Source organism: Nicotiana tabacum, chromosome 13 (assembly GCF_000715075.1).
Source record: "Nicotiana tabacum cultivar K326 chromosome 13, ASM71507v2, whole genome shotgun sequence".
Classification (NCBI taxonomy): domain Eukaryota; kingdom Viridiplantae; phylum Streptophyta; class Magnoliopsida; order Solanales; family Solanaceae; genus Nicotiana; species Nicotiana tabacum.
The window spans coordinates 49,626,747-49,698,835 of NC_134092.1; the positions used below are offsets into that span (position 1 = coordinate 49,626,747).

The 72,089-nt window shown below is 38.5% G+C and overlaps 2 protein-coding genes across 3 annotated transcripts; both read left to right on the forward strand.

Annotated features, from left to right (window-relative positions):
• The first annotated feature begins 13,650 nt into the window (after positions 1-13,650).
• LOC107781441 (derlin-1) lies at positions 13,651-28,186 on the forward strand. Of its 2 annotated transcripts, XM_075227973.1 has the most exons (8): positions 13,653-13,827; positions 16,519-16,596; positions 18,259-18,394; positions 26,183-26,256; positions 26,539-26,632; positions 26,841-26,969; positions 27,080-27,240; positions 27,537-28,186. In XM_075227973.1, the coding sequence occupies exons 2-8, from the start codon at positions 16,586-16,588 to the stop codon at positions 27,760-27,762; spliced, it is 831 nt and encodes a 276-aa protein (XP_075084074.1). In that variant the 5' UTR covers positions 13,653-13,827; positions 16,519-16,585; the 3' UTR covers positions 27,763-28,186. The 2 variants fall into 2 exon arrangements, with proteins under 2 accessions (XP_075084073.1, XP_075084074.1); XM_075227972.1 differs by lacking the exon at positions 16,519-16,596 and having other exon boundaries at positions 13,651-13,827.
• Positions 28,187-41,051: 12,865 nt separating this feature from the next.
• LOC142168117 (uncharacterized) lies at positions 41,052-42,038 on the forward strand. The gene has a single exon (XM_075228778.1). It carries the CDS (start codon positions 41,052-41,054, stop codon positions 42,036-42,038), a length of 987 nt encoding a protein of 328 aa, XP_075084879.1.
• Positions 42,039-72,089: the final 30,051 nt, after the last annotated feature.

Genomic DNA, 72,089 nt, shown 5'->3' on the forward strand with positions numbered 1-72,089 from the left:
TAAATACTAAAAGCGGTTAAATATTTAACTAAAAGCGGTTAAAAGTAAAAAATGCACAATATGTTTTAAATATGTATTAAATCAGATAATTAAGCCAATTATTAATAGTTGAGCGACAGTGCTAAAATCACGAAACTCGGGAGTGCCTCGCATCTTCTCCCGAGTTAACAAAATTCCTTACCTAATCTTTGTGTTCGTGGACCAAAAATAGAGCCAATTTTCTCGATTTGGGATTTTAAAATAAACCGGTGACTTGGGACATCATAAATATTCCAAGTTGCGACTTTGAATTAAATAAATAATCTCATTTCGAAAAATGTCAGTTTAATTGAAAAAACTCCCCCATCCCCCGGGGAAAAGGAGGTGTGACAGCTCCGGCGACTCTGCTGGGGAACGAACCTAGAATCTTTGGTTCAGGGTTCAGGGTTCAGAATTCGAGCTTAGAATAAACTGTGATACTTGGCTTCTATTTATTATCTGATTTTTACGTGCTTGAGCCTAATGTGGTAAATACCGCTTTTTACTGCTTTGATATTATATGAACTGTATATAAACTGTTACGGTAACCCTTCTTCTCTCTGAGTCTTCTAAATCTTCTGGGAAGCGTGCGCTTCTTTTCTGTTAGAGTCATACCCCAATTTTAGAACGAGGATCGGATAAGTTGCAAAGCTAGTGAAGCTTCTGTATTCTAGGTACGCTGTCCCCCCCCCCCCCCCCCCTCGGCTCGAGTTGTCCACTCGGGTAAGCCAGGTCTAGAACAATACACCCAGGATTTAAACTTAGAATGACATAACCTCATGCCGGATCCCTAGTAGGTACGCTTGTTTGCATCACGTGCATTTGACTTTGGGGACTCAACACAGGGGTTGGGTCCGTCTAGGACAGGTGTACCCAAATCAAAAGACCATCCTGATGCATTGTTACGTGTTACTTGTACATTTATTTGTTTCGGCTTGCATGTCGACCGACTTCTAGAATAGGGAAAGAAAATCAAGAAAAACCAAGAGTGAGGCAAGAGAGAGAAATTTACCCGATTTCTAAAAATCCAGGTATTTGAAAATCCCAAAACTCTGCCGACATTTTGAAGAAAAAAAATTCAAAATATGCCAAATATTTTCAAAAAACGGTCATGCTTTTCTGACCCAACTACGCGGGTCTGATTCTTACCGGATGTGAGATACGTAGGCAAACCTCATCGGTTCCGGCCCCAATTTTAAAAAATCCAAAAATATTTTCCTTTAATTCCTTCTTTAGAAGTCTTTCCTTAGAAAATCCCAAATAAATAAAATTTTAAAACCAAAAATATTTTTTTTCTTTTTAGAAGTCTTTCATTCGAAAAAGAAAATCAAATCAAAATCCAAAAATATTTTTTTTTATTTTTCTTTCCTTATTTAGAAGTCTTTCTCCGTAAAAATATATATCTAATTTCAAGAAAAAAAATCTTTCTTCTTTAGAAGTCTTTGTTTTCAAAAATTCTCACAAAAAAAAATCGAAATCCAAAAATATTTTCTTTCTTCTTTATAAGTCTTTCTTTCGGATTTTTTTTATAAAAAAAAAATTTAAAATCCAAAAAAAGGAGTAAATTTATTTCCTTTATTCCTGATCTTTCCCCGAACTACGCAAGATCTGATTCATGCGACGTCATAATACGTAGGCAATCCCCATCGGATTCGATCATAGCCATTAAATAAATCGAGTAAAAAAAAGAGAAGAAAGAAAAAGAAATAAAGGAGTGACAAAAATAACAAAGAAAAACAAAGAGCGAAAAAAAAAAGAAGCAAGAGTGAATGATCCAAAAAGAGAACTGTGTGTCCAATTTGAAAAAGAAAATTGCAGAAAGTTTCCGTGAGTATGCAATCATGTGGCGGGAGCAGGCCGCCAGGGTAAAGCCTCCAATGGATGAAGCGTAGATGGTTACGGTCTTTCTACAGGCTCAAGAGGCGGACTACTTCCAGAATATGATGTCTGTCATGGGAAAGTCATTCGCTGAGGCCATCAAAATTGGGAAGATGGTAGAAAATGGGTTAAAAACGGGCCGAATATTGAGTCAAGCTGCTTTTAAGGCCACATCACAGGCCGTTCAGAATGGTTCGGGGGGTTTGATAACGGAAACGGGAGAGAAGAAGGAGTCATGATGGCTTCGAGCTCGAGGAGGCTCGTAGGCCATTCAACCAATCATATGTGCCGCCAAGAACCCCCTAAGGTCCCACAACACTATTATCCCCATCAAGATGCTGCTTATGCCGTGGCACCGCCTCCCTATGCGGTGATGAACACACAACCTTACATGCGGCCACAATATTATACACAAAACCGAGCTCCACATCCTATAAATGCCCCGTCCCTACCAAGCTCCATATAATCCCCAACCAAATGTTCCCGGATACAATTCTCGCCCAAGAGAGCCCCTCAGAAGGAATCAGTTCACCCCTATTGGTGAATCGTATTCAAGTTTGTTTCAAAAGCTAATCAGGTTAGATCTGCTACAACCAGTGCCCCCGAACCGGCCGAACCCCGAGTCCCCCTCACACCGAGCTGATGATGGATGTGAATACCACTCAGGAGCAGTGGGGCATAACACTGAAGATTGTTGGACTCTTAAAAGAGTAGTGGAAGACCTCATCGAGGTCCAGGCAATAGTGCTTAGGGATGAAGAGCACACTAATAAGATGAATAATTCTCTACCTGCTCATACTGGGCCAGTAGTCGGATTGATTTGTGAAGATGAAGAATTTGATCCGGTACCGAAGGCCATTGCATCCATTGCCGAGACAGAAGAAAAGGCAAAAAACGGTCGCCAAGCCTGAAAGTTCCCCATCAGGCGGGAGTCTCGGTAGCCAGTCTTGCTATCCTTTCTGCGTCCGAATTATCTCAGGGTGTGATCCGGATGTTGTACTTTATTGTCTTACTTTCCAATGTAAACCCTTCTATCTTTAAAATTCAAACAAAAAAATCAAACAAAAAAAATAAAATCAAATGAAATTAATTTTTCATTGTCCATGAATGCCTCTTTCTTAATCTTGTCACATTTATTATTCTCTTTTCAGTTTTGTTAAATGCAGATTTCAATAACATGACATGCTCGCGAACTTCGTGCCCAGATCCTAAGACGCTGTCAGACTTCGAAATAATGAATCAAGAATTAGAATGCAATAAAAATAGGTTTATGGAAATAAAATAAAAAATCAGAACAACTAAAGGAAAATTGGCTCCAAATTAGAAAGATCCATATATGGTAATGAGAGTACTGCTGAAAGAGAGCATTGTACCTGGAAAACATCGAAGGAAATGTCCATGAAACAACCGCCAACGCAGGTGCAGTCAAAAGGTACTATGTTTGATCCTCCATAAAATATTAATGTTCTCCGGTTGGGATGACGAAGGCTTTCATTCTCGCTACCCAAACACCATTAACCCTTTTGTAAATCCTTTGAGCCAGTTATTCTTCTTTGATTACCCTCTTTGAAACCTGAAAGTATTATTGAAAAAAAAGAAAAAAAGAAATGAAAAATAAAATGAAAAAAGAAAAAAAAAGAGAATAGAAAAGAAAACAAAATAGAAGAAAAACAAAAGAAAATCAAAAACAAAGTTCCTTGAACTACGTTCGACTTGATTCTGAAAGGACACGTAGGTAGCCTATCTCCGGGGTTCAGTCACACCAAAACAAAAATCCAAATTCCCCCAAAAGTTGAAACTGGAGTAGAAGTTACAATGATTCGGCGATGGGTTCGCCTAAAAGGTTCCAACATTGTAATTCAATACAAATGCTTTTTACCCCAAAAACCATGTTCAAGTCCTTCTGATCAATCGGCAAAGAGGTTCGAAATGGGAGGATACAGTTACCTGAATCTGATACAACAAAATGAGAGAAATAAAATAAGAGAGTCTTATCAAAGAAAACCCTCACAGGCACCATAAGGCGATGGTAAGCAGAGAAATTGAAAATGAGAGAGTCTTATTAGTGAAAACTCGCAAGAGCACTATAAGGCGACGGTGAGAAGAGAAATGAGAGAGGTCAACTGGTGAAAACCCGCAAAAGGCGCCACTGATCGAAAAGAGGATCCTCACAACCATAGGCATCGATAGAGTCCAGGCAAGGTTTTTTGATTTTGAGGCATAAGTTGTGATGAATTTATGAGAGTTGGATGATTTACACAAATCATGCATCCAGTCTAAGAGGCATGTCATGTACATTGAAGTCCGCATGCACTCCAGATAAGTCCTTCTTTCTTTTTCCCAAAAGAGATACCTCTCGTCTAAATTCATTTGTCCATTCCATTGTTTGCTTTTCTTTGAATCCCTTTCGGTCTAACTCTGTTATAAAACTAAGACGAAGAAGGGATAGCAAGACTGATTTACAGGGTTCTCACTTGATACAAGCCAATATGCAAAGAAAAAGGCACCCAGCCTCGGTAGGGTCATCAAGTCGACTCTGACTGCCATGGTGGCCACTGCTTCAAAATCAAAAATTGTTGAAAGAGGAAATTCAAAGTCAAATGCTCACAAAGGCAAAATAAAGTTGAAAAGGTTAAGTCCCACGTGACTAATCGTCATGACAAAGTCTGGAAACGCCAAAAGTTCTCCGAGGTTAGAAATGCAATAGGTATTCAGGAAATAACCAGTTGCAGCTGAAAGGGCCGAGATCAAGTGACTGAAACATTCAAGGCCACAAAGCCAACCACCGTTTCAAACTGACAAATTGTTCTTTGTTTGAGAAACAGGAAACAGGTGTAATCCAAAGCAACCTTGCAAGAAGCAGGTGCAACCAAAAGAAAATCACACGGAGACTGAAATAGCTCTGCAGCAATAACCACTCAAAAAAAAAAATAGAAAGTCTTCTCCAAATTCTTTCCCGCATTTTACTCATTCTCTAAAATAAAAATAAAAAAAAGTTCCAAATCATGGTAGTTTAGGGTCTCCAATCCCTAGTTGCATTTTCCAACATAGGTTATCCACTCCCTAGTTGATGATTTTTAGACATAGGGTCTCCACTCCCTAGTCTGCTTTTCAAACATAGGGTCTCCACTCCCTAGTTGATGATTATTTTAGACATAGGGTCTCCACTCCCTAGTCTGCTTTTCCAACATAGGATCTCCACTCCCTAGTTAATGATTATTTTAGACATAGGGTCCCCACTCCCTAGTCTGCTTTTCCAACATAGGGTCTCCACTCCCTAGTTGATGATTATTTTAGATATAGGGTCTCCACTCCCTAGTCGCTTTTCCAACATAGGGTCTCCACTCCCTAGTTGATGTTTTAGACATAGGGTCTCCACTCCCTAGTGTACTTTTCCAACATAGGATCTCCACTCCCTAGTTGATGATTATTTTAGACATAGGGTCTCCACTCCCAAGTCTGTTTTTCCAACATAGGGTCTCCACTCCCTAGTTGATGATTATTTTAGACATAGGGTCTCCACTCCCTAGTCTGCTTTTCCAATATAGGGTCTCCACTCCCTAGTTGATGATTATTTTAGACATAGGGTCTCCACTCCCTAGTCTGCTTTTCCAACATAGGGTCTCCACTGCCTAGTCTGCTTTTCCAACATAGGGTCTCCACTCCCTAGTTGATGATTATTTTAGACATAGGGTCTCCACTCCCTAGTGTACTTTTCCAACATAGGGTCTCCACTCCCTAGTTGATGATTATTTTAGACATAGGGTCTCCACTCCCTAGTTTGCTTTTCCAACATAGGGTCTTCACTCCCTAGTTGATGATTATTTTAGACATGGGGTCTCCACTCCCTAGTCTGCTTTTCCAACATAAGGTCTCCACTCCCTAGTCATTTTTCCAACATAGGGTCTCCACTCCCTAGTTGATGATTATTTTAGACATAGGGTCTCCACACCCTAGTTGATATTTTTAGACATAGGGTCTCCACTCCCTAGTCTGCTTTTCCATCATAGGGTCTCCACTCCCTAGTTGATATTTTTAGACATAGGGTCTCCACTCCCTAGTCTGCTTTTCCAACATAGGGTCTCCACTCCCTAGTCTGTTTTTCTAACATAGGGTCTCCATTCCCTAGTCTGCTTTTCCAACATAGGGTCTCCACTCCCTAGTTGATGATTATTTTAGACATAGGGTCTCCACTCCCTAGTGTACTTTTCCAACATAGGGTCTCCACTCCCTAGTTGATGATTATTTTAGACATAGGGTCTCCACTCCCTAGTCTGTTTTTCCAACATAGGGTCTCCACTCCCTAGTTGATGATTATTTTAGACATGGGGTCTCTACTCCCTAGTCTGCTTTTCCAACATAGGGTCTCCACTCCCTAGTCTGCTTTTCCAACATAGGGTCTCCACTCCCTAGTCATTTTTCCAACATAGGGTCTCCACTCCCCAGTTGATGATTATTTTAGACATAGGGTCTCCACTCCCTAGTTGATATTTTTAAACATAGGGTCTCCACTCCCTAGTCTGCTTTTCCAACATAGGGTCTCCATTCCCTAGTTGATGTTTTTAGGCATAAGGTCTCCACTCCCTAGTCTGTTTTTCCAACATAGGGTCTCCACTCCCGAGTTGATGTTTTTAGATATAGGGTCTCCACTCCCTAGTCTGTTTTTCCAACATAGGGTCTCCACTCCCTAGTTGATCATTATTTTAGATAGAGGGTCTCCACTCCCTAGTCTGCTTTTCCAACATAGGGTCTCCACTCCCTAGTCTGCTTTTCCAACATAGGGTCTCCACTCCCTAGTTGATGTTTTTAGACATAGGGTCTCCACTCCCTAGTCTGCTTTTCCAACATAGGGTCTCCACTCCCTAGTTGATGTTTTTAGACATAGGGTCTCCACTCCCTAGTCTGCTTTTCCAACATAGGGTCTCCACTCCCTAGTTGATGTTTTTAGACATAGGGTCTCCACTCCCTAGTCTGCTTTTCCAACATAGGGTCTCCACTCCCTAGTTGATGTTTTTAGACATAGGGTCTCCATTCCCTAGTCCGCTTTTCCATCATAGGGTCTCTACTCCCTAGTTGATGATTATTTTAGACATAAGGTCTCCATTCCCTAGTCTCTTTTCCAACATAGGGTCTCCACTCCCTAATTAATTTTATTTAGACATAGGGTCTCCACTCCCTGTTGATTTTATTTTAGACATAGTGTCTCCACTCCCTAGTTGATTTTATTTTAGACATAGGGTCTCCACTCCCTAGTCTCTTTTCCAACATAGGGTATTCACTCCCTAGTTGATTTGATCTTAAATGTAGGGTACACCACTCCCTGATATTTTGCCAATATAGGGTACCCCATTCCTTGGCCACATTTTCCCAACATAAGGTACACCAATCCTTAGTTGAGACATCCTTTGACAATAAAGGAACACCATAAAAAAAAATAGCATGACGTTTTCGGGGTACATCACTCCCGACCTTTTATTGCTTTCAATAAAGAAGTAGTTTAGAATGTTATTACAATAACTCGCGAAATTTTCCTAGTGCAAACTGGGGCAGAAAAATTTCGTCCGTTTATTTGTTTTGGTGTCTGAGTAGGTTTTACCTCGAGGCACAGGGTTCGAGATGACCAAAAGAAGAAGTCTCAATTTAGAATAAAAGAAAAGAAAAAATAAGTGAATCCAATATGCAAAAGCAGTTGAAAAGATTTGAAATGCTCAAGACATGACTGAAGCCACGAGCATTGGAGTCTCATTTTGATTATAAGAAGTTATAGAACAATGAACTAGAACCTACATCTAGCGAGCATCAAGGTTTAGATCAGAGTCTGCATGAAGAACCAATCAAGACTCAAGATCAAGTTTAAGAAGACTCATAGATAGGAATCTTGTAACTCATAACTGATAGGCTTGTTTAGTTTCTTTTATATTTTGATATAATAGCAGGACATCGGACCGAAGCCTCGACGGAACCTCATCCGACTCATCAACTTATTATTCCACCATTCTCCTTGAACTACACGGGACCTGATTCCCCTATAACCCGGGATATGTAGGCTGTTCAAAATCAGGACTCGGTTGCACCCTATCTTTTATTTCTTTTCCTTTTGAATAATGATTTGGTCAAACATTAGTCACATGACTCACCTAGTCTTTGCCTGAAAACTTTTCATGTTTCCAAGCAAAGAGGGGCAGCTGTGAGCACCTAATGTTTTACTATATTTGAATTTTTATCACCTTCTACTATGTAAATATTTTCAGAAATTTAATATATATATTTTTAGCTTTATTAAATTTTTTTATATATAGGGTAAAAATTAATAATAATTTAAATGGTCAATTATTAGTATTAGTATTATTTTTATTTTTATTTTTATCTTTATTTTAAAATAAATTAATTAAAAAACCAAAAAAAAATTAAAAAAAACGTTTCAGATGGGAATAAAAAATAGGAAAAGTAAAAATATAGAATTAAAAAAAAAATAAAAGTAAAAGTAGGTGGAAATTATTTAATAAAAAAGTAAAAGAAAGTGGAAAATTTAACAAAATAAAAGTAAAAGAATATGAAAATTTAAAAAGTAAAAAGTAAAATAAATTTGAAATTAGAAAATAAAAGTAAAGGTAGCTGAAATTGTTTAAAAAAAAGTAAAAGTAAGCGGAAATTTAAAAAAAAGTAAAATAAGTGGGAAATAAAAAAAGAAAAGTAAAAAAATGGGAATTTAAATATAATAAAAGTAAAAAAAGGGAAATTAAAAAATAAAAGTAAAGGAAAGTGGGGAATTATTTTGTTTTAAAAAAGAAAAGAAAAATGGGAAGCGGGAATTCTTTTTAATTAAAAAATAATAAAATAATAAAATAAACAAAAATCTGAAAAATTTCGAACATTTTTCTATAAATAGAAGATAAATGTGAGGAGAAAAAAAGAGGGAGAAGGAGAAAAAAAAATGGGAGGAGGGAATTGCGAGAATTTTGTTTTCTTCTTCTAGGATAAGGGAATTTCTATTCGTGTCATTCTTTCTTCGTCTTTCTTTCGAAAAAAACAGTAGCTTCACCGCCCAAAAAAACCCTTAAACCTCCATAGAACAGCCCTTTTAATACCAGAAACTACCATCCAAACCCAATCGAAACAATGAGGTTTTTAGTTGAGGTCGCCGGCGAATTTCAATACTCCGTTTGAGGTCTTGCGTGCGGTCTGAATGTGTTTAAGATTCAAAATTGTAAAACCGTAAAGTTTCAGATTCAACTTTTGAGGTCTAATCCTTATCTTGTTTTGATTAATGATATGGGTTATTTCTTTTTTCTTTTGGTGTTCTTTGGTGTTCATTTATATCTTGAATGAATAAAATTATTGTTAAGCATGCTGCCAAATTTTGAGCTTCCTCTTTGTATATTTATCTTAGTTCATTAGCATGTTCTCTTAAAAAAAGGTTCATCCATGAATGATTTAACGAAATTTGCTAATTGATAAGTGATTTGTGATTGTTCATAAAAAAAAAATCTTATTTAAATGGAAGCTCAGGCAAGGTTATGTCTCTGTTTGGTTATTTAGTCCTTCATGTGTTAATAAATGTGCTTTAGTAGTTCCATCTTTGTTTTAAATTAAGCTATCAATTGTCTAAAGTATAGAGTTAAGTTGTAAACAAGTTTAACTAGAATTATGTCACGGGTGAAGATCCAATTTTTGGGCCTAGACACATGGGTTGCGAGGTTACTATAAGCTAATGAAGAAAGTTATTTTATCTTTGAGGCCAAAACTTGAAATCTGCTAGGCCCATTAATCTCATACAGTGGCCCCCTTTTGTAGTCCTTAAATAATTAATTTAATCTATTTCATACTTTTCTACAATGACATACTCTTATGGCTTTACAAATCTCAAATTAGTTTAAGACAAATAATTCACAAACATCGTAGCTTGCTTTAGGCGCGATTAATAAATTATCGCGACTATGAGTACGATTCCCGTTGCATGGTCACGATACGTAAATTTCAATTCGAGTGTGCGTTTCACGTGACTCGGCGTTTCACGTGACTCGACCAGAAATAAAAATTAACATGTTGTAAATCGCGGGTGCGTTTCACGTGGCACGATTCACAATGTGTACAAAAAACAAACGAGTGCGCGACATCGCGACTTGTTCAAACAAATTTCATAAATACTAAAAGCGGTTAAATATTTAACTAAAAGCGGTTAAAAGTAAAAAATGCACACTAGGTTTCAAATATATATTAAATCAGATAATTAAGCCAATTATTAATAGTTGAGCGACCGTGCTAAAACCACGGAACTCAGGAGTGCCTCGCACATTCTCCCGGGTTAATAGAATTCCTTACCTGGTCTTCTGTGTTCGCGAACCAAAAATAGAGTCAATTTCCTTGATTTGGGATTTTAAAATAAATCGGTGACTTGGGATACCATAAATATTCCAAGTGACGACTTTGAATTAAATAAATAACCTAATTTCGAAAAATATCACTTTAATTGGAAAAACTCCCCCCGTCCCCCGGGAAAAAGGAGGTGTGACAATTACATAGTTAGATTAGATTTTAAATGAATTATCAAAAATAAGAAGTTAAAAATAATAAATATATGCATATACATAATTTTTTATAAGTATAAATGATATTAGATTTGGTATTTAAGATGCATATTTTTTCTTGAATATACACTAATTAGTAATCATATATTTATAACTAATATTGTAAAACTAATTTATATATATTTTTAAAATTAATAATATTTAGTTTAATTAATTATAAAAACTAAAAACATATGTTTTGTAAGAACATCATGGAATGCATGTTTGATAAAATAAATTAATATTTATAAATATAATTTCATAACATTATGCAAATGTTTGACAAAATTAATCTATCAATTCTAACTAAAAAAATGAACAACATGCAATGTGAAATAACAAGCCAATACTACTAAAACAAATAAATTGGAACCATAATATAGCACATTTTCAAAATCACAATTATAAAATCCCCCCCAAAAAATTAAACATATGTCAAATTCCAACATAATAAAAATAAATTCCAATACAACTTAGGATTAGGAAACATAATAAGTTTATAACCTTATTCAACAACGAAATTCTACTTTAATAACATAACTTATTATATGCCAAATTTGTTAATGGCTCATTATTTCTAATATTAGGAGGTGTAGTTTCAAAAACTAGAATAATAACGCAGTTACGCTAAATGAAGAAAATACAACAAATAAGAAATAAAATATACGAGCAATTACATGGAATCACAAGAAGTAAAGGTAGAGAAATAAAAGATAAATAATGTACAAAAAGTATATATTTTAAAATTAAAAAGTAAAAATAAAATAGAAAATTAAATAATGGAAATAAAAAGTTATAAAAAATAAATTAAAATAAAAACAAAAAGGAAAGAAATTAAAAAGTAACCTTGTAATTACACAGTGTAATTACCACCAATTCTCACATCCCACTTGAGAATTGAAGAGTGTAATTACATCTCTCCAATTACACCCAATTTCATGTTGACGAAGTAATTACTTGGCCAGACAAATATACCAAACTGTGTAATTACACCCAAATCCAATTTCTAGGTGGCTTTCCAAACATGCTTTAAGTGCGTTTGTTTTTAAAGCTGAATCTTAATTATTCAGATCTTAATAATTAAGTGTGTTTATTTTTTTATTTCACAACCGCTTAATGGGTATGAATAGGTCTATATGATTAAAATCTATAACAAAGACTTAATTTCATTAAGATGCTATCATCCATATTCATTATTAGCTGCTGCCACTGCCTATCATTATCAACTACCACCATACCACCCACCACCATCATACTCTACCTCCACCACCCACCAATCCCCACCACTTCCACCATCATCATTTTCAACCACAACCAACACTCATCCACCTCAACTATCACAACTAACCACCCCATCACCATTAGCAATCATAAATGGCACTACCTATCATAATAAACTACCACTACCAACTACCACCTTTCTCAATCCCAACTACCACCACCACCCGCCATTATTAACTATCACCACTCACCACCACCATCCTCAATAATAATCACCACCATTACCAATCACCACTATCTACTATCATGAACCACCACCATCAACCAAAATTATCATCAACCACCATCTCTAGTCGGCATTCACAAGCACTACCATTAGCCATCACCACTATCAACTACCATATTTAAAAAATATATATATTTTATTGATAGAATATTAGATTAATTAGTATTTTATTTGAATTTTATATTTATTAATTTTCAAATAAAGATAATTTTTATACATTCAGATGTTAAAAATCAAACAATGTTAATCTATTAATTTTTAGATCTTCATACATATGTATTCATATTTAGATATCTTAATCTTTAGAGGTGTTAATGTTAAAAAAAAATAAATGAAAAAGGGTCAAAAATGCCCTTAACGTATTAGAAATGGTTTAAAAATGCCCTCCTTCCACCTATAAGTTCAAATTTGCCCTCAATATTATTTTTAGGCTTAAAAATGCCCATTTCATAACAGAAAGATGACATGGCATTGATGGACATTTTACAATTAAGGGCAAATTTGAACCCATAGGTGGAAGGAGGGCATTTTTGAGCCATTTTTAATACATTAAGGGCATTTCTGACCTTTTTTCGTTTTAACTAAACATGTAGCATTTATTTAGTTTGGAAAATAGTGAATTATTTTTTACTAAAAACTGAAAAAAACGACTATAAAAAAAACTGAAAAATATTTTCTAAAATAATATTTTTGTAAAAACTGAAAAAAAATTGAAAAGCAATTTTCTAAAGCAATATTTTTGTAAAAGCTGAAAAAAAATATTTCCTCTTCTTCTTCCTTCCTTGTTTGTCCATATGCTTTCTGAGTTCATTTTTTTTTATATATTTTAGTTCTTCTAATGAGTTAGTATATAAAAAATGAACTATTTTTGTTTTTTCTCAGTTTTTAGTAAAAAATAATTTATTAGTCTCGGAAAATGTAGCATTTATTTAGTTAAATATGTAGCATTTATTTAGAAATAGATTGGCTTTCTGAGTTCTGGAAAAATGGCATTTTAATTAAACATGTAATATTTATTTAGTCTAGAAAAAAGTGAATTTATTTTTACTAAAAACTGAAAAAAACGAAAATATTTCAGTTTTGATGTACTAACTCATTAGAAGAACTAAAATATATAAAAAATGAACTCAGAAAGCATATGGACAAACAAGGAAGGAAGAAGAAGAGGAAATATTTTTTTTTCAGCTTTTACAAAAATATTACTTTAGAAAATTGCTTTTCAATTTTTTTTTTCCAGTTTTTACAAAAATATTGTTTTAGAAAATATTTTTCAGTTTTTTTTAAAGTCGTTTTTTTTCCAGTTTTTAGTAAAAAATAAATTCACTATTTTCCAGACTAAATAAATGCTACATGTTTAATTAAAACGGAAAAGGGTCAGAAATGCCCTTAACGTATTAGAAATGGCTAAAATATGCTCTCCTTCCACTTATGGGTTCAAATTTGCCCTTAATGTTAAAATGCTCATTAATGCCATATCATCTTTCCGTTAAAAGAGGGGTATTTTTAAGTCTAAAAATAAAATAAAGGGTAAATTTGAACCCATAGGTGGAAGGAGGGCATTTTTAAGCCATTTCTAATAAGTTAAAGGGCATTTCTGACCCTTTGCCGAAAAATAAATGAGGCCTTAGCATACTTTTCTCAAAGAAAAAGAAAAAAAAAACAATCCACTCTGGAAAACGGATCGCATGACCTTCAAAGAATGATCTAGAAGTTTCAATTAGGGGCGACCTTATTACCAATTTCGTTTTCTCCTCCTCTACAGCTACATTGGAAAAATCTTTTCTCACCGAACAACTAACTTCTCATTCGCAAGCTTGTAATTTCGGTTTCTGAATTCGCAATGTCATCTCCTGCTGAGTAAGTCTCCCTTTTTCTTCTCTCTCCCTCTCTCTCCATGGAGCTATATATACACATTCATCATTTCACACACTTTGTGTGTAATCTGATTTTAAATTCTATTTTTTTTAATGAAAATACTCTCAATTTTATGTTCTATAATTCAACTTTTAGGGCTTTTCAGTGCGTCAATTGGATTGAGGATCCCCCAAAGTAATTTCGATCCTCAATTAATATTTTGCCATCAGTGTGATGGCTTTAATATTTTGGGTGGATAGGTTGCTTGCTTCTTCTTAATACTCCATGCCTCCCATTTTATATGATGTTTTTTTTTTATAACTGTGGTGTCGGCCCACCTCAGCTAGTTTCACCTCCCACCTATCAGGTAACTCTGTCCAGAAAGACTTGGACAATAGATAGAAATCACCTAGTGTTTTTGCCTCCATTAAGATTTTAACTTGAGACCCCATGGTTCTCACCAGCTAGGCCACACTCTTGGGCACCCCATTTTATATTACGTTGTTTAGATTGTGCAGGAGTTTAAGAAAAAAAGACCGACCTTTGAAACTTTGTGTCTAAAACAAACAATAAATATTTGTGACTATAACTATCTCATTAAGGTTAAAATAAGAAGTTTAATAATGAATTATTTCTAAATATAGAAAGGTATTAGGATAGACTAGAAAAGGAAGGTGCATCACATAAATTGGGATAGAAGGAGTTACCAATGTTAAGAACCATAAATTGTTGGATTTTGAGAGAGAAAGCAGTAAATGGCTGAAACTTTGTCTTATAGAGGTCACGACATAATAGAAATGCATAAGTGCGACACATGGACCATTTGATGCTAATAATGATAATGCATTTCTGCAATTTCATGGTTTTTAATAGGTTGCTCCATTGAGTTACCCCGTTGTTTGGAAGGGAAGATTCCCCCTTTTATTACGCCATGGGAAGTATCAAAGCGTACATTTGATATGAGCAGAACAATGGCATACCTTAAATTGGATGGAAAGAATATAGGTGATAACAAAAATTATGTGCTAGCCTGATTATGCTTACGTCCACATGTGAGGAGGATGGAATGGATCGTAATAAAAACTAAAAAGGTTGTATACAAAATACAGATAACACTCTTATTTACTCAAAAAACATCTAAATGAATACCTTACAAATGCACTCTACAATGAGTTTGATGCAAGTCTATCACAATATTTTATTCTCTAATGTTGTCTTACATCTCTTTCAATCTACTTCACAATTCAGTATGAGGAAGTAATTCTCCCTACCTCTCACATATAATTCTCTTTGTGTTCCTTCTATGCCTTAAAAACGAGAAAAGGGTGCGTCAATTCATAGGCTCATTGTCAGTACTTTGCACCCGCCATTTGAAGATTCTAGGCCTTCTAACCATTCAAACTTGTCAAAGGTTAATCTTCCATTCAAAATGCTTGAATCAAGCATTGGATTGTTTCGACCTTGATGTTTGAACCTAAAATTCAAGCATCGAGTATCTAGGACCATAGAAAAAAATCAACCGTTGCTAATTTCTTGAAAATTAAGACTTCTTAACAAATCTCCACCTTGGCTTGTATTTTCTAACATAGTAGACTTGCTACATGTTGAACAAAATTGACTAATCAATTTTCATGCCAATCATGTAAAAACAATAAATGATCTTATCAAGTGGTATCACCTTGGCTAGCTCTTACTTGATTCTCTTGCTTCATGGGAATTTTGTGTCATCAAGGAATTTTTTGACCTGGAGCTGAGCCTACACTCCACCACCTTTGCACTCTGAATTACCTTTCGGTACCAACTGCATAATTCAACCCAAGGACTCCACTAGACATTCAGTTGTATAGTGGCTGTCTCCATCTTTGCTCTAACTTATCATTTAAGAAGTCCTCCCGCCGAAGCTTGCTTTGGCACACTCTTACATCCCCAACAGTAGCTCGGCTACTGCATTGTGCTCAATCTTTGAGAGAATATCTCAACTCACCCTACGCATGCATGGGCCTCAACACTTCCCATCCGTCTCAAGAGTAGCTTTTGTGAAGCTTCACTGAGAGAATGACCGAAGTTTTGAACTATAGTAATCAGGATGAAGAATATTGAGTGTGATGCAAATGAGAAGACAATGTTGGTGTCCTCACTCGACAGTTCAAATCAAACTAGATATTAGCTTGGCTTTAATATTAAGATACCTGAAATTATCCTGAAGGCTATACCTTTATCTTGTCGTATCTATCATTTATGCTTGATTGTAGAAGAAGGTCGAAAGTGGTAAGAATGGTGTTAGGTATTAGTTTCATGGAAACTTCATGTGTCAAATGCAGTTAGGGGAAGAGATTAGCCTTCTGCAAAACCTGTACCCTTTTTCTGTCTATATCTACCCTATAACTAGTTCCACTGGTAGAGAAGAGGAGATTGTGATGTCATTGCTGAAAAACTACTGGTTGTTGCTTGTCATCTCCTTATCCCACACCTAAGTTGCGCGGACTCTTCGTTTTTGGTGCCGCACCCGTCTCAACACGGTACGGGTGCGGGTGCGTAACTTCGGATACTTTGACCTGATTCCATCGACAAATTTGGTGGAAAATTGAGATTTGATTTCTAAAAATTAAAAATAAAACAGATTTAAGACATGAGAAATGGCAAGCCTTCAATATTGTAGTACTTCTGTCTCATATTTGTTGCTTTGTGTTTCAGAAAAATCAAGAATTCAAGGGGTCGTGTTTTGAGTTCGGACTTCTGGCAGACAATAGCTGCGATATAGATGGAGAATTGGTGGAAGGCCTTGAATGGCTTTCTTTTTCGCTTTATATTTATTTATTTATTTATTTTAATAATTTTGAATTTTCTTAGCCGAATCACTGCACCCGTATCCATACCTGGATCCGCACCTCCGAATCTTAAATTTAGATTTTGCCGAATCCGACACTCGGATCCGTGCCCGTATCGGATACCCACGCCCGAGTCCGAGCAACTTAGTCCCACACACTTAGATTTTTCCTCCTCCTCACTCCCCCTTCACCAACCAGCGACTCCTGTCTCTTGTGTCTGTATCTTTAAGAATCTAATCTCCCCAGCCTTACCCCTTACACTTAGCACTTTTTGTTAACTTTTGTTGCCTATTTTATTTTTTAAAACAAAAGATTTTTGCCCAATCTTCTTTTTTTTTTTTGACTTGGTGACTCAATTTTGATTGAAACTTTAGCAATTTCTTTATTCCCTTAAATGAGGAAAATCAAACACAAAAAACATTTAACTAGCGAAGCTGAAATATTTCTTGAAAGACTAAATTATTGGAAATGACTACTGCTGCTTTCTTTTGGGGCAGAGCATGACTTGGATAACTAGTATCTCATAAAATTTAAGTATTTGATACTTTATAAAAAAAAAGTGTTTCATAACCACGTGCTGTGCCGTCTTTATTGAAGGCTAATTATCTCCATCTTCATCAATGAGTTGAGCTTGATTATCTGTATTTCAGAATATGACGTGAAACTGATTTTCCTTAAAACTTCTCGCATTCGACTGACAACAAAATGCATGTTAGGATTGAGATCCACATGTTTTTAGTTAGTTCCTTTCTCTTCCATCTGATCCATCTTGCTAAGGCATCTTTGACAGTGTAGAGCATCTCACTGCTTAAGCCAAACAGTTTAAGATATAGTTCCTAGATTTCCAGTCACCTCTGAATAATGAATGTGAAGATGACAGCGCCTTTTTGCGCATGTACCATCTATTGTCCTATTCTGCCCGTTTTGTAAATTATCTTGCCTGACTTATTAAAAAGGAAAAGTTGCATGAGGCAAACCTCTTGCTCTTCTGTCGTGAAAAACAGGCCACTTTTATTGGTATTTCGTTCTCCATGTTACGGGCAATCTGTTGACCATTTCTATACTACTAGAGAGGTGATTGTAACATGACTTCACCATGACCTTCCAGTTATTGTACCTGATAGAGTATACCTCTTGTAATTGTCTTCGCTGTCAGTTAAGTTTTATTGGTAATGGGGTTATTATTCCCCTCCTAAATCTGAGCTCTCAACTCCCAACTGGTTCTGTTGCTGCTTCTTGTTAAGCATTTGGAGACTTCACGTTGTGCTGTGAAGTTGCTAATCTGAGATTTTTTCTGCGGCATGTGTCCCAAGCGAGTCATCCTTTAGAATCTAATCCTTCTATCATTTCCAAAGAAAAGGAAAAGTTTGAATGTATGTGTCTACTGATTTGACAGGTCAGACTATATGTGAGAACTGTGGATTGCTGTCCCTCCTTCCTATAATCTCTGGTCTTAAGATTTGCTATCTTTTGCTTTCCTTATTTTATGCCATTAGGTCATTTTTAATCTCATATTCTGGTCATTGGTATGAATGCTATCTGCTTTATACTTTATGTTTTCTCTATCAAGTATTCACTGAATGACCTAATTGTTTTCTCATCACAGGTTCTATAAATCACTTCCACCTGTAAGCAAGGCTTACGGGACTGCTTGTCTAGTTTTGACAACTGCATGTCAATTGGGACTGTTTGATCTTGTTGATATTGCATTATTGTATGAGCTAGTATTCTCCCATTTTCAGGTAAATATCCTTTTATTTAATTATACTTCGGATATCAGCATCTTTACGATGCTAACCAGACACCATAATGTATCATACCTACGAGGCCTGTGACAAGCTTATTTAGTTTGAAACATTCTCTAGTTCCAATGGCTGAATTCTTATATTCTCATGCTTAGTGTATGACTTTGAGATATCTAAATTGTTATGTTAGTTCCTGTTATTGTTCTTTTCAGTAATCATTTGATGGTTATAGTTTTTAACATAGGATAATTGCGCAATGGATCTTGCAATAGATGTAGATATACAAGCATCTCTGGTGTTCTTATACTTGGGAGCTAGCTTGCTTTTTTATCACTCACACATGGCTTTCGCTGAAGTTGGGACTGGGAAGCACCTTAAATACAACTCCTCTGGCTTCCTCTCAATGATATTAGTTCATGTCAATCTTAAATGTTTTTTTTTTTAGCAAATATACCACTAGGCCTAAGTTGCTCCGACACGGTAGTTTAGGTGCCGCACCCGTGTCGACACGACACTAGTATGGGTGTGGGTATGGGATCCGTACCGATTTTGATCAAATAATTTTGGGTACTTAGACCACGACAGACGGAGAAATTGAAGACGAGATACAATTTGATTCCCGAAATCATAACCAAAACTGGAGTAAATTTGAAGAAAACAACATACCTTATCCAAAAAATCAATCCTTTACTTATCTACAACTTGAGAGTAAAAACAAATCCATACTTTACCAGTTATACGTAAGTATTCCATAAAATTTCTCATAATTTAGAGATATTTTTATATTTTTATTTTCTTGAATTATTTTTAGCCGGATCCCCGCACCCATATCCGTACTAGGATCCGTATCCTCGAATCTTAGAATTAACATCTTGAAGGATCCGACCTCTAGATCCGCACCCGTGTCGGACACCCGCACCCGTGTCCGAGCAATTTAGCACTAGGCAGGCTGCCTAGTGGCTAAATATTTAATGGGTCATTTATTTTTTGGTGAAAAATAAATTTTTTGCTTTTGCTCTTGCCATAACGTGGTGACTTTATGTTTGTGCAACTTATCCTATTAGCAAACAAAATGGATGTTAACTACCTCCTCTCAGCTGTTCTCCTAGTCGAAGAACAAATTGTTTCCCGTATGAACCAACCAATTCATTGAGGGGTTGGGGGGGGGGGACTATTTTGACTTTCAATGACATATCAGATAAGCTTGAGATATGATTATTTCTTATTTGGAACTGCAATTTAAATTTTATAAAGAAATTCTGAATGCTATAAAATGTATCGTGCCTGGTGTGAGTCGTGTGACCAAAGGTGAATTGGAGATTTAAACTAATAGGTCAAAAGTTCTCAAATTTTTGAATATATGGGATCGCAAATTGTTTCTCGTATGAACCAACCAATTCATTTGGGGATTTTGGGGGGAGGTAGGGGGTATTTGGACTTTCAATGACGTATTTAGATCGAAGCATGGAAAACAGCTCACCACTAAGTCTCCGTGTAATACGTCTATGCGCCCGTATGACCACCGGAAGTACCTGTCTCAGTACCTGCATAATCAGTGCAGGAGTGTAGTATGAGTACGTAAATCAACGCGTACCCAGTAAGTATCTAGTCTAACCTCGAATAAGTAGTGACGAGAGGTCTACTTAGGGGGTATTTGGACTTTCAATGACGTATTTAGATCGAAGCATGGAAAACAGCTCACCACTAAGTCTCCGTGTAATACGTCTATGCTCCTGTATGACCACCGGAAGTACCTGTCTCAGTACCTGCACAATCAGTGCAGGAGTGAAGTATGAGTACGTAAATCAACGCGTACCCAGTAAGTATCTAGTCTAACCTCGAAGAAGTAGTAACGAGGGGTCTACTTGGGGGGTATTTGGACTTTCAATGACGTATTTGGACTTTCAATGACGTATTTAGATCGAAGCATGGAAAACAGCTCACCACTAAGTCTCCGTGTAATACGTCTATGCGCCCGTATGACCACCGGAAGTACCTGTCTCAGTACCTGCATAATCAGTGCAAGAGTGTAGTATGAGTACGTAAATCAACACGTACCCAGTAAGTATCTAGTCTAACCTCGAAGAAGTAGTGACGGAGGGTCTACTTGACACTTACTAGTGGTCAAAATAATTAAGTACATAAAGTAGACAGGTATGAAACTCAACAAGTAGCAACGATGCAGGTAAACAGCATAATAAAACTTCCAGACAAGAATTATTATGAAATCACCAATACCACAACTTGCCTTGAAGGCACAAGGTCAACCGATACCAATACCACATCAAATCTCAAGTATGGCACAGTAATCGCGAGCCCTAATCGCGACCTTTTTTCAGAAACTTGGCTGCTCTGTTGTTCGAAGTTGAAGAAGAAAGAAACTTCTGAGAGTCAAGCCCTAATCGCGACCTATTTTCTTAAGTCTTTGCCCTTTTTCTTTTTTCTTTTTAAAAAAGCGACGCTTTAGTCGCCTCTCGCCACACTGTCGCCTCTCGCTACACAAGCAGAGGCGATCGCTTTATGTAAATCGCAACACAACAGATGAAAGAAGCGACACAGTCTCGCATCGCAGCGACGTAGCGCTCGCTATTTACAACACTGGAGTAGTGTTACACAATATTGTCGAGGCGAACGGCCCGATCCCATAAGAGTAATTCACAATACTGACGAGGCGAACAACCCAATCCCATAAGAGTAATTTACAACACCGTCGAGGCGAACGATCCGATCCCATAAGAGTAATTTACAACATTGCCGAGGGGAACAACCCGATCCCATAAGAATAATTTACAACACTATCAAGGCGAACGACCCGATCCCATAACAATAGAGAAACTCTCTCACTCGCGAAAATATTTGCGAGTTGATAAGACACGAAACTACCATTCATCAAATATTTCACGATTTTCAACGTAAGAGACTCGGTCAATTTTTTTATTCTAGTCTCAATCTCAGTCATAAATTTAAGGAATCAAACAAACACGATAAATTCACATAGCACATTTAAAGCATGATGTGTTTCTAAGTCTACCCGGACATAAACATGAATCTAGCTACGTACACACTCTCGTCACCTCGTGCGTACGTAGCGCCCAAAACAAGTAGCACATAACAATTAGCATACCTGCGAGGATAATCTCTTACAAGATTAGGCAAGAGACTTACCTCGATCCAAAGCTCACTACTTGTCTCTCTAACCTCACTACTTGCCTCAAATCGATGCCGAGCAATACGAAACTAGCCAAAGGTCGTATAAACCAATCAATATATGCTAAAAAGTTCATAGTTTATCTATTAGAGTAATTTCCCAACCTCGTTTGGAAAGTCAACAAAAGTGAACCCCGGGCCTAGGTGTCCGGATTTCGGAATTTTTTTGAAGATAAACATTACCCATGACATTACAAACTCAAATATATAATTTATTCCCAATTCCATAATCAATTTCGTGGTCAAAGCCCATTTTTACCAAACCCTAGGTTTTTCAACAAAAATGCCAAAATTCCACAATTTCTATGTTATAATCTACCCATAATCCATGTATTTAACTCTAAATTGGTAGAAATCACTTACCTTGTGATTTTTGATGAAAATCCCCCTCAAAAGAGCTCTCAAATTTGTCCAAACCAAAGTGAAAAGTGAGAGAAATGACCTAAGTCCCGAAATAAAAATGTGATCTGCCCGGTGATTCTTTCTTCGCGATCACGGTAAGTCCCTCGCGATTGCGAAGACCAAACTATTCCAGCTGACCAAAATCCTCTTTGCGTTCGCGTTGAACAACCACCCACCCTTCCGCGTTCGCGGTCCCCCAGCCGCGTTCGCGAAGGCCAACAACCTTCTAGCCCAACTCAGCCTCAGCCTTCTTCACGTTCGCGAAGATGGCTCCGCGTTCGCGAAGAGGAATCAGATCCTCCATCGCGTTCGCGGGGCCCTACTCGCGTTTGTGAAGAGCAAAATCTCAGACCCCTCCCCAGCCCCCTTCGCGATCGCGGGATTACCCGATCGCGCGAAGCACACCAGCAAACCAGCAATATCAGCCAACTTCAACTTTTTTGTGGGTGGTCCGAAATTCACCCTGGACCTCGTCCAAATGTACCAACAAGTCCATAAATATACTACGGACCTACTCGAAGTCTCGGAACACGTAAAATAACATCGAAACCAAGAATCGCACCTCAACATCAAATTAATCAACTTTGGAACTTCAAACTTCTTCCAGAACGCGACGAATCATACTTAGATAACTTGGAATGACGCAAATTTTACGCACAAGTCACAAATCACAACACGAACCTATTCCAAGGCTCAGAACCCCAAACGGACATCGATAACACCAAAGTCTACTTCAAATCAAACTTAGAAACTCTAAAACCTTCAAGACGTCAACTTTCAATAATAAGCACCGAAACACTCCCGGTCCACCCAAAATTCGATCCGAACATACGCCCAAGTTCAAAATCATCATACAAACCTATTGGAACTTTCAAATCCCGATTTCGAGGTCGTTTACTCAGTGTTGACCCAAGTCAAACTTGACCACCTTAGGCCACTACTATGGAACTAATTGTTCCGAATTTAATCCGAACCTTTCCAAAACCAAACCAACCATCCCCACAAGTCATAAAACAGTAAAAGCACATACAAAGTCTTAAATAGGGGAACAGAGATTTAGAAAGCAAAATGACTGGCCGGGTCGTTACATATATGATACCGTTTTACTTTTTTTTTCTTAATAGAATCTAAAATCTAAAAATTATATATAGCCCCCAATTCCCAAACAAATACCCTCCAATTACCAACCCTTCACTGTCTCTCTCTCTTGGCTGAATCCTTCGGTTCAATTTCAAAGTTACATTGCATCCGGAGCCGTCTCCGCTGCCATTAGCCGCTGGCCACTGCCGCTTTTCGTTGGTTGTCGCCTCTCTCGCCGGCAACCACATCGTCATGTTTCACTTTGATTTTAATCATTGTATTGTACTTTTAAAATTAGTTTGGCCATGTACAATTTCATCAATTAAAAAGAATTTCAGTACTTAATTTGATGGTAATTTATTTTGGGTATTTTACAGCGTATTTTGTTTCAAGTTTGGGAATTGGGGCCATCATTAGTATGTGATTAAAATTTATTACTAACTTAGAGAATTGTCTTCTTGAAAATTACGTGGCTTCAAGTAAAGGAATTTGATGCTTTTTTTTTTTTATCTCGATTCTTTAAAGCTCGATCCAAAGGAAAGACTACCCATTAGGGACTATCATCCAAATAAGCGTGATAAGATTAGAAGAGCATACCTCCAAAGAGGTCCTTACTAACCGTGATATCATAAGTTTCCTCAAAGAGGTTTTTCGGTCTTTAAAGTGTCATTTCAATCCTAAATAGTTTGACCAGTATCATAATTGGTTAGAACATAGTGTAATAGAAGATGCAGCTTATTGTTTGTGTTGTTACTTATTTCAAGATGAAGGCATTCGTTAAGGTGGAGGCAGGCGATGTATTTTTAAGTATATGGTTTAAGAGTGCACAAAAAAATAGATTAGGTATGCATGTTGGTGGGTTGAGCAGTATTCATAACCAGGCAAAAAAGAAATGTTAAGATCAATTACAACAAAAACAGTCAATTCAAATTGCATCTGATAGGCAATCTAGTCAAACCAAGCTCGAATACACAATTCGCTTGAAGGCTTCAATTGAGTTGGTGAGACTCCTTTGAATCAAGAATTGACATTTCGTGGATATCGTGAAGATGAATCATCATTAAATTCTTTCATGGTAAGCAATGAGGTGTGATAAAATCCATGATCTTTTGTTCAAAAAGGCTCCAAATAATGATTAGTTGACTAATCATAAAATTTAAAAAGATATTATCATTGCATGTAAGATTAAAACAGTTAAAGCAATTATGGGCGATCTAAATAGTGACTTTTTTCATTGGTAGTTAATAAATCTTGTGATGTATCACGCAAAGAACAATTGGTTATTATCTTGCGATATGTTGATAGATGGGGATCTGTCGTGGAGCATTTAATTGGGATCGTTCATGTTCGTTATACTAGTACTTTATGTTTAAAGGAAGCAATTATTGATTACCTTGCTCAATATTCTTTGAGTTTATCTTATGTACGTGGCCAGTGCTATGACAGAGCAAGCAATTTGCAAGGGTATCTAAGTGGCCTTAAAACTTTGATTCAACAAGAAAGTAAATCAACTCATTCCATTCATTGTTTTGCTAATCAACTTCAATTGACTCTTGTTGCGGTGTCTAAAAGGTATCTTGAAGTGAGAGAACTTATAATGTTGGTTTTTAATGTCTTGAATATAATGGGAGGTTCTTCCTAATGTATGGATTATCTTCGAGAATCTCAAGCAGAAGCAGAAAAAGTTCAAGAGGCATTAGATATAGGTGAGCTTGAAATTAGTAGGGGGCTTGAATCAAGAACTTGGTCTTGCTATAGCTGCCGATACTCGTTGGGGGTTGCACTACAAATCTTTTAAGAACTTTATTTCTATGTTTGGCTCTATTGTTGATGTTCTTGGCACTATAGTTGTTGATGCCCGGTCTTTAGAAGAAAGAGCTAAGGCAAAGGGATATTTTAGAACTTGTCAAAAATTTGAGGTTGCTTTCATGTTACACCTAATGAGATATGCTTTGGGATCACAAATGAGCTTAATACATCCTTATAGAAAAAGGAACATGATATTGCAAATGTTGTTCTACTTGTTGAAGCGGCAAAGAGACAGTTGCAGAAGCCAAGAGATGAAGAATGGGATTCACTGATTGATAAGGTGTCTGCGTTTTGTGTCAATATGACATTTTGATATTAAACTTTGACGAGCTCTATATTAACTCCGGAAGATCTCGACGTAAAGTTGCTGATTATATTATTTTACATCACTATCACATGATGTATTTTTTAAGATTATTGATTGGCAAGTTCAAGAACTCAATGTTCGTTTTAATGAGGTGACAACGAACTTGCTCATTGAAATACCTTTCTTAAATCCAGTTGACTTATTTTTCAGTTTTGACATAAAAAAGATATTGAGAATGGTTGAATAGTATCTTGACGTTTTCGATGAAAATATAATGGTTACTCTCAGGAATTAGTTTGAAACTTATATTGTTGATATTTGTGATGTTGATGAAAGGTTCTCAAATTTACAAGAACTTGTTGATCTTTCTGAAACACTAGTTAAGTCAAAGAAGTATTTGAATTATCCATTTGTGTTTCGCCTTGTGAAATTTGCTTTGCTTTTACCACTTGCCACTACTATAGTTGAGAGAATTTTTTCGGCGATGAAGTTGATCCGGACTGAATTACGAAATCGAACGGATGACGAGTTCATGAACGGTTGTTTGGTGCCTTATTTAGAAAAGAATATTTAACACTCTTTCTGATGAGAATATTATTTATACGTTTCAGGAAATGAAAACTCGTAGAGGGCAATTTTAATCATGTATTTTAATTTTTATTATTAATAAATATTTATTTTGTTGACGTCTTTGTATATTTGCTTCTTCGCATTTTGAACCCGCATAAAAATCCTTGGTCCCCACTGGTGCTACATGCATGTACCTTAACAAAAGATAATAGTGATTCATGTTTTTTGTTAAATTACATCATATTAAATTATGTTGAGCCTGTAAATGAGAAATTTGCATCACTTGTTATAAGTGATATCTAGTGCACGTATCTGAAAAGTGTTTTGTAAGTACCAAGATACGTGTAATTTATCTTTTTGGGTTTAATTTTCAATATTAATGAGGATACCGGATGCTACATTTGTTTCAGGTATGGAGATTGATAACAAATTTCTTCTTTCTTGGGAAGTTCTCAATTAATTTTGGGATTCGCCTCTTGATGATGTAAGTGCCCACAACCTATGTTGCCCGGACTCACCGAAATGTGGTTGGGTGCGTGTCAGATCATTTTTGGAGGATCCGACACGGATGCGGCAACATTTTGGAGAGTCCGCGGCACATAGCCCACACCCTCTGACCAGTATTTTTTCTTTTAAAAGTCTTATTTCTCTAATATGAATCATTTTCTACGGCACTATTAAAGCTTGCAATTAGTTAGGAAATGCAAAAGATTTTTGTTTTACTTTTTCAAGTATTAATTATGATTATAGCTTCTTGATGTTATAGAGCAAGATATGGAGTGCAACTGGAGAGTGGACCTTTTCAAAGACGAACAGCAGATTTTCTGTGGATGATGATATTTGGAGCTTTGACATTGTTGGTATGTCAACTGCTGAACATTTTGGGAGTGAATTACCCAAGACATGAGCTCCTATTGTGTCTTTCTTAGCTGTGACCTCATACCCTTCCCTTGCTATCATCTTTATTACTCTACTGTTTGTTTTACAATGCAGATGATGTTTCATTCCTCTGATACGCACCAAACCAATTTTTCATTTGTTTAACATATTGTCTCCTGCTATGCCTAGGCTTTATCGCTAATCCCCTTCTTCCGCTCCCCATTCTTGGGCATATCAATCGTTTTCATGCTTTTATATATCTGGAGTAGAGAATTCCCAAACGCTAATATCAATATTTATGGTCTTGTGACCCTAAAGGTATGATTCTGTTCTTTCGTTTAGATACCTCAAGCCTCAGTTGTCAGGTTTTCGTGCTCTTTATCTTAATTTTCCGTTGGTGAAATGTTTCTTCCCATTCCAACTTGCAGGCGTTTTACTTGCCGTGGGCCATGCTCGGTTTAGATGTTATTTTCGGATCACCAATTATGCCAGATCTCTTGGGGATCATTGCTGGACATCTCTATTACTTCTTAACCGTGTTGCATCCACTTGCCACGGGGAAGAACTTTTTGAAGACACCAATATGGGTGTATCCTTTTGATTGCAGTTTTGACCAATGACCATCTAGATGTTCTCGTAACTGCTGTCTGAAATCACCCATGTAGGCATCTCATTACAGAGCATCACCAGAGAGGTCATTGCAATTGCATGTTCCTTGCACCATCAAATTTTATTTTGCTGCTGTGTTGTCCCTGGCTAATTTGGTTTTTGTTTCCGATTTCCACCTAACAAAACCAAAACGAAAAGAAAGAAGATGCTCATTTTTCTGCATTTAGGAAACGAAATTATTCTTTTCTGCAAATTTCTTTAACTGGTGATACATAGACATAAGCTGGTTATGCGTTGGAAGATTGGAGCACCTACTGCTACTCCTGCACAACCTGATAATGCCGGTGCAGCTTTCAGAGGGAGATATTATCGGGTTGGAGGAGCAACAGCTTATCCTGCACAGCCTGATAGGGGTTCTGGTGCAGCAACAACTGACACTGTGCAACCTGATAGCAGTTCTGGTGTAGCATTCAGAGGGAGATCATATCGCCTTGGTGGGTGAGTTGCTGCATTTTCCACCTTCAACCGGTAGCTTCAAGTCAATAGTGAATTTTTATTCACGTTAGCTTGACCATGCAGCGAAAGGAAAAGATCTTTATATATATATATATATATATATATATATATATATATATATATATATTGTAAAGTACAATGTTGAAAGCGTGTAAAAGCTTGAATGACATGTTGAAATGCAGATGAATGCATAACCACCTGTAACCCACCCCTTCCTGAGGAAAAACTGATTTGTGTAGAACTTTTTCTTTCTAATGGTAGAAGTATTTACGGAAGGATTACTGGAAACAGATTATGTCAATCCATTTGGGGAAAGAAGAGTTGATAGGCGAAATTTTTCTGATTTGGATATTTGCTATGGATTTTCCACGGAGAACGCTGACAATGAATAAAGGTTGCGTAGTTTAGCAGCTGTTAGATTCATGTTTTGCTTGAGTCATAGATATTGTGACTCGTAGCATCCAAAATCGAATGATGGCCAAAGCCTCCGTGAAACCACGCAAGGATAATAGAGTTTTGTATCTTTCTCTATCTCCAGAAAAACCATTTTAGCTAAAAATTCACGTTGGGTTTCCCCCCAATAATCGAATACTTTTGTTTGTAAATACTGCATATTTGATTCCATCTATAAATTGATTTTCTTCCCTATGAGTTAAAGTCTCAATAAGAATGCTAGTTCTTATCCGGCTAAGCTCCGAAACATCCAACCTCACGAACCTATTGGCTAAAGCCTGAACATCCAAAGCTATTGGTCTCTCCCCAGTTGGAATAAAAGCAAGGCTACTCATGCTCTCCGCCTTCCTACTCAAAGCATTGGCCACAACATTGGCCTTCCCGGGATGATAAAAAATGGTGATATCATAATCCTTTAGTAGCTCTAACTACCTCCGTTGCTTCAAGTTCAGATCCTTTTGCTTAAATACGTGCTATACACTCATGTGATCCGTGAACACCTCACATGACACACCGTTGCCTCCAAATTTTTAGTGCATGAACAATGGCTGCTAACTCTAAGTCGTGTACCGGGTAGTTCTTCTCATGTGGTTTCGACTGACGTGAAGCATAAGCAATCACTCTACCCTCCTGCATCAACACACACCCAATGCCAACATGTGAAGCATTATAATAGGCTGTATAAGAACCCGATGCTGAAGGCAAAACCAGAACTGGAGCTGTAGTTAAGGCAGTCTTGAGCTTCTGAAAGCTCTCCTCACACTCGTCAAACCACATGACTGGGGCACCCTTCTGAGTCAATCTAGTCAAAAGAGCTGCGATGGATGAAAAACCCTCCACAAAACGACGATAATACCCCACCAATCCTAGAAAATTTCGGATCTCAGTAGCGGTAGAAGGCTCGGGCCAACTCTGAATTGCCTCAATCTTCTTCGGATCCACCTTAATCCCCTCGCTGGACATCACATGGCCCAAAAATGCCACCGAATCAAGCCAAAACACACACTTGGAGAATTTAGCATATAACTTCTTCTCCCTCAAAGTCTGGAGCACGATCCTCAAGTGCTGCTCACGATCCTCCCGGCTACGAGAATACACCAATATATCACCAATGAGCACAATGACGAAGGAATCAAGATATGGATGGAACACGCTGTTCATCAAGTGCATAAATGGTGCTGAGTTATTGGTCAGCCCGAAAGACACCACCTGAAACTCAAAGTGACCATAACAGGTCCTGAAAGACGTCTTCGGAACATTTGAAGCCCGAATCTTCAAGTGATTGTACCCCGATCTCAAGTCAATCTTCGAGAATACCCTAGCACCCTAAAGCTAATCAAACAAGTCATCAATACGCGTTAGTGGGTACTTGTTCTTGACTATTACCTTGTTCAGCTGCTTGTAGTCAATACACATCCTCATAGAGACATCTTTCTTCTTCACAAATAGAACTGGAGCACCCCGAGGTGAGACACTCGGTCTGATGAAACCTTTATCAAGCAATTCCTGAAGCTGTTCCTTTAATTCCTTCAGCTCAACTAGTGCCATGAGATATGATGGAATAGAGATGGGTTGAGTGCTCGGCACCAAGTCGATACCAAAATCAATATTCCTATCGGGTACCAAAATCAATATTCCTATCGGGTAGGTCTGCTAGAAATACATCTAGAACATTTCTCATTACCGAAACTGACTCAATGGTAGGAGTATCATCACTAATATCCCTCACCAAGGCTAAGTATGACAAGCACCTCTTCTCAACCATCCGCTGTGCCTTCAGGAAAGACACTACCTTGCTAGGAACATGGACCAACAAACCTCTCCACTCCAACCGCGGCAACCCTGACATGGCCAACGTCACAGTCTTGGCGTGACAATAAAGAATAGCGTGATATGGCGACAATCGGTCCATGCCCAAAATAAAATCAAAGTCCACCATACTGAGGAGTAGAAGATCAATCCTAGTCTTATAACCCCCGATAGTGACCAAACACGATCGATAAACACAATCTACCATAATAGAATCCCTAAGAGGCATATACACATAAACAGGGGTACTCAAAGAATCATGAGACATATCCAAATATGAAGCAAAGTAAGATGACACATACGAATAAGTGGAGCCCGGATCAAATAAAACTGGTGCATCCCTATGACATACCAGAACAATACCTGTGATGATAACATCTGATGCAACACTCTCAGTCCTACCCGGAAAAGCATAACAACAGGCTTGGCCTCCCCCTCTAAGACAATCTATACCGTCCTGTCCTCCACCTCTAGACGGCTGTGCAGGTGTAGCAGTAACTGGAGTAGAAACTATAGCCTGAGTACCCTGTGGAGGTCCACCCCTCCGATGTCTAGGACAATCCCTCACCATATGCCTGGTATCACCACACTCAAAATAACCTCTCTGAGGGCGCGACTGCTGGAACTGAGTCTGATCCAGACGGCTAGAATGATCGATGTAGGCCCCCCTACAGGAGGTGCATCTAAGATGGCTGACCAAAGTGAGTACTCTGAGGTCCCTGAATAGATGGAACATTGCGAGTGACCTGAAGTGCAGATTGTACTAGTCGATTGATGAAACCTCTGTCGTGACGAGCTGATACTGTTGAGAGGGTACCACTAAACCCTCCAAAATTTCGAGGCCTCTTGGCCTTTCTATCCTCCCTCTTCTGGCCACGCATATCTCCAACCTGCGAGCGATCTCCACAACCTTCTGAAATGGAGTATCAGTCTCCAGCTCCTGTGCTATCTTGAATCTGAGACCATAACTGAGCCCCTCGATAAATCTGCGGAGTCGATCTCTGACTGTAGAAACCAAAGTGGGTGCATGACGATATAGCTTACTAAACCTCATGGCATACTCGGACACAGTCATAGTCCCCTGATGCAACTGCTCGAATTCTGTGCGCAATGCATCCCTGAGGGTTTGTGGAACACACTCCCTCAAAAATAGATCAGAAAATTGAGCCCAAGTGCGAGGTGCTGCATCAACTGGCCTACTCTCATCATAAGCTTGCCACTACCTATATGCCGACCCCATCAGCTGAAAAGTAGTAAAGTCGACCCCGCTCAACTCCACAATGCCAATAGTGCGGAGAATACGATGGCACTGGTATAGAAAGCCCTGTGCATCCTCAGAAACTACGTCACTGAAAGTTGGAGGAAAATACCTCTTGAGCCTCTCTAACCGCTTTTGCTCCTCCTCTGATGCCACTGGCCTGACCTCAGGCTGAACCGCTGTCACGGGTTGTACCAGTATATCACCGGGAGCCTAATCAACATGACCCCGCTACTCTAGAGTACGTGCGGCGGGAGTTTGAGCTCCTCCTCCAGTTTGAGAAGTAGCTGGTGCAACTGGGATCAATCCTGCCTAAGCCAAAGTACCGAACAAGCTCAGAAAATGCGCCAAAGTCTCTTGAAGTCTAGGGGTAGTAACATGCGTCTCAGGTGCCTGCTCCCCAATCGGAGCTACTGGTAGCTCCTCAGATGCTGCTCTCGCAAGTGCTCTAGCTTTAGTACGTGACCCTCCTCGGCCTCTGCCTCGACCTCTGCCCCGGCCTTTAGCAACACCGGCACTGGGGGAAGCATTGTCAATAACTGAATCTCGTATTCTCACCATCTGTGAGAGAATATAAAGACAAAGCTCAAATTCCGAAATCAATAAATCTGCACGATAAGGAATGAAAGAAGTGAAATTTCCTAATAGTTTCATAGCCTCTCGAAGATAATACAGACGTCTACGTACCAATCCGCAAGACTCTATTAAATTTTCTTATGACTCGTAGTTCCTATGAACCTAGAGTTCTGATACCAACTTGTCACGATCCAAAATCCCACATTGAGGATCGTGATGACACCTATTCTCTAAGACTAGGTAAGCTTACACATGACGAGATCAACAGAATTAAACCACTTAAACTAGTAAATGGCATAACATAACTGAAAAAGAACAATAGTCATACATCCCCAAAATCGGCAGTATGGAGTCATAAGCTCTATTGCGAGTTCACTAGCAATCTCAAATACAACACTGTTTGGAAATAAAATAAACAGTAGCAAATTATCACTAGAAGGTGACTTCGAGGCCTGCGAGCATCATGCAGGTATACCTTGAAGTCTCCGCAATATCTAAATCAACTCACTAGCGTCCAACACGGTCCTAGGTACCCAGATCTACACAAAATATGCAGAAGCGTAATATGAGTACACCATAAACAATACCAGTAAGTATCAAGACTAACCTCGGTGGAGTAGTGATGAGGTTCAAGTCAAGATACTCACTAGACATAACACTTACATAATATCAATATATAGCTAACAACGGAAAATAAAATCAATAAATGACAACAAAAAGTAAACTTGTAATAACACGGCAAGTAATACACAAAGAGAAAACAATTAAGGAAACATTGAAAAGTTCAACTCATAAAGCCGTACCAATCATAAGAATAACAACAAAAATTACCCCGAGGTACCGCACCTCATAATCACAAATCACAAGTCACAATTCACCCTTATGACGCCGCGTGAGCTTCACAATTTAAAATATTTTTCCGAAATAGCTTCACGCGCTTTAGCCCCCTTATCTTGCTGCGTATGCATCACAATGAAGTATTTTCCCTTACTAGCAACACACGCATAAGCCCCCTTATCTCGCCGCATGCGCATCAGTATACACACCACTCTTATGCCACTGTATGCACATCTCAATCACAACACAACAATCAACTGCACACACAAGTATACGCGATCGTCAAGTAATAAAGTGACTAAAGGTCGGATGTCGAACCCATGAGGACTTATGATTAACTATTAACTAAATTAGACAATCCTAATTATCTAAATAAGAATTAAACCTAGAAGTATATGACTCTAATCTAATTAAAATAAAAAGAAAACAAATAAGGAACTCTGAACAAAGGAAGAGTAGATTTTTATGTTATCAATGTGATAAAAACGATCTAGGGTTATGGGCTATCTAACATTCCTATTGTATTCTTCAATTAAATTGACTAACTAATTTATCTAGCTTATTGGTTGACATGGTTAATATTGCTCATAAGAATTTGTTGAACTCTTACTCGCCTATTCAAGCTAAACTAATGCCTATATTTCTATGGAGTTAGAATCAACAAGAACTCATTTATAATTTCTATACATCAACCAAGCAAGGCAATTAGGTATATATCTAGCCTAACCGCGAATCCATTCCCTGATGCCCAGGTTCAAGAACTTGCTCTACTCAATCCTATATGGAATCTATAATTCCCACTTTCGAGTTCAACCCTTGATTTGTAAGTAGTATTCAATTGGTGATCAAGCAATCAAATAATTAAACGCAAGATTGAATAAATAAACCAATATGATAAAATAATAAGAACAATTCAATATCCAAATAACAATAGTCACGAAAGAACCACAACCCTAGAATGTGAAGTTTAGCTCCACATAGACATGGTAGCCAAAGAATAAATCATACAAAGAAACATAAAAATTACAAAGTTTGATGGAAGAAAGATGAAACCCGGCCTCCACGACGGCTCTGTGCTTTCCCTTCGTCCAAAAGTTACTCTAAAAACGTTCCCTCCCTCCAAAATAAGTTTATGACCCCTTTTATACGAGTTGGGGGTCGTGTCGGGCCGAAATAATCAAGTCTTGGGCGAAATAGGACAAGTCCCCGCTTCGAGCGTCCGGGCTAGCGCTAGACAAACCGAAAGCTTTTTGCAATTTCAATCTCCGTTGCCAATTTACTTTCCTCCAAAGTGTCTTTTGCCTAATCTTTCTTTTCTAATGTCTTATTTAGTTTGCTGCTTCAATTTAATTGGAATATCTCAACTAAACTCTAATGCCACATAATCAAGTCTACGTTACATCATCCAAGATCCCATCAAAATACGTTCATTCTTTATTTCACTTGGTTTCCTCCGCATTGAATGATTTTGGTCTTCAACATAAAGACTCCTTTTAATATTAATTCACCATATACTCCAAATTCGTCATTTTGTTCAAAATCCATCTCCAATGTACCTGCATTATCCATTAACACCCAAATAAGTATAAAACTCTATAATCAAACTGAGTTGGGCGTATTCAATATCAAATATAACCAAAAAGCGATAAAAATGCGAGTAAATTAATATCGAAACATATGAAAATATGCCCAACATCACTACCCCACTTAAACGTTGCTCGTCCTCGAGTCAACCAACACTTTACACTATCTTTGAGCACTTAACATATTTAATACTTTTGAAGCACACTATACCAATGAATATAGTTGATAGAAATAATTAAACATTAGCATATGTAATCACATACACTTCCCTTTACTCATGCCATAATTCAAAAATATTCAGAACAAAGATAACATACTCATAACAATCCTAACCTCAAAAACCAACTCAATGTCACAATGCACTCATGGCGAGAACACCCAACATCATAGAGAAGTCTAATAACATTATCTATCCCTCGTGAAACTATGTGCCCTCACAACAAGAATAAGAGAGTAAGTTGAATCCATGAATCAAATGCTCAAATATATTTTAAAGAATCACATCTATCAAAGAAAACCGCTCACTCTCATAAAGAAGTCACATGCATGCAATTGTTACCATAGACTTGCCCTTAATGTAAATCTCTACTGATGTAGGCTCACTCAGTCTAAAATTAATTAGCACTTTTTCATGGTTGTAATGTGGGCTAAGGGACGGGAAGGATATATTTAGGAATATTGGTTCACCCTCCTAAATAATTTAACATATCACATAATCAACTTTAAACGCATATTTCCTCAATCCAATTTCAACTTCACAAACAATATCACCCCTAAAAATGTTCCCTCTTTCTTTAAGCACTACTTTAGTTTATACTCCACTAGCAAGAACAAAACAATAATTTATTCACCTATTCTTTTTCCTTCTCTTTTTTCTTCTTCAGATTTTTCTTCTTTTTTTTTTCTTTTTAAATTTCTGCTAGTAGTGTATTATTTTACAAAATAAGTGTACCCTTCTTTCTTTCATTGGTTCCACTCAAAAGTCACCCCACACTTAGTCCCTTTTTACTTCTTTTAGCGCTCATTTTACAATTAAAGTATTTTAAGAGGTAAAAGGATAAAAACAATGTCAATTAAGAACAAAAGGGTATAGGCTCGTAATGTGGGTGCTAAATAAAAGTCTATAGACTCAAAAGGGGTAATTAGGGATAAATTTTATTTATGGTAAGCAATAAGATAAAAAATATCAAAGAAAGCCTAAAATCATTTCTCAAACCGAGCATCACCTAAAATTTCGCTTCAACTCACATACCGGGTAAGTTCTAGACTCAATCACAAAAATCTCATAACAAATGGCACATGACTCACTAAGGGACGATCCCATTCTAACTCTCAACTAATGCAAGTATTCACAAAGCCACGAGATATTAAGCATTTAGCACAAAGTGAACATAAGTCAAGTAAACGAGACATAGGCGCCACAAAACATGCTATCCATTTTATAAAGGCCTCATGACCAATTTTAAAACATAGGGAAGGTACTACACATGCCATAGCCTAAATATGCTACTATCAAATAAGTCAAGAGCGCCTAGATTCATCTTTCTTCCTCCATTTATTTCCTACATTCTAATCTACTCTAAAAAATTAAAAATTACTATCCGGTTCAAACTACATCCCATGGAAAAGAATTGAGACACAAAGAAAAACCACGGGGGATTATTACTACCTAAAAAATAAAAAGACATACTTTTGTATTATTATTATTATTTTTTAATTTTTTTGCTAGACTTTAATTCCTCAAGAAAACTGTCTAGGAGATCCATCATCAGGACAAGTCCAATATTTTTCGATTTTTTCTGTTTTCTTTTTTAATTTTAGAATTAATCACCTAAAATGCTACACTACTATAAAAAACAAAAATACGAAACTGAGAAAAATAAAAAATTAACATATTAATATAATACTACTAATGATCTAAAGGAATTCTCCCGCCCCACACTTAAAATAGTGCAATATCCCCAATGCACAAATAAAGTAAAAAAAATAACGAGGGTGGACAAAAAATTCCCTGAAAGGCCAAAGGTCGAAGCACTAGCAGCTCATGGGGTACTAAGACTTCTCCCAAGGATGGTCCTTTGTGCGGGCACCCCACACTTAGTTCCAACCATCTGGATCACTTTTGCACACTTTCTATGGCTTTGCTCCATATGCTCAAAATCCTACAAAATAAAACAACACTACAAAAATAATAAAAAATAAAATAAACCAAAAACAAACAAAAATAAAAAAAAGCAGTAAAGCTGGGTTGCCTCCCAACAAACGCCTAATTTAACGTCATGGCACGACTCGAACCACTTTTTTCTCCACCTTGAACTTATGAATTGTACCCCTAACATGGCATCCAGTCTGCGGTTATGCTCTAGTGGTGGGGCTACAAAGATAACCAGGCCAAGTAATAAATTTTTCACTCTGCACTTCTCGGCCTTTAGATGAGGAATGTAATTTTTGTTTTTCGGCACATCAAATTCAAAAATATAGGCACACTCATCCTCACTCTTTGACTCCCCCATAGGTTCAGATGACTCGATTACTATCTCACTATCTAAACACAATGTGGAAAAATGATTGGAGTGAGGTCTAATGCGCCCTAACTCATGAATTGTACTACTATTTACATCCCCGTATATACATACAGTCAAGTCTCCCAAATTAATATTATCTATTCCCTCATATGACTCTAGAGCACTCTTCTTAACAATGGCATCATCAAGAAAAACATGGTCTAATGATTGGTATTCTTGTTTTAGCTCCTCAATTTGGTCTAGAAGATTTTTTTCAGCTTCACATAACTCTTCATTAAATTATTAGGCGTTACATGCATCAACCTTTGCACTCAAATCTGCATCCAAGTTATGCACATCCAAGCCAAAATTGTCAATTTTATGTGCAAGAAATTATTGGGCGTTACACGTATCAACCTTTGCACTCAAATCTGCATCCAAGTTATGCACAACCAAGCCAAAATTGTCAATTTTATGTGCAAGCTCATCTCTCTCTTTAGACCACTCACTCACCAACGTTGTTAGAAGACAACATCGTTCCGCATTTTCCCTTAATCGAGAATATTCGTCCCAATACCAATCCTTACTCCCATATTCAAATTCAGACCTCCCAGAGTTCAGGTTATAACAAGCACAAAAAGATGGGCCATAAAAGTCTTCCGTCAACCAAGCGTCTTCATCAATAACATTACCTTCGGATATTTCATCCCCAAATGTCATGTTGAGAAAACTAGAAACACACTAAGAGAAAGATCAAATTGTTATAAAAATAAAAATATTTACAAAAAGAAAAAAAAACTTGTAAAGATAAAAGTAAAAGTTTAATCCTTAGTTCCTTAAGACTTAATGTGAAGACCAGTAGTTTTTTTTACATCAAAGAGCCATATAAAAAAGGATCTGCAACAGGGGAATGCCCAGAAAATTCGACAGGGCAACAAGGAGAGGTACAGGTTAATTGACTAAATATAAAGGGATCAAGAGGTGTGCTGTGAGGTAAAATTCCAGTACAAATCCTTAGTTCAATATCCCAGGAATGGATTGACACAGAAATAGCAGCTAAATATGCCAGAAATTCAAAAAAGAATAGCATCAAAGCAGGCATGCTAGAACAGATGAACAGGTTCGAATGGGCGAGTCAGCGTCTTTCCAATGGTTTTATGGAAGAACCGCATAGCAGCAAATGGACCAGCTCATCACCTTCATCAAGTAGGATATACAGGGAAGATTTTCTGGGAGAGAATGCATATGTTCAGACATGGATTGTGCCCCAAATATGGAAGCTAAAATGCACTTTCATCATTCGCAAATGCTGGTGGACAGGGAGGGAGGCAGCGAATAGCCACTTCATTACACCTCGATTTGGAACATCAGTGAAATGAAAACTGTATATGCACATGAGGCTATCGCATACAATGGATTTGGAATACACAAGTATTGAGCAGTACACTTTCACGGGCCATTTTGACAATCAATTGTGCGCAAATGCAGAAAGTAGCTATGTCTGCAATAGGCTAGTTTTTATAAAAGTTTTAGACATTATATTTCATATTCTTAGTAGTTCATTTTGTAATATCAGTTTTGGGTATCACAAGCCCAAAATTGATAATAGGACCTATTTAGTAGTCATATCTTACGGTCTTACTGGTCGTAAGACAAGATGATACTTTATTTTATTGCTTTATTATTTATATAAAAACTAGCCCTAGGCGCCTCGCCTAGTGGATTTGCTAAAAAAAAAAGTCTGATCTAGAAAAAAAAATGAGCTGGGAGTGAGGAGAGAGAAGCTCTGGCGACTCCCAAGCGATTTTGAGGCGATTTCACATTCGAGAGCTCTCATGGCCTAGCCGGTCGGCGGCCAACCATCTTTATCGGCTAGTCAGCCTCCCCCCACCCTCGCCCCAAACTCTACTTCCCCAAACACCAATCCCCTGCCAATGGATTACTCAAAACTTCTCAAACCTAGTACGTTAAATGCATCCATGCACGAACGAGCGACCACTATTGAACCTATTCCCCTTCATAGAGCTGCGTTATTGAATTGCGACGAACCTGCTGTCAAGTTTACAGAAGAAGAAGTGGAAAGAATGAACGTGATCGAAGGCCTACAGTATGCTATCATTGAAAAACTATCTTATGGCTGGCCAGACCTATAATAGTTACGTCGCATGATCCTTGGACAGTGTGGTATCAAATGAGAGTGTAATATTGGTGTTCTAAGGGACATGCATGTTCTAATAAGAATGACATTATGGCAGGATTTTATTAGTTTTACATCAAAGAATGCTCATTACATTAAGGACAAGGATGGACACGAGTATCAGTTGAGGCCTTTTATTTATGATTCTAAATTTAAAGTTGGTGAGGAAACTCCTAAAGCCATGGCGTGGATATTGTTTACAGGTTTGTTACCTACATTTTTTGTTAAGGAATGTCTATTTTCCTTAGCTTCAGCAGTGGGGAAGCCTTTGCATCTAGATATGGCTACTATCAATAAAACTAGACCTAGTTGTGCGAGGGTGAAAGTGCTAGTTGATCTTCTAGCTGAATTACCTAAAAACATTAGAATGGATATTGAGAATGAGGCAACTGGTGAGACAAGAATAGAATGGGTAAAGATCCAATATGATATGCTTCCTAAATATTGCAAAACTTGTAAGTTGCAAGGACATGATGAGTTTAAATGCTGGAGACTGCATCCAGAGTTGTATGTGGAAAAATACAATGCAAAACAACCTGTGAAGGAAGCTGATCAAACAATGCTAATCAACAACCTTTGATGATTCTTTCTAGTGGTAAGGTTGTGGGAAGTGTAGATGGAAATTCAAAGGAGCAGTGGAAAGAAGTGAAGGATAATCGAGTTAAGGCTATTGCTAATCAGACTGAAGTTCAAGGAAAGACCGGAAAAGAAATTGTTCCAGTACAGCAAGGTGAAAAGCAACAAGGTAATGGAGGAAATAATGGTAAGAATAGTGGAAAACAGAATGAAATTCAAAGTAAGATTGGGAAAGAAATAGTACCAGTCGACCAAGGAGCAAATAACCAGGTTCAAGTGGGAAATAAGTTTGCAGTTTTAGAGGTGATGGATGATGAGGAAGAAAATGGTAATCAATTGATGTTAGTGGATGATCAACCAAGTCCTAGAAATCCAGTAACTAGGGATCAAATAACAGCTCAACAAAGGCAGAAATCTAATGCTAATAATGCTAGGAAGTTAAATCCAGCAGCACCAGTTTTTAATCCTAATTCAGTTGGGATTGGTTCAACTAATGGTTGTGTGGATACCACTCCAACTGGGAAAGGGAAGGAGACAAATAGAGCTAAGGAATCAACTGCTCAGTGGGTACAAAGAACCTTCAAGGACAATGCAGTTGGTATTAATACATCATGTCAGGACATACCATCACAAGATACTCTTGTGGATAGAGAATTGGCCAAAACCACTGACAATCAATCTTCTGGAGCTAAGACAAGGAGTGATTTTCCTAAGGTGAATGAGAGAGTTCAATGGAGTGGAGGTAGGCTATGGTTTGATCAAATTGAGGAGGATTCTGATGAAGGTGAAGTTCCAGATGGAGTACCAGCTGATGATGAACCAATTGATGATGATCAAGAGGGAGAGGAACAAAGTGTAAATGGAGATCCCATTGTTACAGGTAAGAACACTTCTGAAGAAAATCCAAACAATGTTAATATGGAGTCCAATGAGCAGGAAGCAGGCAAGGATAGGCAAGTTGCAACAAGAAGTGATGGAATAGGTACAGAGAATTCTGAAGGGAGAGGGACTGATGCTGTTGATCCAGAAGGAACAAGGGAGATTGCAGTACAAAATGTGATTGTTGATGATAATCAAAAGGAGATTGCAAATACTGGGAATGAGCAGCTGCTCAATGCACAACCTCCAGTTCAACCTAAAAATACTGTTCCATTGGAGTCCACACAATTGAAGTTGCAGAAGAAAGGAGAGGAACAAGCTATGGTGCCTAAACTTCAAAAACCAAATACTGTGGATGCACTGGGAGTTAATGATGCCAATGATGTAGATGAAGAAGTTGACAGAACATGCAAGGATTTGGATCAAGAATCTACAGCCCAGAATTTCCTCAATGTAGCTAGGCAGGGTGATCTATCACCTAGGCATATTGAAAAGGCTAAATCAGCAGCAAAAGGAAGGAAGAAATAGTAGAAAGACAACACTGCTGTGCATACAGGTGGTGTACAAACGAGGATGACTCTGACCAAATCAAATAATCAGTAATGGATGCACTTATCTGGAATATAAGGTCAGTAAACACTCAACAAGCTTTTGAGAGGCTTATCAAGATGCATAGGCAACACCATTTTGAATTTATAGGATTAATGGAGCCAATGCAACAAGCTAGAAAATTGGAGAGATATAGAAGAAAAATTGGTTTTGCGCAAGCAATTGCAAATGTGTCAAACAAGATTTGGGCTTTCATTGATGAGGTATTTGATGTTACTATTATGTATAACATGGTTCAACAACTGACACTACGACTTTTCCATACTGAAACACATGTAAAACTGGTTCTTACTTTGGTATATGCTAAATGTGACGCCATTGAGAGAATAGAATTATGGGACTCAATGTATGCAATCGCAAGGGACATGTCTGTTCCATGGCTTATAGGTGGAGATTTTAATGTTATTTGGGATGAAGAAGAAAAGTTTGGTAGATTGCCAGTGTCATTGAATGAAATAGATGACTTTCGACACTACATCAATTCATGCAACTTATTTGATCTTGGCTTCAAAGGTAGTATATTTACTTGGTGGAATGGGAGGGCAGAAGAAGATTGTATTTTCAAGAGGCTAGATAGATGTCTAGCAAATGTTGAATTTCAGCAAACTTTCCCAGGAATTGAAGTAACGCATCTGTCGAAGATTGACTCAGATCACAACCCCATGCTACTGAAGTGTGACATAGAGGCTGCTCCACTGAATAAACCTTTCAGGTTTCTTAATTTTTGGGTCAAGCATGAGTCATTCAAAGAAGCACTGAGAGAGAACTGGCATGCAGACTTCTGTGCAAATCCATTTGTCATGTTCAATTACAAGTTAAAGAAGCTAAAAAAGGCATTGTCAGCTTGGAGTAGAGCAATATATGGTGACATATTTCAGAAGATTACAAGTTTGGAGGAAGTAGTTATGGTTCATGAAGCTCAGTTTGAAGCTAGTCCTACAAAGATGAATAGAGAGAGACTACAAAAAGTGCAGGCATAGCTGATCAGATTCCTTTCCTTGGAGGAACAATACTGGAAACAGAAATCAGGAATGGCTTGGTTCAAAGATGGTGAAAGGAACACCAAATTCTTTCATGCTCAAGTCAATGGTCGAAGGAAGAGGCTGCAGCTCAAAAGGATTCAAAACAGTCAAGGTAACTGGATTGAGGAAGATGAAGAAATTGCTGTTGAAGCAGTTAAATTCCATGAAGATCAATTTAGAGAAACAACAGTCCCTACATCATTTGACATAATAAATCATGTGCCTAGACTGGTTGATATGGAGCAGAATTCAGAACTGGTGAAGCAACCAACAAAAGAAGAGCTTAAAAATGTAGTGTTTGGTTTAAATGGAGACAATGCAGGGGGCCAGATGGTTACACAGGCAGCTTCTATCATTCATGTTGGGACATAATTGGAGATGATCTATTTGATATGGTAAGAGCCTTTTACAATGGCCATGAATTACCAAAATGTGTGACTCATACAAATCTGGTCCGTTTACCTAAGAAGAAAGAGGTGACAATATTTTCTGATATAAGGCCTATAAGACTTAGTAATTTTACCAACAAAGTCATTTCGAGGGTGATTCATGAGAGGCTAGTGGGGCTATTGCCTAATATTATTTCTGAGGAGCAATCTGGATTTGTGAAAGGGAGGAGCATTGTTGAAAATATACTGCTCACTCAGGAGATAATTACAGACATTAGGCTCAGAACAAAAGCTGGACCAAATGTGGTAATGAAGCTCGACATGACTAAGGCATTTGACAGGTTGTCTTGGATCTTTCTGACTAAAGTGCTTAGGAAGTTGGGATTTTCTGAGAGATTTATTGGTTTGGTGTTTGGAATTGTGTCAAACAATTGGTATTCTGTGCTCATCAATAGGCAGGCTCATGTTTTTTCCAAATCATCAAGAGGTGTTAAGCAAGGGGATCCATTGTCACCCACCATATTTATTCTAGCTGCTGAGGCACTGTCGAGGGGTCTAAATGATTTACATTTGAACTTGTATTTCTGTGGCTTTGGCATGCCTAAATGGAGTCCCAAAATCAACCATTTAGCATACGCAAACGACACTATTATTTTCTCTTCATCTGATGCTACATCTCTGCGATTAATAATGAAAGTTTTGAGTGTATATGAGGCTGCATCTAGGCAACTGGTGAACAAGAGCAAATCTGCAGTTTACATGCACCATTCAACAAGTATTGAGGTGGCTACAAAAGTGGAAAGAATCATTGGGATCAAAAGGCAGGAATTCCCATTTATGTACCTAGGCTGTCCTATTTTTTACTCGAGGAGAAAAATGGATTACTATCAAGGTTTGATCACTAAGGTACTAGACAAATTGCAAGCATGGAAGGGGAAGTTGCTTTCTATAGGAGGAAGAGCTGTGCTGATTGCTCATGTGCTTCAGAGTATGCCCATACACATACTCTCTGCAGTAAATCCTCCTAATTATGTTATAAACAAGCTGTATACAATATTTGCTCAGTTGTTTTGGAGTAGCTCAGTAGGAGGCAATAATAGGCATTGAGCATCTTGGAACACCTTGTGTATGCCATATGAAGAGGGGGGGATTGGCTTTAGATCACTGCACGATGTATCTAAAGCATTGTTCTGCAAATTGTGGTGGAACTATTGAACCAAGCCAAGTCTGTGGAGCTCATTTATGAGCCAAAAGTATTGTAAAAAAATGAATTCTCTGATTGTTCCATGGAGGGAAGGGTCACATGTATGGAGGAAGATGTTAGAGTGTAGGGATTTAATTGAGCACCAAATAATGTGGCATCCAAAGATGGGATCCTCACTTTTTTGGTATGACAACTGGACAGGATTAGAAGCTTTGTACTTCATTGTTCCTCAAGATTTTGGGATAGACGAGTCAGTTCATAATGTATATGATGTGGTTGAGGAGGGTGCATGGAATGTAGACAGAATTCTGGAGGTTTTACCTGAGGAATATGCCCTGCATATTGTGGAAAAAATCAAGCCACCCACTATGTATGAGGTACTTGATGTGCCTTATTGGATGTTGGAAACTCGAGGCTACTTCAGTGTTAAAACTGCCTGGGAGTATTTGAGAAGGAGAGATGAACCAAGAGCAGCTTACAAGATGATTTGGGTGAATGGCCTACCTTTCAAAATTGCATTTTTCATGTGGAAGGTTTGGAAAGAAAAATTACCTCTAGATGACTTCATGAGGAGACGGGGATATTTTATGCCCTCAAAATGCTGGTGCTGCACACAGCCTAAGGAAGAAACTCTACAACATCTGTTTTCAATTCTGAGACTGCAAGAAATGCTTGGAGGTACTTCCTTTCGAGGGCAGGTATTGACATGGAGGGGTTCACAATGCATCAAGCTATCACTAAATGTTGGACTGCCAAGGTTTGTGCTAGACTCAAAACAATTATGCTGGCTTTACCTTCTTGTGTAGTGTGGGAATTATGGAAGAGAAGGAATAACATGAAGTATGGAGATACTGTCTCAACTAGTCGTGTGATATATTAAGTCTCTTCCAGTCTACAAGACCTTGTACAAGTAAGAAAGCCAGGAGTGCGTAATGTTCCACACAAATGGCATGAATTACTATTGATGATGGAAAATTTACTCCTCGATTGAAGGTTGACAAAGTTTCCTGGGATTTGCCAGGGAAAGGATGGCTCAAAGTAAACACAGATGGTGCATCGAGGGGGAACCCAGGAAGGAGTGCAATTGGATACTGCATAAGGAATGAAACTGGAGATGTATGTTATGCAGCAGGAAAGTAAATAAATGAGGCTACAAACACAGAGGCAGAGGCAGAGGTAGTGGCTATTGTAGAAGCATTGAGGTTCTGCAGGTTGAATTAGTACTCACAGGTATGGATCCAAACAGACTCGATGCTGCTGAAGAAAATTATTGATGGATCTTGGAAGCCACCATGGTGTATAGTTGATCAGGTGGAGGAGATCATGCAACATTTGGAAGGGTGAAACTATAAGGTGTCACACATTTTTAGAGAAGGGAACAAATTGGCTGACCATCTTGCCAATTTTGCTCTAGATTATGGAGATATAGAATGCCAAGATTTCTGGCAACTGGATATTCAAGGGAGGAGGATAGTGAATGAAGACAAATTATAATGTCCATACTTGAGGGTAAAGGTTGCCAAGAATCAAGGTAGGAGGAGCTAAGGAAGTGCAGGGGACAGGAGAGTTCACTGGATCAACATGTTCAAATCCTTTGGGAGGAGAATATATTGATCATTTTTTTCACTAACCTTGTTTTCTTTTTTGCAGGAAATATTACTATCTTCATGCCTTATCATATTTTACGAGTTCAATGGGTGGTATTAGCACTTAGTGCTGATTCCTTTGAAGGAGTAAATATGGTAAGCATAAGCATGAACTTGGAGGGATCACAGAAGTGGCTCATGTGCAGTATAATGAACATTACCTTCATGGTTCAAGGGTCAATCATTCGTACAATATCTACAGAAGTTACAGACATTAGAGGACTCATGGTAGTTTTCAATATGAGACACACAACAGGACTGCACCAAGCTGGAAGTACAAGAGTATGCTGCCCAGAAATATGCAGCATGTGCTATTGAATCAGGGAGCAAGGGGAGTGCTATGGATCAACTCAGTGCAGTCCAGTTCTTCAACATTACATTCATGGAGCCAGGCAAAATCACACAGGAATATTCACACATACAGCAATGCAGAGGAAATTGATTCTACTGGAGATCAAACACTCAAATCACTATGCTCAAATCCTTATGGAGAAGAGCATGGTGATCAGTTTTTTCACTAACCTTGTTTTCGTTTTTGCAGGAAACGTTACTTTGGTCATGCCCTACTCTTTGAACAACTTCCAGTTGGTGGTATTATTACTATGTACTCATTCCACCGGGAGGGAAGCAAGGATAGGCACAAGCATGGCATTGAAGATTCTAAGAAAAATGCTAAGTGATTACGACAGTATAGGGGAACTGTGGCATGGCATTCTTCATGTCCATTGTCCCAATAAGTCAAGAAAATAATCAATTTAGCAAACAATAGTAGAATGCAAGCTGATAAGGACAGAAACAAAGAAAAAATTTCAACACTGCCCAAATTTTCTTGGTCGAGGCAGTGTGGTTTGAGTCATCGCACAGATCATATGAGTTGGATAACAAGGAGCTGCTATACATCAAAATCACTACTGATATGCAAGGAATATGGGCTAGGAGAGGATACACACACAAAGGCACCAATTGTGATGAAATTCTGGACACAAGATACCATGGTCACAACACTGCCCAGTTCTATGTGGGCGAGACACTGGCTTTCAAAGGACTCTATGGGTTTCAAGAAGAGGACAACCAGGAAAGGATCAGCAACAACATCACCTATGACACACGAGGAAGGCATGCTAGCAAGGGATTCACACTTAAGGGCAAGGATCATGAATGAAAACTGGGCGCAAAAGGACACACTCACCAACAAATCTCACCACTGGACACTTGAAAAAATGCAGTATTTGGCCTCAAATTTCTATAGCTCATCTATTTGCAGGTTCATAACACATGAGAATGCATTGTTTCATGCAAAGCACATAATCATCTCAAGGCAGAAAATCATCAAGAAGAAGAGCCAACATGGCAAAATTAGAAGTTTTACGAATTGTGGCCATTTCTGTAATGTAATACCTTATTGCATTGGCCACTTTTTAGTACATTATGTGATATCAATTTTGAGTACACTACTCAAGACTGATAATAGGGAGTATGCAATTTCATTAGGTAGGCAACTACATTTCGTAGACTCATTGACATTGTGTTTTATTTTATTTTATATATATAAAAACTAGCCCTAGGCACCTCGCCTAGTGGATTTGCTTAAAAAAAATGTCTAATCTAGAAATTAAGCTAATTCTAAATCCCCGACAACGGCGCCAAAAACTTATTGCGGCCAAACGCACACGCAAGTATACGCGGTCGTCAACTAATAAAGTGACTAAAAGTGAGATGTCGAAGCCATGAGGACTTGTGATTAACTATTAACTAAATTAGACTATCCTAATTATTTAAATAAGAATTAAACCTAGAAGTATATGACTCTAATCTAATTAAAATAAAAAGAAAACAAATAATGAACTCTGAATAAAGGAAGAGTAGATTTTTATGTTATCAATGTGATGAAAATGATCTTGGGTTATGGGCTATCTAACATTCCTATTGTATTCTTCAATTAAATTGACTAACTAATTTATCTAGCTTATTGGTTGACAAGGTTAATATTGCTCATAAGAATCTGTTTGAGTTCTTACTCGCCTTTTCAAGCTAACCTAACACCTATATGTCTATGGAGTTAGAATCAACAAGAAAACATTTATAATTCATGTACATCAACCAAGCAAGGCAATTAGGTATATGTCTATCCTAACAGCGAATCCATTCCCCGATGCCCAGGTTCAAGAACTTGCTATACTCAATCCTATATGCAATCTAGAATTCCCACTTTCGAGTTCAACCCTAGATTTGTAAGTAGTATTCAATTGGTGATCAAGCAATCAAATAATTAAGCGTAAGATTGAATAAATAAACTAATATGATAATCAAGAAACCAAAATCAATATCCAAATAACAATAGTCATGAAAGAACCACAACCCTAGAACGTGAAGTTTAGCTTCACATAGACATGGTAGCCAAAGAACAAATCATACAAAGAAACATAAAAATTATAAAGTTTGATGGAAGAAAGATGAAACCCGGCCTCCACGGCGGCTATGTGCTCTCCCTTCATCCAAAAGTTACTCTAAAAAATATTTTCTCCCTTTAAAATAGGTTTAGAACCCTTTTTATACGAGTTGGGGGTGGTCGAGTCGGGCCGAAATAGCCAAGTCCCGGGCGAAATAGGACAAGTCCTCGCTTCGAGCGTCTACGACAACGCCTAGCACTGGCTCTGGCGCACAAAGCAGAAGCTTTTTGCAATTTCAATCTCATTTACTTTCCTCCAAAGTGTCTTTTGCCTATCCTTTCTTTTCCAATGTCTTATTTAGTTTGCTGCTTCAATTTAATTGGAATATCTCAACTAAACTCCAATGCCACATAATCAAGTCTACGTTACATCATCCAAGATCCCATCAAAATACTTTCATTCTTTATTGCACTTGGTTTCCTCCACATTGAATGATTTTGGTCTTCAACATAAAGACTCTATGTAATATTAATTCACCATATACTCCAAATTCGTCATTTTGTTCAAAATCCATCTCCAATGTACCTGCATTATCCATTAACACTCAAATAACTATAAAACTCTATAATCAAACTAAGTTGGGCGTATTCAATATCAAATATAACTAAAAAGCGGTAAAAATACGAGTAAATTAATATAATAACATATGAAAATATGCCCAACATCACGCCACATGCCCATATGCCACACCATTTTTTAAGCAGTAATACCAATGCCACAATAATATATAGACCACTGCTCAACAACAATGTATACAAGAATTACAACAACAATACAAAAGTACGGAAAGTAAATGAACAAGAAGATGTGATTCATATAACAACAAATTAAATTCAAGGCATATTAATAGCCTAAGAGTCTAATCCGGTCAATTACCACTCATAAGCCCATGTAAACACTTGTAACCACATGTACGCATATTTTCGCATAGTACAAATAATGTAATTAGATCAAATCCTAAGGGGTAATTTCCCTACATAAAGTTAGGCAAGATACTTATCTCAATTAGGCTAATTTAACACTTAAAAATAGCTTTTCTCTTAAAATTCACCTATGCTCGGCTCAAATCTAACCAGAAATGAATTAATATCATCAAACAATATAAGAGAAACCAATTTTGATTAATAAAGTTAAGCTATTTACACAATTCCCCAAATGTCAACAAAAGTCTACCTCAGGCCCTCCCGGTCAAATCCCGAGTGGAAGGGTAGATCTCGACTACCCTTAGCCCCACGAGTCCGTATGTGTGTTTATTTTTCAAATTTGAGTCAAATTCGACTCTCAAATCTTGAATTTTTATTTTTCAATATATAGATAAAATTCCCCAAAATTTCTCTTCAATTCTCATGATTTAGATGTTAAATCTCATAAACAATCATGTTATATAATTAAAAATGAATCAAAGTCACTTACCCAATAGTTTTGTATAAACATCTCCTCTCAAAATCATCTCCTACCGAGTCTAGGGCTAAAGAATGTGATAAATGAAGCTAAGTCCTGAAATCTCACTATTTTTCTCAGCAGCGGATCTCGCAAATGCGACCTGGGATACGCAAATTCAAACCCTACAAATGCGACTAATGCATTGCAAATGTGATGCCTGACAGTCCTAGGGAATGCCGCAAATGCAAACCTGACTTCTGATAAGTTGGCATTTTACCAACTTATGTTTTCTTGATACTTAGACTTTTGTATTATTTTGTTGAGAAACTAAGGCATTTGTTGAGGTTCATTGGCATATTTCAAGTATCACGTGATTTAGAGAAGATACGGAAGAAAACTAGTAAAAATGTATTAAAATTGAAAAAACGGACCGCTGCCAGTTAATGCTCTTCGCGATCGCGGAGAGTCTTTACGCGATCGCGGTATTCCAGGAGAATAGCCATCATGAACGCATGGGATGGCATGCGAACGTACTGAAGGAAAGTCTCGTCAAAGGCTAATCAAATGCCTTTCGCGAACGCGAAGATCTAGTCGCTATCGCGTGGCTTTGGTAAGTTGTGATCCGCGATCCCGGTTTGTGTTGTCGCGAACGCGTAGTTGAAGGTTAACCTGGTCAAGTGTTCTTCGCGAACGTGTCTCACCTTCAGCGATCGCGTAGGTTTGCAGAAGTTGGTCTCCACGATCGCGATCATTTTCTTCGCGATCGCATAGCTTGTTATCTGGGCAGAATTGTCATGACCCGGAATTCCCACCGCCAGGACCGTGATGGCGCCTAACATTCCACTTGCTAGGCAAACCGACATTAGAGAATTATTAAGCCAATCCTTATTCAATTCAGTAAATAACGACAAATAAGCTAAAATAAAATACAGCGAGTGCGGAATAATATAAAAATTTCATTAATTACTACCACCCAAATCTAGAGTCACAATTCACGAACTTCTAGAATTTACTACAAGTAAAAGTCTGAAAGAAATACAACTGTTTGAACGAAAGAAACAATAAAAAGAAACAAAAAAGATAGACGGAGACTTCAAGATCTGTAAACGCCAACAGATCTTCTTTGAGTCTCCGATGAACCAGTCCGAGCTGCTACGCCTCTCGATCAGCTATGACCAATACCAAAATTTGTACAGGAAGTGCAGAGTGCAGTATCGGTACAACCGACCCCATATACTGGTAAGTGTCGAGTCTAACTTCGACGAAGTAGTGACGAAGCAATGACAAGACACCTACATAACAAACCTGTGCAATTTAATAGTATATGTACAAATAATAGCTAAACATGTACTATTGGAAGGGGGAACATGCTGAGGGGAATACGGTATAGAGAACTACAACAGAATTGTAACGTGAACAACCAATATACTATGAACCAATAAGGACAAGTAAACACAGTAAAGGAAAAATGCACGGCATCACCCTTCGTGCTTTTACTCTCAACCTCACCATAAAATCAATAGAAACGATACGACATCACCCTTCGTGCATTAACTCTCATAACATGGGACGGCATCACCCTTCGTGCATTAACACTCACAATATAGCACGTCATCACCCTTCGTCATTAACACTCACAATATGGCACGACATCACCCTTCGTGCATTAACACTCTCCCTTACCATAATGCAATGAACAAATAACAACATGGAGATAGAATAACAAGTACAAGCCTTACTTCAACATTTGGTTCTATAATATCAACCTCAACTTCGGAGTCAATACTCAATTATCACCAGAAGATCCGTAAACATGATAAGAACGATCAATTTAACAACACTAGTCTAAACACGGAGCAATTAGGCATGGGAACACAAGTAGAGTATGTAACAATTAAGACAGGAAAATAGACAATATGAGAAAAACGGGAGAAACAGGAAAAACAGATATATTGGCGGCGCATAAGTACTCGTCACCTCACATATACGCCGCTCACATGAATTTCACATAGCAAATGGTCCGAGGGTTCCTAATTCCCTCAAGTTAAGGTTAACCACGACACTTACCTCGCTCCAAAGGCCACTCAATTCTCAATTACCACTTTTCCTCTGGAATCCACCTCCAAACCACTCGTTTCTATCCACAAACGACTCAATAATATCAAATATTGCTAAAGAAATCAATTACAATGCATAAATTTAGATTCCCTAAACTTTTCCCCAAAAAGTCAAAAATCGACCCCGGGCCCGCTTGGTCAAAACCCGATTTCTAAGTGCAAAAAGCTTTCGTAGTACCCTATCCGAAACTTACCCGAGCCCTCGGAGCTCCAAACCAATTATGCACACAAGTCCAAAAACCTCATACAAACTTGCTCGCATGAACAAAACACAAAAATAATGCCTAGAACTACGAATCAGACACCAAATCAAATGAAATATTTAAGAAAACTTTCAAACCTCTATTTTCACAACCGAACGTCCGAATCACATCAAATCATCAAATCAACTCCGTTTCTCACTAAATTCGACAGAAAAGTCATAAATATTATAATGGACCTGTATCAGGCTCCGAAACCAAAATACGGACCCGATATCAATAAATCCAAACATTAGTCGATTCTTAAATATCATAAATCTTTCAAACTTTCAATTTTCAACAAAAAATAATAACTCGGGCTAGGGACCTCCAAATTCGATTCCGGGCATACGCCCAGGTCCCAAATTACGATACGGACCCACCGGGACCGTCAAAATATAGATCCGGGTCCGTTTGCTCAAAACATTGACCGAAGTCAACTTAAATGAATTTCTAAAGCAAACATTCTTATTTTTATCAGTTTTTAACATATAAGCCTTCTGGAAGAACACCCGGATTGCGCACGCAAATCGAGAAAGGTTAAAATGAGGTTTTTGAGACCTTGAAACACATAATTAGGTTCTAAAATATAAGATGACCTATCGGGTCATCACATTCTTCACCTCTAAAACAACCGTTCATCCTCGAACGGACATAAAAAAGTACCTGAACTGGTGAAAAGATGTGGATATATACTCACATATGTGACTCGGACTCCCAAGTAACTGCCTCAATGGGCTGACCTCTCCACTGCATTCGAACTGAAGGATAACTCTTAGACCTCAGCTGTCGAACCTGCCGGGCTAGAATAGCCATCGACTCCTCCTCGTAAGTCAAATCCTTGTCCAACTGGACAGAGCTGAAATATAACACGTGGGACGGATCACCGTGATACTTCCGAAGCATGGACACGTGAAACACCGGATGAACTGCTGATAACCCCGGTGGAAACGCAAGCCTGTAAGCCACCTCTCTCACTCTCTCTAGAATCTCAAAAGGTCCGATATACCTAGGGCTCAACTTGCCCTTCTTTCCGAACTTTATTACACCCTTCATGGGTGGTACCCAAAGCAACACTCTCTCCCCGACCATGAATGCAACATCACGAACTCTGCGGTCGTCATAACTCTTCTGCCTGGACTGGGCTGTGCGAAGTTGATCCTGAATAATCTTTACCTTATCCTAGACATCATGTACTAGGTCTGTACCCAATAACCGAGCCTCCCCCAGCTCAAACTACCCAACTGGAAACCGACACCATCTACCGTATAATGCCTCATAGGGAGCCATCTGAATGCTCGACTGGTAGCTGCTGTTATAGGCGAACTCTGTAAGGGGCAAGAATTGATCCCATGATCCTTCGAAGTCTACAACACATGCGCAGAGCATATCCTCTAAGATCTAAATAATGCGTTCGGACTGTCCATCCGTCTGAGGATGAAACGCTGTGATCAACTCAACCCGCGTGCCAAACTTACGCTGTATTTCCCTCCAGAAGTGCGAGGTGAACTGCGTACCTCGATCAAAAATGATAGACACGGGCACACCGTCAAGACGAACGATCTCGCGGATGTAAATCTCTGCCAACCGCTCTGAAGAATAGGTAACTGCCACATGAATGAAATGCGCTGACTTAGTCAGCCTGTCCACAATGACCTAAACGACATCGAACTTCCTCTGAGTATGTGGGAGTCCAATAATGAAGTCCATAGTGATACGCTCCCGCTTCCACTCATGAATCTCTATCTGCAGAAGCAAACCACCTGGTTTATGATGCTCATACTTTACTTGCTGACAATTTAGACACCGAGCTACATAAGCAACTATATCTTTCTTCATCCTCCTCCACCAGTAATGTTGCTGCAAGTACTGATACATCTTGGCGGCGCCCGGATGAATAGAATACCGGGAACTGTGGGCCTCCTCAAGAATCAACTCATGAAGTCCATCCACATTAGGCACACAAATACGACCCTGCATCCTCAAAACTCCGTCATCTCCAATAGTAACCTGCTTGGCACTACCGTGCCACACTATGTCCCTAAGGACTAACAAATGAGAGTCGTCATACTACCGATCTCTGATACGCTCAAACAAGGAAGACCGAGCGACTGTTCAATCTAGAACACGGTTGGGCTCTGAAATATCCAACCTCACAAACTGGTTGGCCAAAGTCAGAACATCTGATGCAAGCAGCCTCTCACCGACTGGAATGAATGCAAGGCTGCCCATACTCACTGCCTTTCTACTCAAGGCGTCAGCCACCACATTGGCCTTCCTGGGGTGGTACAAAATAGTGATATCATAGTCTTTCAATAGCTCCAACCACCTCATCTGCCTCAAATTAAGATCCTTTTGCTTGAATAAATACTGAAGGCTTCGATGATCCATGAAGACCTTACATGACACGCCGTAAAGATAGTGCCTCCAAAAAAAGCGACTGAATCCAACCAAAACTCGCACTTTGAAAATTTAGCACATAACTGGCTGGCTCTCAGAGTCTGAAGTGCAATTTTAAGATGCTGCTCATGCTTCTCTCGACTGCGGGAGTAAATCAAGATATCGTCAATAAACACAATAAAAAAAGAGTCCAAATAAGGCTTGAGCACTCGGTTCATCAAATCCATGAATGCTGCGGGGGCATTTTTCAACCCAAATGACATCACTAGAAACTCATAATGCCCGTACCGAGTCTGAAAAGCTGTCTTAGATACATCTGAGGCCCTAATCCTCAACTGATGGTAGCCAGATCTCAAATCAATCTTCAAAAACACCTTGGCACCCTGAAGCTGATTAAATAAGTCATCAATCCTCAGCAATGGATACTTGTTCTTGATGGTGACTTTGTTCAACTACCGATAATCTATGCACATCCTCATCGATCCATCCTTCTTCTTCACGAACAACACAGGTGCACCCCAAGGCGAGACACTAGGTCTAATGAATCCCTTATCAAGCAAATCTTGCAACTGTTCCTTCAATTCTTTCAACTATGGCGGAGCCATACGGTATGGCGGAATAGAGATGGGCTGAGTGCCAAGAGCCAAATCAATACAGAAATCAATATCCCTGTCGGGTGGCATCCCCGGTAGGTCTGCAGGAAACACCTCCGGAAACTCACGAACAACTGGTACTGAATATATAGAAGGAATCTCCGCACTAGAATCGCGAACATAAGCCAAATAAGCTAGACACCCCTTCTCGACCATACGCCAAGCCTTCATATAAGAGATAACCCTGCTAGTAGAATGTACATGAGTCCCCCTCCACTCTAATCGAGGCAACCCGGGCAAGGCTAAGGTCACTGTCTTAGCATGACAGTAGTGTGATAAGGTGACAGCCAATCCATACCCAAGATAATATCAAAATCGACCATATCGAGAAGTAGAAGATCTACACTAGTCTCAAGACTCCCAATGGTGAACACACATGAACGATAAACACGATATACAACAATAGCATCTCTCACAGGTGTGGACACATACACAGGAGCACTCAAAGAATCACGAGGCACAACCAAATATGAAGCAAAATAGAATGACACGTAGGAATAAGTAGAACCCGGATCAAATAGAACTGAAGCATCTCTACTGCAATCTGAAATAATACCTGTGATAACAACGTCAGATGACTCAGCCTCAGGCCTGGCTGGAAAAGCATAACATCGGGGCTGGGCCCCACCACTCTAAACTATATCTCTAGGACGGGCCCTAGCTGGCTGGCCTTCACCTCTAGTGGCCTAACCTCTACCTCTAATGGCCTGACCCCCACCTCTAGCTGGCTGAGCGGGCGCCGAAGCACCCGATACCGGGACTATGGTAGGAGAACCCTGATGCTGGGAGCTACCCGATGCCCGATGCCCGAGGGAGAAATCTAGCAATTTTCCTCAAATCACCATAAGTATAACAGGACCTCAGCTGCTGTGATTGTTGACCCTGAAAATGACCATGTCGACCTGAGTAACCACCCTGCAAACTCTGGAGTAGAGGTTCACTTATAGGAGCTGGTGGTCCACTGTAGGCTAGTTGGTCGGAATAAGGCACATAAGGACCACGACTCCCTGAAGCACTGTGGAATGCCTGAAGCGCTTAATGAAATGGCCTGGGAGGATGGCCCCTACCAAAAGTACCTATACCTGCAGATGAGGCACCGCTGAACCCCTCAGAATGATGTGGTCTCTTGTCAGACCCCTGACCTCCCTGAGCAAGAACCATCTCGACTCGCCTGGCGATATTGGCAGCCTCCTAAAAAGAAATCTCACTCCCAGTATCCTTATCTATCTGCAATCTGATAGGCTAAGCAAGTCCGTCAATAAACCTCCTCATCCTCTCTCGATCACTAGGAAGCAGTAGAAGAGCATGACGGGCCAAATCCACAAAACAGGTCTCATAATGAGTAACAGTCATACTGCCCTGCTAGAGACGCTCGAACTGACGGCGATGTTCCTCTCTCAATGTGATAGGGAGAAACTTCTCTAGAAAGAGATGAGAGAACTGGTCCCAAGTAAGAGCAGGAGATCCAGCTGGTCTGGTCAACAAATAATCTCTCCACCACTTCTTGGCGGAACAAGTCATTTGAAATACAGCAAAATTGACCCCATTGGTCTCCACTATACCCATGTTCCGTAGCACCTCATGACAGCTGTCAAGATACTCCTGGGGATCCTCTGAAGGAGCACCACTGAAGTGAACTGGGAAGAGCTTGGTAATCCTGTCCAATCTCCATAAAGCCTCAGAAGACATAGCTAACCCATCGTCGGCCTGTGCCGCAACAGCCGGTTGAACTACTCTAACTGGCTGAGCTGCTGGAGTGTGATACTGGGGAGCCATCTACTCTGGAGTGTGAGTAGCAGGAGTCTGTGCTCCTCTTCCAGCCTGAGAGACGGCTGGTGCCATGGGAAATGTACCAGTCTAGGCCACACTCTCCATAAGGCCCACCAAACGGACTAAAGCATCCTGAAGCACTGGGGTGGCAATGAACCCCTCCGGGACCTGAGCTGGCCCAGCAGGAACAGTCTGGGTTGGAACCTCCTCATCAAACTCTATCTAAGGCTCCACCGCTGGTGCAGCTGCTCGAGCCCTAGGCTGAGCTATGCCCCTGCCTCGGCCTCTGGCATGACCTCGGCCTCGACCACTGCCCCTCGTAGGAGCTATCACTGAAGGCTCTGGCTGCTGCTCAGTTGAAGATGCGGTACGTGTTCTCGCCATCCGCGGAAGGACAAGAATAGAAGAGTTCAATCAGCAATGATAGAATAAAATCGCACGACAGAGAAGAATAGAAGTGAAATGATTCTTAAACTTGATAGCCTCTGGAAGATAAGCACAGACGTCTCCGTACCGATCCTCCAGACTCTACTAAGCCTGCTAGTGAATTGTGAGACCTAGGCAACCTAGTCCTCTGATACCAACTTGTCACGACCCGAAATTCCTACCGTCGGGACCGTGATGGAGCCTAACATTCCACTTGCTAGGCAAGCCGACGTTAGAGAATTATTAAGCCAATCCTATTCAATTCAGTAAATAACAACAAATAAGCTAAAGTGAAATACATCGAGTGCAGAATAATATAAAAACTTCATTAATTACTACCACCCGGATCTGGAGTTACAATTCACGAACTTCTAGGATTTACTACAAGTAAAAGTCTGAAAGAAATACAACTGTTTGAACGAAAGAAACAGTAAAAAGAAACTGAAAAGATAGACGGGGACTTCAAGGTCTGCGAACGCCAACAGATCTACCTTGAGTCTCCGATGAACCAGTCCGAGCTGCTATGCCTCTCGATAAACTGGGACCAATATCAAAATCTGCACAGGAAGTGCAAAGTGCAGTATTAGTACAACTAACCCCATATATTGGTAAGTGTCGAGCCTAACCTCGATGAAGTAGTGACGAGGCTACGACAAGACATCTACATAACAAACCTGTGCAATTTAACAGTATATGTACAAATAACAACTAAACATGTGCTATTGGGAGGGGGAACATGCTGAGGGGAATATGTGATAGAGAACTACAACAGAATGGTAACTTGAACAACCAATATACTATGAACCAATAAGGACAAGTAAACACAGTAAAGGAAAAATGTACGGCATCACCCTTCGTGCTTTTACTCTCAACCTCACCATAAAATCACTAGAAATGGCGCGACATCACTCTTCGTGCATTAACTTTCATAACATGGCACGACATCACCCTTCGTGCATTAACACTCACAATATGGCACGACATCACCCTTCGATCATTAACACTCACAATATGGCACGACATCACCCTTCGTGCATTAACACTCACAATATGGCACGTCATCACCCTTCGTGCATTAACACTCACAATATGGCACGACATCACCCTTCGTGCATTAAAACTCTCCCTTATCATAATGCAATGAACAAATAACAACATGGAGATAGAATAACAAGTACAAGCCTTACTTCAATATTTGGTTCCACAATATCAAACTCAACTTCAGAGTCAATACTCAATTATCACCAGAAGATCCGTAAATATGATAAGAACGATCAATTTAACAACACTAGTATAAACATGTAGCAATTAGACATGGGAACACAAGCAGAGTATGTAACAATTAAGACAGGGAAAGAGACAATATGAGAAAAACGGGAGAAACAGGGAAAATAGATAAATTGGCGGCGCATAAGTACTCGTCACCTCAAATATACGCCGCTCACATGAATTTCACATAGCAAATGATCAGAGGGTTCCTAATTCCCTCAAGTCAAGGTTAACCACGACACTTACCTCACTCCAAAGGCCACTCAATGCTCAATTACCACTTTTCCTCTAGAATCCACCTCCAAACCACTCATATCTATCCACAAATGACTCAATAATATCAAATATTGCTATAGAAATCAATTACAATGCTTGAATTTAGATTCCCCAAACTTTCCTCCAAAAAGTCAAAAATCGACCCGGGCCCGCTTGGTCAAAATCCGAGGTTCGGACCAAAATCCATTCACCCATTCACCCCCGAGCCCGATTATGTAATTAGTTTCGGAATCCGACCCCAAATTGAGGTCTAAATTCCCAATTTGCAAAAACCCCCAATCATTCTTAAATCCCTAGTTTTCTACCATTAAAGAACAAAGATTAGGGCTAGGAATTTAATGGGTGATGTTAGAAATGGAAGAAAATGAGTTAAAGAGTACAAACCTATGAATTGATGTTGAGTTTTTTCTTCAAAATCGCACCTAGGCCGAGCTCTAATAGAGAGTTTATGAAAAAGGGTAAAATCCCGTTTTGGTTGTGTTTTAAGGTCCGGGCGTCAGGCCTTCTTTGCGTTCGCGAAGGGCCTGCCGCGTTCGCAATGAGCAGTAGCCGAGTGGCTTTCGCGTTCACGAGTCCTCCTTTGCGTTCGCGAAGGATGCTCCCCCTGGCCTTCGCATTCGCGAGCCCATGCTCGCGTTCGCGTAGAAGAATGACTGGCCCTTCCCCCAGGTCCCTAAAGCTTCGCGTTCGCGAGAAGCTGGTCGCGTTCGCCAAGTGTTAGGCCCCCATTGCTTCGCATTCGCGACCCAGATACTGCGTTCGCGATTAATAAAATCACCCTGCCCCAGTTTACTCTTCGCGTTCGCAAGAGTACCTTCGCGAGCATGAAGAAGAACACACCAGATATCACCTGAAGCACAAAAAAACCAGATTTCTAAGTGCAAAAAGCTTCTGTAGCCTATCCGAAACTCACCTGAGCCCTCAGGGCTCCAAACAAATTATGCACACAAGTCCAAGAACCTCATACGAACTCGCTCGCGCGAACAAAATACCAAAATAATGCCTAGAACTACGAATCAGACACCAAATCAAATGAAATTTTCAAGAAAACTTTAAAACTTCTATTTTCACAATCGAACGTCCGAATCACATCAAATCAACTCCGTTTCTCACCAAATTCGACATACAAGTCATAAATATTATAATGGACCTGTATCGGGCTCCGGAATAAAAATACGGACCCGGTATCAATAAATCCAAACATATGTCGATTCTTAAATATCATAAATATTTCAAACTTTCAATGTTCAACAAAAATCAATAACTCGGGCTAGGGAACTCCGAATTCGATTTCGGGCATACGCCTAGGTCCTAAATTACGATATGGACCCACCGGGACCGTCAAAATATGGATCCGGGTCCGTTTTCTCGAGATGTTGACCAAAGTCAACTTACATGAATTTCTAAGGCAAAATTCTTATTTTTATCAGATTTTAACATATAAGCCTTCTGGAAGAACACCCGGATTGTGCACGCAAATTGAGGAAGGCTAAAATGAAGTTTTTGAGACCTCAAAACACAGAATTAGGTTCTAAAATATAAGATGACCTATCGGGTCATCACCAGAATCTGGACATAATGGGCATTTCACTTTATTGGCTCCCAAACCATTTAATACTCGACCTCGCTCATTTGGAAGAGATCTTTGGCTATCTTTGGAAGTCTTTGGGCAAATATACAAGCTTGGGAGCTAGGGTTATTACATACACACTTGGGGATTGAAGATTTGAAAACTTTGGATGAGATTTTCTTACCTATTTGTACTCATTTTTTCATTTAATTGCTTTGTAGAATATCTATGTGTGTAGTATTTATTCCAATACTTGAAACTTTATTATGGAAATGTTAATTGCAAAAGTTTGGATTAAATCTCTTGTTGTGCTTATGTATTGAATGGTTTTTATTTTTAAGTGAGTTAATTATTTCTTTAATTATTCTTGTTCTTTAATATTTTCAAAGGGATTAGCTAACCCTAGGACTCACCCATTAACTTCGAATTAAACTTGGAAAAGGTAATTTGGGGCTGGGAAAGATTAATTAACAAACAACTGAGGCGTTAACCCTCATTTTATTCCACATAGGGATATGATTGAACTACTTGTAGCCATATTTGGGTGCATTTAATCTCTTAATTATTTCACGGATAATTCAATTAGGAAGTCTTGTTAGTCTTCGGAAGAAGCAAAAATAAAATTATTATTCGAGGCTAATTAACATAAACTCGCTCATATTTGTAAAATCATGAAATACATTGGATCGTTACGCGAGTGTAATACCTTGTGTATTCATGCTTGTAGCCATTGATCATTTTACTTGCTTTCTAGGTTAGTTTATATTTTCGCATCCAGTTATAATATTTTCTCAACAACCATTATTAGTGTTTGGATTAGCATAATAAGCGCTAATTCTCTTACTTACCTAATCGTCTACATATTGTTATCTGTGGGATTCGACCCCGACTCATAGTTGGGTAAATTATATTGCATGCGGCCGTGTCCGCTTACTCTTTGAGGAGTGGATTTGGACGTCATCAAAATTGGCGTCGTTGCGGGGGAATAATTTGAGGCATTTAGGTTGTTTGAAAGTAAGCGTACGTGCTTTTGTCCAAACTTGTGTGTAGTCATTTTTCTTATCTTTATTTAGTAATTGTTTTTTCTTTTCTTTGTTTTTTTTCTTTTTATTTTTTAATTCTTGAGAATGGCATCATATAGCAAAAATTGGTCGGATGGTAGTTGTTCATACTTTGATGACCCTTGTCCTTATTGTGGAGGACCACACTCATGAAACATGGATTGTGAGCACAGTCTTAAACCTATGAGTGGAGTATATGTGATAGGTCTGGTGGTCAAAATGGCCATTGGGCTAATTGTGATTATTTGTCCTTTTCTTCCCCGAACTCCCACTATGACAATTCTACTTTCTGTGATGACAATTATAGGGATATGAAAGTGGAAGAAATTGAGCATGGTCATGGAGAGTTCAAGCTCATGATGAAATGCCTATTTGAAGGAGGAAACAAAGAGCAAAAAGCCTTGGAGGAGCTTTTGGAAAATAGTCTCCAAAATGATTTGGCGCTTGAAAGGTTGAACTCACAAATGGAAAAAATGCTTGAAGCTTTAGAGGTCTAAAAAGAAACGGAAGTGGATGATAGCCAAGAACCTCCCTTAGAGGTTGAAGCCGGAAATCCTTCTTTGGCACTTGATCAAAATCAAGAAGAATCCTCAAATGCTCAAAATGAGAGGTTAATGCTCATGTTGGAGGTCATTCTTGAAAATGAGGAGAAGCACAACTTGGTACTCAAGGACTTGAAACAAGTACTAAATCAAAATGATGAGACTATTCGTACCTTGAAAAAACAAATGGAACCATTGGTTGAGGCTCATAACACTCACCAACTTGAGAGTGTGGAAAGAGTTCAAGAAAACTCCAACTTCGAGTAATAAAGTGGGCTTCATTGTGAGGAATCAAGAATTGAACATCCGCTAACCAAGTCCATGCTTGTAGGTGATGCCGAAAAAAAAATAGAATTAGAGTCAACTGACATAATTGAAAAGATAGTTGAGATTGACTCTAGTCCGGGGGAAAAAGAAGATGCCAAAATTCGGAAAAACGTTGCAAGTTGGGAGGTTGATATCTCATTCCAAGCAGTTTTCAACTTTGAAATTCTATGGTGATATGAGAATTGAGCCGTGTGAATCCATATGGAAGTGAAAAGAAAAAACCAAGAGCCATACATCATGCAATTTGAAAGTTCAATTACGCAAAATGACATTCCTCAAAAGAAATCCAAGAAATGCAACATGACGAACTTGAAGTTTGTTTTGATCATCTACTTTCCACCCCCATCGCTCGTGGTCCCAAGCTTGATTCCAAGTTAGGTGCCCAATTCATATCCTCCAAGTGGAGAGAAAAGTGGTAAAGTTGACTCGCGTCGTGCGGCGCTTGGTGTGAGGCAACCCATTGTTTTCAAATTGTTTAGTTTCTTTTTAAATTTTACTTTTTATAATAGTTTAGTACATTATTTTTGATTAATCTGCCAAGTTTCACATTTTTGGAGTTGTTTTGAGCAGGCCGGTGTGGTCCGGACAGCCCGAACCAGTAGCTGAAGAAGAATATAGAAAATTGCAGAACTTCACGATCGCAGACAAGGTCATGCGTTCGGACAGAACAAAATATTTCCTATATCTACGCGATCGCGAAGAAGTAACCACGATCGCGTCTATTTGGAAAAGTTTGTTCATCGCGAACGCACACATAGAATGTGATCGTGTTTCATTTAGTTAAGTGCCCGTCTGATTAAAACGCTAGAAATCTATAGGTAATCCACATCTGCCTAAAACATAGTAACGGTTCTTCCTAATCTCCTAACCCCAAAATCATCTCAAATTCTCCCTACTCTCCAATTTCACTACAATTTTCACTCATCATTCTCAAAGGAATGTGCTTCGTTACTCTCCTCCATCTTGAATTTCAGTTTCTTCTTTGTGTTAAAAGTGTAGAAGAGCAGCCATGCTTTTTCTTTTTGTTGTTTCATGCATAGGGTTGAAATTTTGAATCTTTGAAGTGAAAATCTTGTGTGAAATTGTTCTTGTATGCTGGGTGAGGTTGGTTGTGTGACTGAGTGTGTGATTCTTAAAAAAATGGGGAAAACATTGAGCTTAAATGCCATGAAGTGGGTAAGAAAATTCACTGCACTCTTTATGTTTGATGAAATGCCCAAATGAACTGTTACTGGGCGAGGAGCAAGACCTTCGTGATCGCGAGGCCGCATTCCGCGATCGCATAGGTCTAATTCTGCTCAGAAATCAAATTGCCCTTCGCGATCACGTTTACCTTTCTGCGATCGCGTTGCTTTAAATTCTACTGAGAACAAAATGTACTTCGTGATCACGACGGCCAATTCCGTGATCGCGATTCTTTAACCTCCAGGCATAAAAAAATGTAGCCTTGCATAATTTGATCATGATACTTTTTGGTCACTTTATTTCACCTAAATACATCACAATACATTGTATTAAGTACACATACAAGCTTTTAACATATGGTCGACTTTAGTAGGTACTTTGAGCATAAAATGGCCTCAGAAATGAGGAAATTGTGCAATCATCTGTACCTCAAGCTGTGGAAGAGGAGTATTGATCTGGACAGATTCATAACTGCTGAATGTGAAAGAAACTATAAATAACTCATGTCAAAGAGCATCGTCAAGGAAAGGATCATCCATTTGGACAAACTTGAAGCTAAGATGCCGGAGTTTTTCAGAAGATTGACTGGCAGTGGATGGATTTGCTTCACTCCTGAACCAATCAAAGCTAACGACACAATAGTAAGGGAATTTTACTCCAATGCCCTAAAGACTGACTTCCGAGGGGAAGTATTTACCTTTTTAAGGGAAAACGTTGGGGTGCTTATCGGATAATTACGCTTAGCGGTTCAGATTATCGATTATCGGATTATAAATGCAGTAATCCACTAGCCATCCAATAAGACAACGGGCGAATTGGTATCAGATTAATGATTATCGGGCGGTTTATCGGCTAAACCAAATAGAAATCTTTTGAAGAATCATTCAATCAATACCAAACGGTTTCAAATCAATACCAAAATTTTAATACTATCTAAGATCTAACAATATTTTTGAATTGAAGAGTCTTCTTCCAAGTTCCAATCTAGTTCATATTCAAGACTACTCATACACGTATGAATTAATCAAACTTTCAGTAACATTTGTTCTTCACATGAAATCCAGATTGTAAAACCAAAAATTCAGAAAATCAGACTTTAATTTGTTAGATGCATGCAAAAAAGGACATAAAAATAGACAATCTAATTATTACGGATAAAACTAGCGGACAATTCAACAAATTACTTTCAATAGTACTTTATATACATAGGGGTAAAAGTGTAGATATAAAAATACTTAACGGGTTAACGGTTTACCGGATAAGAGAATTGCATAATCCGCCCCCAAACCGTTAAGCCGTTAATTATAAAATCTCAATTTGTTCACCATCCATTACCCCGATTATCCGATACCAATAAGTCAATAAGCCATCGGTTCATTTCGGATAATAGTTTCGGTTTGGTTTTGAATAGTCCTAGGCAAGCAGGTCAACTTTGGTCCGGAGGTACTAAACAGACACTTTGGCCTTCCTAATACTGACAACAAGGTATACAAAGGTAGAGTAAAGGAGAGAGGAAGCCAGTGGTTGGTGGAAAAGCTTCATGAAGGGGTAACCCCGACTTGGAAAAGATTGCACAAAGGGGTTGATTCTTCTGAATTCACAATTGAATCCAAGACTTGGCTGTCCATTATTGGTGCCAGAATCATGCCGTCTAGACATGAGTTCTAGGTGACACCTGAGAAGGCATTGATGATTGCTGCTATTATGGATGACTTGCTAGTGAATGTGGGTCAGCATATGGTGAGTGAGATTGAGGAAGCATATAATGGGAGGTCTAAGAGTCTATTATTTCCCTCATTAATTACTCAGTTGTGCTATGATATTGGGGGTGCTAAATGAGCCAAATGATTCTGAGAAGGTCCCAGACAAGGCAACCTATCCGTTGCTCAGAAAGGGACCAAGTGGCGGGTAGAAGCAGAGGAGGATTGATGTCTCATCTCCTTCATTTGGGCAGTTTATAGAGACTACAACTGGGCTCGATGGTTCTTCCATAGTTGTAGCAAGGCCATATGACCCCATTGGACCACTTTTTTTCGGACCTCCTACTATGCGCCATCTCTCCAGTCAAATTTATGACGTCGATGCACACATTCGCTCACTTGTAGATGGCCTTCCTTCTGGTCCATCTAATGAAGGAATTTCTACTGGGACTAGTGAAAGGCCATCTCTGAGTTATGTAGTTATGGAGCAAAAAGCAATCAAAAGCAGGTCGGAGGACATGAGCAGGAGGTAGGGAAAGATCGAGAGGTAGCAGCTAAAGTTCAAAGAGCATGAGAAAAATAAGATATTTCATGTCCAAAATGATGCAAAAACCGAGTTCATTCTGTGGCACACATGACTCAGATGATGATGGTGATGAGGATTTGGAGCTCAAATTTCCCTCCACCTCAAGCTCCGAGTGATACCGCTTTCAGGGAGCACCTCTCACCATTTTTCCTTGTTTTGTTTAGTTACTCTGAGGACAGTGAACCACTTTCTGTTGGGGCTGGCTCATTTATATGTGATAATGTATGTGGAGCATGACTATTTTGTGAGCTTGATAGATTGGTTAAATTTTGTAGTTTATTAGTGATATTTTATAGTTTATTTCTAGCATGTTAGCACTCGTTTTTTTTGTTGCTTTATTTAATTGTAGTAGTATTAATTAAATTTCTTGGTTTTTCTTTATGTTGCGGTTCTTTTCCAAAAAAATAATTTGTGTTGAACTGAGTGACTTTTTCCTATGATGGATAGCGTGACAACTCTCTTAACGGATTAGTCTTGTGTAGTTTTTCTCTCTTAAGCAATTTGTTTAAAGTTAGTTTAGTAGCTAGTAGTGAATAAATTGGTTATTGGGTGTGATCTTTTTATCCATAAACCAACGTGTGGCTTGTTTGGTACCAACATATTTACACATTAGCATATGAATTGTTGGTGGTTTAAAATGAAAAATGATTGAAGTGATAATCTTTGTTGTGACTTTTAGGTTTTATTATTGGCTCTTTGATTCATTAAATAGTCTTTTAGGCTATATTTGATTTTCTTCAAGTTGAATGGTTTCAATTGGATTTTGGATTTATATTTCACTCGAGTTTGCATGTGCCATGTGTGGTGAGATTTGTTATGAGTTATTTTGCATTATTTGTAGTCTGGAACTTGCCCGAAATGTGTTTCAAGGCAAAATTTTAGACTAACTTGGTTTAAAAAATAAAGTTAGGCCTTCCTTGGACCGTTATTGTACCTTATATTTTCTACCCTTGCATATTTTCCCTAGTCAAGACTTTTTGAGCCTTTAACCTTTTCTCTGGTAACCATGTTACATGTTTTAACCCTTTAGTTTTTATTGATCTATCTTTTGACATCCCACCTTCCTACGTGATTTGAAAGTGTAAATATATGCTAAAATCCTAAGTTTGGGGGGTGACGTTGAAAATGTTGTGATGTGAAAGTTGTTTAAAAGGTGAAAGGTTAAAAGAAAAAAAATAGAAAACAAAAAATAAAGTGGAACCTTCCTTAATTTTTTTAAAAAAGCAAGAAAGCAAAAAAAGGAAGGAAAAATAAGGAGTTGTGAATAAAAGGAAGATTAGGTGGTGGAATGAAAAATGAAGAAAATGGTGAAATTGTAGGAAGTGTGCTTGTTGTTGAAAATTGTAGTGCTTAGGGAGGTTTTGAGTCACTCTTACCCAAATTTTATCCTACCTTTACCATAAACCTACATAACAACCCTTTATGTTCTATTTGATTTTGAACCAAGTGTGTCTACATTAGTGGATAAATACATGAAGGGCAATCCTATGTCACTACTTGTGTGCATTTGAATATCTTTGTGAGAGAAAGAGAAAGAGAGTTAATTTTTTCCATTTGATATCCCATTTGTGTTTTAAATTACAATTTATAAGTTGGGATTCTCTCTTAAGTGTTAGGGCACATAAAATTTGGGTTGTGAATTTAATCCAATCTCCAATTGAAACCTCCAATTGGGAGGAATGAACAAAAGAAAGTCGTTTGTGATAATGAGGCAAATTTTGAAGCTTTCGTGTCATGACCTGGTTGCTACTTTGATTAACGTGGTGTTTGAGCTTGAATTGAAATAAAATTTGTGAGAAGTTGTTGGTGATTCATTTTTTTAGATTAATTGTTGGTACAAACCACAGTCACTAGATTGTGTTTAATTAGAACCTTTTTGACTTGAAATGATGTTTGGTATGCCATTGAGCTTAATTTTTTTATTGACTGATGTTCTTGGTTATGGAATTGCTTGAGGAAAAGCAATGGTTCAAGTTTGGGGGTTTGATAAGTTGGTATTTTACCATCTTATTTTTTCTTGATACTTAGACTTTTGTATGATTTTGTTGAGAAACTAATGCATTTGTTGAGGTGTATCGGCATATTTCAGGTATCATGTGATTTAGAGAAGACACAGGAAAAAACAAGTTAAAATGTGTTAAAATGGAAAAAATGGACTGCTGCCAATTAATGCTCTTTGCGATCGTGGAGAGTCTTTACACGATCATGGAAGTCTAGGAGAATAGCCATCGGGAATTCGTGGGATGGCATGAGATCGCGTTGAAGGAAAGTCTGGGCAAAGGCTGGTCAAATGCCTTTCGCGAAATCTCGTGATCGCGTGGCTTTGGGAAGTTGTGATCCACGATCATGGTTCGTGTTCTCGCGAATGCGCAGTTGAATGGTCGGTCAACCTGGTCAAGTGTTCTTCATGTACGCATCTCACCTTAAGCGATCACGTAGGTTTGCAGAAGTTGGTCGCCGTGATCGTGGTTGTTTTCTTCGCGATCTTAGCTTATTATCTGGGCAGAATCTGGACAGAATGGGCATTCACGTTTTTGGATCCCAAACCATTTAATACTGACCCAGTTCATTCGGAAGAGATCTTTTTCTATCTTTGGTAGTCTTTGGGCAAAAGTACAAGCTTGGGAGCTAGGGTGTTTGCACACATACTTGGGGATTGAAAATTTGAAAACTTTGGATGGAATTTTCTTACCCATGTTTACTCATTTATTTATTTTCTTGCTTTGTATTGAATATCTAAGTGTGTAGTATTTATTCAAATACTTGAAACTTTACTATAGAAATATTCATTGTGAAAGTTTGGATTAAATCTCTTGTTGTACTTATGTATTGAATGATTTTTATTAATATAGAAGTGAGTTAATTATTCTTTAATTACTCTTGTTCTTTAATGTTTCCAAAGGGATTAGCTAACCCTAGGATTCACCCATTAACTTTAAATTAAACTTGGAAAAGGTAATTTGTGGTTGAGATAGATTAATTAACAAGAAGTTGAGGCGTTAACCCTCATTTTGTAGATTTCACCTAGGGATAGCTTTGAACTACTTGTAGCCATATTCGGGTTCACTTAATCTCTTAATTGTTTCATTGATAATTCAATTAGGAAATGTTGTTAATTTTTGGAAGAAGCTAATATAGAATTATTATCCGAGTCTAATAAACATAAACTCGCTCATATTTGTGAAATCATGAAATACATTGGATTGCTACTTGAGTGTAATTCTACGTGTATCCATGCTTGTAGCCATTGATCATTTTACTTGCTTTCTAGGTTAGTTTATATTTTTGCATCTAGTTATAATATTTTCTCAACACCCATTTCTAAGTGTTTGGCTTAGCATAATAAGTGATAATTCTCTTACACGCCTAATCGCCTACATATTGTTCTCTGTGAGATTCGACCCCGACTCATAGTTGGGTAAATTATATTACATGCGACCCTGTCCATTTACTTTTTAGATCATCAACTTCGCATTTGCGAAGTCAGCCCCCCTCACAAATACGACCATTTGGTCGCAAAAGCGAATAATTCCCAGCCCAGTACTTCTTGCATTTGTGAGGCTGGCTTAGCAAATGTGAAGCCTAGCACCCACTGCCCCTCCGTAAATGCGATGTGTAATTCACAAATGTGAAGGGGTGCTCGCATTTGCGATAACTGCAACACCATCACACTAGCCACTGAGAAACCAGCCCAAACCAATCCGAAACGTGTCCGAAACTCACCCGAGCCCACGGGGCTCCACACCAAATATCCACACAAGTATAAAAATATCATACGAACTCGCTCGCACAATCAAAACACCAAAATAATATCCGGAACCATGAATCGAACATCAAAACACATGAAATTTCATAATGAACTTAAGAATCGCTAGAATCACAATCAAGTGTCCGATTCCTATCAAACCAACTCGGAATGACACCAAAATTTGCAGACAAGTTTCAAATAACAAAAAAACCTATTCCAATACTGAAACCAAAATTTGAACCCTATAGCCATAAAGTCAAGCTACGGTCAAACTTATGGAATGTCCAAACCTTCGAATTGCCAACTTTCGGCAAAACTAGCCAAATAGACCTAGGGACCTCCGAATCCAATTCCGAACGCATTCCTAAGTCCCAAATCACCATTCAAACTTATTGGAACCATCAAAATACTATTTCGGGGTCATTATTTTACAAGAGTCAACTTTGGTCAATATTTCCAACTTAGGCTTCTAAACTAAGAACCAATGGATCCAAATCATTCCAAAACCTCCCCACAACAAAACCAAACATCCCCACAAGTCATAAAATCTTAAATAAACATACGGGAAGCTTTAAAAGGGGAAAAGGGTCTTAAATACACAAAACGACTGGTCGGGTCGTTACAAGCTACGTGCTATGGATGGCGCACATGTGTGGGGTTGAGCCCATATGCGTGCACTGGGGGTATTATTCATGTTCGGGGAGTGCTTAGGCTATGATATGCCTTGAATTAATTGCTAAACTTCATGCTTTGGTGTTTTCTTATGTTTGTACCCCTTTTGTGAGCTATTTGAACCATGTTTGAGGTTATATAGGGGTTAATCTCCAGATTGAACCTGATGATTGCTACTTTCTTGATGTAATTGCCTGATTTGAGCTATGGTAGCACACTTTGCATACACTTTAGTATGTCACTTATACCAATCCGCGAGTATGAAATTTGATATCCATTGTTCATGTACATGTAAACCTGTATATCTGCTCTCTATGTGATATGGATTGGACTGGAAGCACGTGAATTGGTCGTGCGGTTGTGATTATTGGTGTCTCTTTTCATTGTAGTACTATTATTTTCATTCAGATAGTATGGTTATTCTATATTTCAGACTTGTAATTCAATTTAGATCTTATGACACTGTATTTACCATTTCTGGGGGATTACTGTAAATTATTTATGTTATTGGCATTAGAATTGTACTGTTTGTGCTATTATGTTATTATGTCACGCTTTTGTTATGTTGGCTTGCGTAGAAAGTGAGTTAGGTTCCATCACGACCGGTTGGTGGGTTTATGTCATGACATTAATGGGCCTCTAAACTGATTCAAATCATACCCAAATAGGTCAATAACCTCCAAAAAGTCCACAATGACCCTATCCATGAATATTCCTCAACCATAGGAATAGTCCGCCTCTCAGAAATAAACTCTCTAATCTATGACAGTACCAGAATCTCCATACCTAATCTCAACCTCTCCCACTTAAATGACTGACACGTCACACCTACGCAATTATCCCATGGGGGATACTCCAATAACCTTCTACACTAAGTAACAAAATCTGAATATCAATGGCTACCAACCATCCTATTTGTGTAGTGCTAGTCAAGCATTTTCCAATTAATACACAGTGCTTCTTCCACAAAATACAACATTCTCAGGCGACAGTAAAATAGTGCCAGTATAATCTAAACATTTTAAATATCCCTTTCTACCTCGAACTCATGACATTCCTGTCCAAACTAAACCACAACCTTGACCCTTCAATCCTAATTCCATACAGCTCATTGCATCTATCATGCTATTACGCGAGAGTACAAGAATTTCGTCATAAATTATGAATCATAAGTAGAATAAGCACTCCATCGGTTAGAAACCTTTCACTTAACTCATCCTAGAAGAAAAATTGCAACACGCAACCAACTTCCTATAACCGAAGAAGACACAAGTGTCAAGTCGTGGTTGAAAATGTCATAAACTCTTTGGGACCTATTTGCACATAATCGAGCCATTAGAGCCAAATCCTTTACATCAACTAAATCACGCAAACTGCCAAGCCCGCAAATATTACCATGAAACATTTATATGGTCTTGTCATACCGAAGGAACCGATCATTACCTTACCATGTTGATCCAAGCCATTACTAAACTATCCCCGCTTCTTCAGATTTTCTCTTGACTTGCCTTCAAAAATAACACATCTATTTACTAGCAAACAATGGATCTCAATCAAAACTCATCCCAAATGACCCCAAATCATAAGACCACGTCGTCTCAATACCCATAAGCCATTGTATACCCTTTTATGCACTCAATAGTACCTCTTACTTATACACCCATTCCTAAGAGACCTTCTGCGAATTCGAAGCTATATTTTTAATCTCTCTAACACTACATGCAGACCCGATAATGATATAGAAATACTCCAAATCTTTTTCACAATCCGCTGCAAAACTCAATCCTTAGCCACACAACAAACCCGATAATCCTTATGCTCACACCTTAAATCTTGAACGCACTAAAACCATCCTTGAAATTCACCCACTCTGACCAAGTTCCGAATATAAAGCCAGATAATCCAAAATGACTAGTGCTCTGTTAACACATGAATACTCCAAAAGAAGCAACCAAATGAATCCTTTCTCTTGCACATCACATCCATAACGGAATATCAAATTTGAGTCTTCCTACAACCTCCATAAATCGATAAGGCAAAATGTAACACACATCGGTCAAATTCCTTGCTCGAGTTACCCTTGATGTCCTCCACCTCAAGTCATAAATAATACACCAACGTATCAAAATCCAGAAACTGTAAAAACACATGACCATGTGACCCAACCATCGATGGTAGGACCCCTCACTTGGCTTTAAGCCATAATCACATAACCCAAGAACCCACAAAAATTTCTCCTCCTTCTTTACCACGATCTCACACTGTTACTCAGCCAAATTTATTATTAAGTTTTTTTTTCCACAACACATCCCGAATTATCAGCCCCAAATGCAAACTCAAACTCATGACAGTCACACCATCTTCTTCAAGCAATCTAGACCCATATTGTAGTACAT

Excerpts from the sequence above, each read along its gene's own strand:
- LOC107781441 (XM_075227972.1), top strand. Across the intron at positions 18,395-26,182 it reads TAGTATTCTCCCATTTTCAG|GTATGGAGATTGATAACAAA; the intron begins GTAAATATCCTT and ends CATTTGTTTCAG. Across the intron at positions 26,257-26,538 it reads GGGATTCGCCTCTTGATGAT|AGCAAGATATGGAGTGCAAC; the intron begins GTAAGTGCCCAC and ends TTGATGTTATAG.
- LOC142168117 (XM_075228778.1), top strand. The coding sequence starts at position 41,052 with ATGGATGCACTTATCTGGAATATAAGGTCAGTAAACACTCAACAAGCT.